At 44.8% G+C, this 72089-nt stretch overlaps 2 protein-coding genes across 2 annotated transcripts in view; both read left to right on the top strand.

The window, feature by feature from the left end:
- The first annotated feature begins 28390 nt into the window (after positions 1-28390).
- On the top strand, positions 28391-43921 carry LOC145415066 (XK-related protein 4-like). Its single transcript, XM_080284480.1, has 8 exons — positions 28391-29012; positions 32907-33067; positions 33491-33580; positions 33935-34157; positions 35283-35523; positions 36085-36275; positions 36631-36855; positions 43865-43921. The coding sequence occupies exons 1-8, from the start codon at positions 28911-28913 to the stop codon at positions 43919-43921; spliced, it is 1290 nt and encodes a 429-aa protein (XP_080140606.1). The 5' UTR covers positions 28391-28910.
- An 11640-nt stretch (positions 43922-55561) lies between these two features.
- The window catches only part of LOC145415065 (glutamate receptor ionotropic, delta-1-like), a 16621-nt gene continuing 93 nt past the window's right edge, over positions 55562-72089 (top strand). The window contains exons 1-12 of the mRNA XM_080284479.1: positions 55562-55740; positions 57741-57875; positions 59373-59566; positions 60163-60303; positions 63455-63623; positions 65545-65639; positions 65729-65872; positions 67702-67886; positions 68387-68623; positions 70035-70210; positions 71293-71458; positions 72060-72089. The exon at positions 72060-72089 is cut by the window's right edge and continues 93 nt beyond it. Coding sequence (XP_080140605.1) covers positions 55562-55740; positions 57741-57875; positions 59373-59566; positions 60163-60303; positions 63455-63623; positions 65545-65639; positions 65729-65872; positions 67702-67886; positions 68387-68623; positions 70035-70210; positions 71293-71458; positions 72060-72089 — 1851 coding nt within the window. The remainder of the gene's footprint in view (positions 55741-57740; positions 57876-59372; positions 59567-60162; positions 60304-63454; positions 63624-65544; positions 65640-65728; positions 65873-67701; positions 67887-68386; positions 68624-70034; positions 70211-71292; positions 71459-72059) is intronic.

The following is a 72089-nucleotide window of genomic DNA, read 5'->3' as shown; positions in this document are numbered from 1 at the left end:
GGAGGAAGAAAGAAGGAAGGAAGGAAGGAAAAAAGAAAAGAAGGGGGAAGAAAGGAAGGAAAGGAAGGAGGAAGGGAAGGAAGGAAGGAGGAAGAAAGAAGGAAGAAAGAAGGAGAGAAGGAGGAAGAAAGAAGGAGAGAAGGAAGGAAGGAGGAAGAAAGAAGGAGAGAAGGAAGGAAGGAGGAAGAAGAAGAGAAGGAGGGAAGGAAGGAAGGAAGGAGGAAGAAAGAAGGAGGGAAGGAATGAGGAAGAAAGAAGGAAGGAAGGAAGGAAGAAGGAAGGAAGGAAGGAAGGAAGAAGGAAGGAAGGAAAAAGGAAGAACGAAGGAGGGAAGGAAGGAAGAAGAAAAAAGGAGGGAAGGAAGGAAGAAGAAAAAAGGAGGGAAGGAAGGAAGGAGGAAGAAAAAAGGAGGGAAGGAAGAAGAAAGAAGGAGGGAAGGAAGAAGAAAGAAGGAAGGAAGGAAGAAGAAAGAAGGAGGGAAGGAATGAAGAAGGGAGGGAAGGAAGGAAGGAGGAAGAAAGAAGGAAGGAAGGAAGAAGGAGAGAAGGAAGAAAGGTGGAAAAAAGAAGGAAGGAGGGAAGGAAGGAAGGAGGAAGGGAAGGAAGGAAGAAGGAAGGAATGAATGAAGGAAGGAAGGAAGAAGAAAGAAGGAGGGAAGGAAGGAAGGAAGAAGAAAGAAGGAGGGAAGGAAGAAATGAGGAAAAAAGAAGGAAGGAGGGAAGGAAGGAGGAAGAAAGAAGGAAGGGAAGGAAGGAAGGAATGAAGGAAGGAAGGAGGAAGGAAGAAGGAGAGGTGTGTGGCGTGATAAGGGAAGGAGGTGGGGAGCGGTGGTGAAGAAAATTGAAAATGATGAGGAAGTGCAGTGAGGGAAGAGACGGTGTGAGAGAAAGATACTGAGAAAAGGGTATTGTGGCGTGAGAGAGAGAGAGAGAGAGAGAGAGAGAGAGAGAGAGAGAGAGAGAGAGAGAATATTATAGGTAACTGTAGGCTAAATATGTATTATTCAGAGTTATATTTCAAGAGAGGTATATGAGAGAGGGGGGGATGTAAGCTGGGGGGATGGAGAATGAGAGACTAACTAGGAGGGTGTATGTGAGTGAGGTGGAGGGTAGGGGAGAAGGAGGGAGAGACCGAGGATGAGATGGAGGGATTTAGTAGAGAGGTATGTGAGAGAGGAAGGGTGTAAATTGCGGGGAGGGCAGGGAAATGGCAGGGGACATGGCGACATTGAGGCGATTTGTTTGTGGCCATCCCTTACGGGATTAAGGCGTCTGATAATGGACAGATAGATAGATTATTATTATTATTATTATTATTGTTATTATTATTATTATTATTATTATTATTATTATCATTGTTATTATTATTATTATTACCTGAGAATGAAAAAGTGTAAACCTATGTGTGTGTGTGTGTGTGTGTGTGTGTGTGTGTGTGTGTGTGTGTAATGGCGAGTCCCAGCAAAATATTCAGGCTGGAAAATATATATGTTCGCTTAAAACCCATTTGCAGGTGGAGTGCAAATTGTGGAGGCTGGATTCTTTTTTTTTTTTTTTTTTTTTTGTCATTTTCATATAATCATTAGTGGCAGTGCTGGCCTGAATACCCTTTTTTTTTTTTTTTTTTTTAATTTTGAGCCCAACGTTTTTTTCATATATATTTTTTGGTATTAATAATGAAAGTTGTGAGCGGTGGGTTTGTCTGAGCGTGCTGCTTTAAGTGATGAGAGTGATGGTTCTATGTAACATGTAATTCTGGCGGAGGAAGTTTGAATGGTGTAGATTATTTGCGTGATGGTAAACAGGGCGATATATTTTCACTGTGTTTATAGACGACGTGGCTGAGTTACCTATACCATCTCTGGCGCATTTGTTTGGTCAGAAGTGGCTAGCAAATGTGATGGCAACTTCAGGCCCCTTTGCAGCTGGTACTGGATGCTGTTGATAGCGATGTATTTCGAGGTATGCAGCCGTAATATCCGTTTTAAGCACGTCACGCCTTAGGAGACTCTCTGTAGCCTTCCTTGACTTGCTCTGTCGTCCTAAATTCGTTTGGGAATGCATAAAACCTACCCAGAAACTTAGAAAACGTTACATTTTGCTACTGATTCTATTCTGGATTTAATTCAAAACTGTGCACCAACATTTATACTATCTATCCATCTATAGCCAGACGCCTTAATCCCGCAAAGGGTGGCCGCTGACAAAACGCCTCCAGGTCGCTGTCACCCGCCATTTGACTGCCCTCCCCCCAACTCGCTCCCCCCACGCTCATTTACCTCTCAACTCCATCCCATTAATATAAAGTCAGTTTTTCTACAGCAAATGAGCTCCTTGGGAATGCATTAAGCAGTGCGTAGAAATGCCTGTATGTTACCTTTCGCTGCAGCAGATGAATTACCTCAGGAATAAATGGAACTGTGTAGAAATGTTTACGCAGTGTTACATTAATGTTTATGAACATAACTGTGCTGCGGCTCTTGAATTAGTCTGAGAATGCACTGAGGCGTGAGTAGATTTTTTGATGCAACTGCTTGGTCTGATAATGAAACCTGTGTAGAATGGTTCATACGGTGTAACTCTTTGCGGCAGCTCCTGAAATGGTTTGAGAATGAGCTGGAACATCAAAGGGCTGTTATGCAACTATGTAAAAATGCATATAGACTGTGTATTTTGCTGCGGCTCTTGAATCCGTTCCATAATACACTGAAATCTACAGACTCCACAAAAGGGACAGGTTGCTTTGCCTCAAAATACAGTGGCCAGGAGCTGCCTGTTTTGTTTACATGCACGCCATACTGTCAGTTCGATTTCTGCTTGGTTTCATGTCTTCCCTCTAGCCTCCTTCCCTTCAGCGTAGGTCAGTGAGGTTAGACTAGATAGGGTATTATAGTTAGGCTGATATAGACTTGAATAGGGCTTGTATTTGTGCAAGTGACAATGAGCTGTAAAGACAATATATTCCACGTAAGTCTGCTATGCTCCTTTCACTTTAACTTGGCTCTTAACTTAGCTTTAACTGTCACCTATTTTGATTGCTAAGTTATAACAAGAGATTAACACAAACAGCGGTAGTCACGAAGAAGTGCTGTGGAAAGGATGTAGAGCCGTAGCATCGTCTTATCCTGCCATCTACACGAAATAAGCTGCTATAGGACGAACTAGCAAAAACACAGCGGTAGTCACGAAGAAGGGCCATGAAGAGGAGGCCGAGCCGTAGCGCACTCTCTTTCTCCGCCATCTAGGTACGGAGAATAAGCTGAAAAATGCCGAGAATCTCCGTCAGGTTAAAGGAAAAGAATCGGAAACTTCTGGAACGGCAGAGTCACGTGCGGCGCGAGAGAATGTAGTCATCAAAAAACCGCTGACGAACCCGGCCAATGTCTGGGGCTTGTCGACGGGAGGGAAAACGCTGGCTGAGGGAATTGTTGGCAGGGTTTTAGGGAAATGTTGGCAGAGCTGTTGGCAGAATGTTGATAGGGCTTTGAGGTGAATGTAGGTGGAGCTCTAGGATGACGTTGGCTGTCTTGGGGGGAACGTTAGCGGAGCTCTAGGAAGATGTTGGTTGAGTTTTAGGGAGATATTGGCTGAGTTTTAGGGAGATGTTGGCTGAGTTTTAGGGAGATGTTGGCTGAGTTTTAGGGAGATGTTGGCTGAGTTTTAGGGAGATGTTGGCTGAGTTTTAGGGGGAATACTAGTGGAGCTTTTGGGAGAATGTTGGTGGAGCTTTTGGGAGAATGGTGGTGGAGCTTTTGGGAGAATGTTGAAGCTTATTTCTCGTAGCTCACTGGCAGAATAGGATAGCGCTACGGCTCAACACCCTCTCCGTGCCACTTCTTCGTGACTAGCAGCATCTTCCAGTGTAAATCTCTTGTTACGGCTGAACACTCGAGGTGGAGAGTTGGCAGTTTTACGCCAAATTAAAGTGAACAGAGTATAGTTAATGTAATAATGATTTGTTTACAGAAAAGTGTCAAGAATTCTGAGTGGGGGAAAGTGAGTGTGGTGAGTGGAGTGTGGTGAGTGGAATGTGGTGAATGGAGTGTGATGAGTGGAGTGTGGTGAGTGGCATGTGGTGAGTGGAGTGTGGTGAGTGGAGTGTGGTGAATGGAGTGTGGTGAGTGGGGTGTGGTAAGTGGAGTGTGGTGAATGGAGTGTGGTGGGTGGAGTGTGGTGAGTGGAGTGTGGTGAGTGGAGTGTGGTGAATGGAGTGTGGTGAGTGGATATTGCTGCGTAGTTCCAATATTCCCTAGACACTCAGCCGTCAAGTTAACCATCCAGGTCCCCATTTCTGTTGTTGAAGGAGGGATTGAGGGAGATAAAGATGGAGGAGGAGGAGGAGGAGGAGGAGGAGGAGGAGGGGTTGGAGGTAGAGGAGGTGGTCTCATCTGCATACGGAGAGGAAAACATGCCAGCTGAGTTGATCTCGGAGGGGGAGGTGGAGGGGGAAGAGGATGGAGAGGAGAAGGAGGAGGAGGAGGAGGAGGAGGAGGAGGAGGAGAAGAGGAGGAGGAGGAGGAAGAGGAGGAGGAGGAAGAGAAAAAAGAGGAAGAAGAGAATGAAGATGTCGATGAAGAAGAAATGAGGGTAAGGAGACACGACATGAGAGAGAGAGAGAGAGAGCAAGATGAGAAGAATTTAGATCAAGAAAATGAGTCCAATGAAAACAGAGAAGAAGACGAAGAAAATGATGATGATGAAGATAATGATGATGATGATGATGATGATGATAATGATGATGATGATGATGATGATGATGATGATGATGATGATAATGATGATGATGATGAAGAAGAAAAGAAGAAGAAGATGATGATGATGGTGATGATGATGATTACTCGTAAAATGCCCGCCGAGACCGCCACAGGACCTCCCACCTCACCACCCCCCACACCACTGCCGAGCCGCCACCCCACCACCACCCCAGGAGGACACACCGGTGAGGTTAGTGACCTCGGGCAAGAGGGTCATCGGGGCATCCCGACCCTGAGCCCCTATTCCCCGCAAGTGCCCCAACCCCAGGCGTTCAGGCAAACTGAACTACTGTGCGGGCGGGGTAGTGACCGTCAGACCAGGGGTGGGACTGAAAAGAGGTCAGTCCCAGGTAACACCGTCTTGACGGTCTTGTTACACCCTCTAGGGCAGGAAGAGGCCCAAGGGCAGGAAGAGGCCCAAGGCTACGGCCATAAAAGAGAGAAAGAGAGATAGACACAGGCTACGGCCTGACAAAGTGTGTAATGGGGAAGGTGACCCCAGGCTCCGGCCTTAACACGCTGAGGAGAGAGAGTTGCCTGTGTGCATCCCTCTCCAGTTGTACTTTGGCTACGGCCAGAATACGGTCCAGGGTAGAGAGACCCTGCTACCGTACGTGTAGCGCTACCCAATTACGGAAGCGGCGACTCAGGGCCGGCCTCTCGCCGGAGCAGACGGGTGATCCCGTTTCTCCGTTAATCGTTTCCTGTATGGGCAGACACTCGGCTACGGCCGGGGCACGTACCAGGGTGGAGAATTCCCTGACGGTAGGATCTGTCCGTATTGGAGAGAGTGTGGCTCTTGAGCCCCTCACTCCGGCTTGTCTCCTACTGCGGGAGGAACACCACGTTGACGGCCTCTTGCCTCGGCGAAAGGGCGACCTCGATCACCCTACTGGTGTCCCTCGCACGCCGGGCAAGTTCACGGCTCCAGCCAAAGTCCACACTAGGGGAAGTAGAGCCCCACCTCAGCCCTATGAACACACTCAGGGAACCACGAAGAGCATGAGTCTCCCTCAAGCCTCTTTCCCTTCGGGGAGCCCTTCGTCGCCATCCAGGCTTCTTGGCCAAGCGGAGGCGTTAGAGTGGTGGCAAGGCCCGATAGCGGATTTACCGCCCACACCCGGACGCTCCTTAGCACTGTCGGAGCCCTACAGGAGATGCTGCCGCAGCCCAGCCCTGACGGCGCCTCTCCCCCTGAGCACCTGCAGCCCCCGGACGCCCAGGCCTTCCACCACGGTTCCCGACGACGGAGACCCAGGCTCCCTCACGCCCCGGCAGCAGAGGAAGCAGGCCCGAATCCTCCGACTGTTCGGTCCTAGTCCCGAGGGCCCCCGATCAGGTCGAGGCCCCCAGACCGCAGGGCCTCCCTGCACCCCACCAGCGCGGCCCTAGGAAGGAGCCGCCCCTCAGGTCGAGGCCCTAAACAAGGGAGCCTCCCTGACAGTAAGTACCAGTGACTCAACTACCCAAGAAACAAGGGTAAAACAGTGACAGTGATAGTGACCCCTAATACAGTGACAGTGATCCAATGCACAGTGGCAGTGTCTAATAAAAGTTATATTGAACAGTGGTATCATAGTAAGTCGTGCGTAAACGTTAAACAGTTCAGTCCCCCTCTATAGGAAGGAAGCGGGGAGTTTTCTGTGGAATTGGAGGTAGGTGCGTGAGTGAGCCGAAAGGCAAGTGAAGTGCTCCCCTGCGACTAGGTGACAGTGTCGGATGTCGCCATACGCACCCTACCTCTATTATAGTAACATCTCCCCCACGGACTCCCGATCACAGTGAACCCAAGTGAAACTCCCCCGTTTATTATTATCCACCAGTGACACGACAATTAATCTCAACTGACAACCACAGTGAAGTGATATCTCCTCTAAGTAACAGTAACACATATCCATGACTGCCTTGTGCCCTGTGTAAGCGTATATTGGATCAAGTTATGTAAATGAGTGTATTATTGTATCTCTGTTCTATTGTGTGTCAAATATTGTGTATGTAGCACTGTAAGGAGTAGAATTTAAGCAATAGATGTGATTCGGTGTACTGTCTCTTTTTATGCCCTGTTCCTTTGTTAGTGCATTACATCCGGTCTAGTAAAAGGACCCCGTTCCAGTGCTCGTGTTTTTACGACAAGAAGTCGCCTTAAAAACACAGCATTACACTGGTGGCAAGCGGTGGTCCTAGATCCGAGTAACGCACGGAGGAACACGAAAGGGAACTTACAATGGCAGCTAAACCGCACATCCAATTGCCGAGGTTCAACCTGGACCAGTGTGACATCGACGTATATTTGGACATGGTCAAACCCCTCCTGGACATAGGGTTTGACTCAGACAGAGAAAAGATCGCTGTCACTCTACCTAACTTGGGTAAAATAATCACTAGTGTCACACCAAAAATCGTCCCAGAACTGTCATGGGACCAATTCTCACAAATAGTGAGACAGGCTTTCACACCATCAATAGGCCGAGTTGTCGCTCTTTCTCAACTCGATGCCCTCACCTACGACGGAAACCTGGATGATACATTCACCCGGGCTAGGCGCCTCATCAGCGCCGCCTATCCTGAGGCACCACCGAATGCCCGGGATATCCATACATTCAATGCACTGTTGAGAATCCTCCCCAGCATAGTCAGGGAGCATTTCTCAATCTACGACCCGTCAGGGGACATGGAAAATGAACTACAACTCGTCCGACGTCTGCTCGCCGCCCGCCCCACACCACAGCCACTCCACGCGGTGACACGTTTTCCTACAAGGCAACAACCCCCTTCCAAACCTAAACTGCCGCCACATCAGCCAGCTACTGAGCCGCCCACAGTCCCTAGAGCTTACCCCCAAAAGAAGCGCTCAAACCCAAGGGAACAAGGAAACCTCATCACCATTAACCCCTGGGAATTCACGGCTTGCAGCCGCACCTGCCCTCTACACGACATTAGGGAACAGCTCAAAGCTAGCAGGTGCAGAAGTTTTCAACAAGGGCGCAAGAAAGTCTCCTCCTTAGACGCCGCCGCCCAGGAAGACGACATACCGACGTACGCCCTCTCGGGAACAGACGACGACGACCAAGAGGACACCACTCCACAGCAAATGGATTTTTAGGCCCGCCCCCGCACCTCCCCACGGTGGCGGGGGCCACCTCACACAACTACAGACCCCCTGTTTACGACAAAATCTGGCAAAACGGGGTCAAGGCACGTCTACTAGTGGATACAGGAGCAGCCAGATCGTGCCTCTACTCCCACTTCTACTCCCGCCACATGGGTGCATTCGGCCCCCTCTTCCCCACCTCAGCCAACCTCGTCGACGCAGGGGACGGCCCCCTGCCTATCCGTGGGGAAACTCGGGCCCTTCAGACCCACACCCATCAACAAATATCCACTAGCCACCCATTCATCATATTCGACTCAACATGCAGTCAATACGATGGATATTTAGGGCTGGACCTCCTCCAGAAATTACATGCCACCATTGACTGCCATCAACGCCGCCTCCACTTCAATCCAGCCCACCACAACCAACCAGCAGTCAAGACTAATGAAGAAAAGAAAAAAAAAACATCGAAGGCACACCAAAAACCCACACCCCCACACACTACCATCAGACACTCACCTGTCCCATACCACAGACACACCTACACCCAACCCAGCCCCTCACACCACTAGACTCCCATCACCACCACCCACCACTCATCATCTACATCCCTCCCCATCTTTTCCAGCCACTGTCGCCTCCTCTATCACCATTCCACCACATCATGAAGCTTGGGTAAAACTTAACAAACCTTCCCATACCTCCGTTCTCTTCTCACCATCCATCCCCACCGGACCACTCTCCTCCTGTCTAGTAAGCCCTACCTTCCTTCCCCCACATGCCCAAGAAATCCGTGTCGCCAACCTCGCTACCACACCACTAACCTTACCAAGAGGACTCATCATCGGCGACACTGAAGAAGCCGAACCATGCCTAACACCGACCCCAGACCCGCCCACTCTACCCACCCTACCATCACACCTATCCCCAGCCCAAACCAACAGCCTCCGACAACTCCTCCTGGATTTTCAAGATCTATTCTCATCAGGCCCGACCGACCTTGGCCATACCACCTATCTCAGCCATGAGATACACACAACAGGACCTCCAATTCGCCAACCATCACGACGGAAAAATCCTAAGCAACGAGAGGAAGAAGACCGGCAGGTCCAGGACATGCTAGATGCCGGCGTTATCTCCAACTCTACTAGCCCATGGTCCTCTCCGGTGGTACTCGTAAGAAAAAAAGACGGGACAATGCGCTTTTGCGTTGATTACCGCCGAGTAAATGATGTCACAATCAAAGACGCCACTCCCCTGCCACGTATCGACGACTCACTAGACTCCTTACATGGCTCGACATGGTTCTCCACCTTAGACCTACAGTCGGGGTACTGGCAAGTCCCTGTGCATCCCGACGACAAACACAAAACCGCCTTTTCCACATCCAACGGCAAACATTACGAGTTCAATGTCCTCCCTTTCGGACTCTGCAACGCCCCTGCCACATTCTCCCGTTTAATGGAGTCAGTCCTTAGCGGTTTAACTTGGAAGACTTTCTTAGCATACCTCGACGACGTCATTGTTTTCAGTCGTACATGGGCCGACCACCTTCACCGCCTCAAGCAAGTGTTTCACCGCATACGCCAAGCAGGACTTAAACTGAAACCTACGAAATGTGTATTAGCAGAGAAATCAGTTTTCTTCTTAGGACATCTAATTAATGCAGAGGGCATCTCACCAGACCCAGAAAAGCTTCGAGCCATCGCAGACATCCCACTCCCCCGCGACGTGCACGAAGTCAGAGCATTTCTGGGGTTAACATCATATTACAGGCGATTCGTCAAAGGATTCGCTGACATCGCAAAACCCCTTCACGAACTAACAAAAAAGGGTGAACCTTTTCTATGGACTGAGACAAGACAGACAGCCTTCACCACCCTCAAATCAAAATTAACCACCGCGCCAGTAGTCGCGTTCCCAGACTACAATCTTCCCTTCCGCCTGTATACCGATGTGTCCCTCATCGCCATGGGAGCTGTCCTTGCGCAGGTTCCAAATGGGAGAGAACACATCATCGCCTGTGCCAGCCGCACCCTTAACATGGCACAGCGGACCTACGCGGCCACAAATCGTGAGTGTCTAGGGATCATCTGGTCCCTAGAGTATTTCAAATCCTACATCTCGGGCACCCACGTAGTAGTCATTACCGACCACCAATCCCTACAATGGCTACGACAGTCAAATACAAACAACGCCCAACTGATACGCTGGCAGGAAACCCTCAAAGAATACGACTTCGAAATTGCGTACCGACCAGGCAAGCTACACACCAACGCCGATGCCCTATCCCGTCTCCCAATCAACACCATCAAAGAAGAACCCGACCTGGTTAAAATGTGGATTGACAAACAACGCCCCACTTGGATTCCACAGACCACATTCAACAAACTCCACCCACATGGCGAACATCTCTTTGACCCAAACGGACACATTGTCCTCAGCCCAGCCACGGCCCACGACACCATGCTCCACCTCCATGCCCACAACGGCATCCACCTAGGAACTAAGAAGCTGCTACAGATCTTTAACGATATGTACTGGACCCCCAACCCATCCACCATCGCAAAAGAAGATCATACAATCATGCCGAGCATGCGCTCTTGGCAAAGACATCACCCGAACACCAGGCCCTACAGGAAAAGTCACAGCACAAAAACCGTGGCAACTTCTCTCCCTAGACATCGTCGGCCCCCTTACACCAAAATCCGGCTACAAGTACATAATTACCTTCGTGGATGTGTACTCTAAATTCATCATCGCCTGCCCCGCCAAGGACCACACCACACCGTCAATCGCCGACGCCCTCACCCGACATGTTTTCCCTTATTTCGGGATTCCACAGGCCATCCATTCGGACAATGCCCCAGAATTTACGGGGAAAATCTGGGAAGAACTAGCCAACATCTTTGGATACAGCATCTCCCACTCATCTCCCTACTGGCCCCAAGGCAACAGCGTATGCGAAAGAAGCCACCGCTCCCTGATGAACCAAGTCCGCACGCGCATTACGCAAACGGGAAATGAAGACTGGCCTGCACAGGTAAAGATCATACAATGGGGGTTAAATACGTGCCCAAGAGAAGATGGAATAACCCTGCACGAGAGAGTGTTCGGGGAACCACCCCTACTCCTACCCCTCCGCCACCACCTACAACCGCCCACTCCACCCTCCAGCACCGACCCTCTCCACCACCTCAAACGCTGCCTCCACCACCTACACTCAAAGCAAGACCTAGCACCTGACACAGCCCACTCCAACCCATACACACCTGGCCAATCTGTGGTGGTTGCAAACCTCCCTACCCCACCGAAGACCTCCCCCCGATTCAATGGACCTTACAAAATTGTGCGGGTGCCTAATCCATATCAAGTCACCGTGGATCAACAGGGACAACACCGCACATACAGAAACCGCCACGTGCGCCCCTTCAACCCACCCCCGCACTAAGCCTACCTCCACCCAGGCCCGCACACCTGGCCACCCTGACCTTCCTCAACTTCACCCCCCAGACTCCTACTACTACTCCTTCTCACCCCCCTCCTCAAACTCTCCGCCTACCAGCCCTCCACCAAACACACCATCACCGCAACCACCTACCACCACCCCTACTTCACAACCAGACACTCACCCACCAAACACCCATCCACCCACCACCCCTCAATCCACCTCACCCAGGCCGCCCTCGCCACCACAACCGCCCACCTCCCCCGAGAATCACGCCAACCCCACACCCACCACTGACCTCCCCCATGACCACTCCCATTATACACGTCACACCGCACCACCAACCATCCCCCCACCTCACCACCGTACACCCTCACCGCCACCACGCAATCAACCAGCCTCACCACCCACACCCACCATAACCACGACCACCACCAGATCGGGACGGCTCTCACGCCCACCCACGAGATACACCCCGACACCCCCACCCAACACCCACCTACCCCAAAATCCACCATCCCCACCCACCCCCAACACCTCCCCCATAACCCTACCCCTCCACCAAGCACGTTGGAACTTTCCTAACTCCCAATTCCCCAAAGGAAAACGCTCCTCCCACCACATTAGCCCAAATAAAAGCACCAACCTCCCATCACTCTCCAGCATTCAAATCTCATCTCCCCACCAGGCACCATTCCCCGAGATGAAGGTAACCAGGGTCCGATGGCAACCTCACAACCACCCACCAACCAGAATCAGAGGCACCGACCACCTGCTACGCCTCCTACGCCGGACCAACCAGCCGTCCTCCCTCCACTTCACGCTCTGCCCCCACCAGGAGCCCAACCACTTCACCACACACTGGGTCAGCTTCACCCAACACCTTACCCCGGCCTACCAGACAGCCACCTCCACCACCTACCACCTCCAGTCACGGGGCCATGACTTCAACAACGCGGAGGGTGGTAAAATGCCCGCCGAGACCGCCACAGGACCTCCCACCTCACCACCCCCCACACCACCGCCGAGCCGCCACCACACCACCACCCCAGGAGGACACACCGGTGAGGTTAGTGACCTCGGGCAAGAGGGTCATCGGGGCATCCCGACCCTGAGCCCTTATTCCCCGCAAGTGCCCCAACCCCAGGCGTTCAGACAACCTGAACTACTGTGCGGGCGGGGTAGTGACCGTCAGACCAGGGGTGGGACTGAAAAGAGGTCAGTCCCAGGTAACACCGTCTTGACGGTCTTGTTACACCCTCTAGGGCAGGAAGAGGCCCAAGGGCAGGAAGAGGCCCAAGGCTACGGCCATAAAAGAGAAATAGACACAGGCTACGGCCTGACAAAGTGTGTAAAGGGGAAGGTGACCCCAGGCTCCGGCCTTAACATGCTGAGGAGAGAGAGTTGCCTGTGTGCATCCCTCTCCAGTTGTACTTTGGCTACGGCCAGAATACGGTCCAGGGTAGAGAGACCCTGCTACCGTACGTGTAGCGCTACCCAATTACGGAAGCGGCGACTCAGGGCCGGCCTCTCGCCGGAGCAGACGGGTGATCCTGTTTCTCCATTAATCGTTTCCCATACGGACAGACACTCGGCTACGGCCGGGGCATGTACCAGGGTGGAGAATTCCCTGACGGTAGGATCTGTCCGTATTGGAGAGAGTGCGGCTCTTGAGCCCCTCACTCCGGCTTGTCTCCTACTGTGGGAGGAACACCACGTTGACGGCCTCTTGCCTCGGCGAAAGGGCGACCTTGATCACCCTACTGGTGTCCCTCGCACGCCGGGCAAGTTCACGGCTCCAGCCAAAGTCCACACTAGGGGAAGTAGAGCCCCACCTCAGCCCTATGAACACACTCAGGGAACCACGAAGAGCGTGAGTCTCCCTCAAGCCTCTTTCCCTTCGGGGAGCCCTTCGTCGCCATCCAGGCTTCTTGGCCAAGCAGAGGCGTTAGAGTGGTGGCAAGGCCCGATAGCGGATTTACCGCCCACACCCGGACGCTCCTTAGCACTGTCGGAGCCCTACAGGAGATGCTGCCGCAGCCCAGCCCTGACGGCGCCTCTCCCCCTGAGCACCTGCAGCCCCCGGACGCCCAGGCCTTCCACCACGGTTCCCAACGACGGAGACCCAGGCTCCCTCACGCCCCGGCAGCAGAGGAAGCAGGCCCGAATCCTCCGACTGTTCGGTCCTAGTCCCGAGGGCCCCCGATCAGGTCGAGGCCCCCAGACCGCAGGGCCTCCCTGCACCCCACCAGCGCGGCCCTAGGAAGGAGCCGCCCCTCAGGTCGAGGCCCTAAACAAGGGAGCCTCCCTGACAGTAAGTACCAGTGACTCAACTACCCAAGAAACAAGGGTAAAACAGTGACAGTGACAGTGACCCCTAATACAGTGACAGTGATCCAATGCACAGTGGCAGTGTCTAATAAAAGTTATATTGAACAGTGGTATCATAGTAAGTCGTGCGTAAACGTTAAACAGTTCAGTCCCCCTCTATAGGAAGGAAGCGGGGAGTTTTCTGTGGAATTGGAGGTAGGTGCGTGAGTGAGCCGAAAGGCAAGTGAAGTGCTCCCCTGCGACTAGGTGACAGTGTCGGATGTCGCCATACGCACCCTACCTCTATTATAGTAACATCTCCCCCACGGACTCCCGATCACAGTGAACCCAAGTGAAACTCCCCCGTTTATTATTATCCACCAGTGACACGACAATTAATCTCAACTGACAACCGCAGTGAAGTGATATCTCCTCTAAGTAACAGTAACACATATCCATGACTGCCCTGTGCCCTGTGTAAGCGTATATTGGATCAAGTTATGTAAATGAGTGTATTATTGTATCTCTGTTCTATTGTGTGTCAAATATTGTGTATGTAGCACTGTAAGGAGTAGAATTTAAGCAATAGATGTGATTCGGTGTACTGTCTCTTTTTATGCCCTGTTCCTTTGTTAGTGCATTACATCCGGTCTAGTAAAAGGACCCCGTTCCAGTGCTCGTGTTTTTACGACGAGAAGTCGCCTTAAAAACACAGCATTACAATGATGATGGTGATGATGATGATGATGATGAGGAGGAGGAGGAGGAGGAGGAGGACGAAGAAGAAGAAGAAGAAGATGAAGATGATGATGATGGGACGTTCACCTCCAATACGCAGATCTAGAGCCAGTATTTTTGGATAAGCAAGGTCCCTAACACCTTTTCCTAAGTGATTTATTTTGTTTATTACACCTTACTGCCCTATTCTGCATTATATAAATCCTTCGAACATTGCAACACTCTGTAGCAATAACGTACAAAAGAATATTAGCCAACCATATCCAAAAATAAGCCACTAAGGAAGAGGTGTTAGGGATCTTCCTTACCCTACAAGAATACCGCTTAAAATCCAGATAAAAGGAAGCCAGAGATCGAGAAGGAGAGCCAAAAATACCATCGTTACCCTTGAATTCCTACTCATAAAAAACCTAGCTTCCTTGCCGTCATAGAAAACGTTAGCATTCTGAATTGAAATACTTATTGTATCCTTTCCACAGCACTGCTTCGTGACTAGCCCCGTATTCTAATCATAATCTCTTGTCTCAGCTCAAAAATTTAAGATGGAGGGATGGCAATTTTACACCTAGTCAAAGTGAACAGAGTATAACGTATTAAAATTTCTATACGAGGAAACTACTATACTCTTTTTACCCTAACTTGGCCTAAAACTGTCACCTCATTTTGAACGCTGAGTGATGGCAATAGATTAACACCAGAAAATTATGCTAGTCATGAAGAAGTGCTATGGAGAGGATGTGGAGCTGTAGCACTATCTTTTTCTGCCACTGAACTAAAAAATAAGGTGCAAAAGGACGAAAATTTGGGCCAAGTTAAGGTTAAAGTGGCATAGTTATGAGGTTTATCCAAGCTATAGGCTCTACATCCTTTCCGTAGCACTTCTTCGCGACTAACCTCGTATCCCAGCGTTAATCTACTGTTGCAACTCAGCATTCAAGATGGAGAGATGACAATTTCAGGACAAGTTAAACAGGGGATAGTCACGTGGGAGGCTCAAAATTTGGTAGAGATGACAATTTTAGGCCAAATTAAACAGGGGATAGTCACGTGGGAAGCTCAAAATTTGGTCTATTAAAACAAAAAACTCTCTCTTTAGTCATTGGTTCTAAAATGCCCGCCGTGCCCGCCGCCGGACCTCCCACCTCATCACCCCCCACCCCACCACCGGGCCGCCACCGCACCACCACCCCAGGAGGACACAACGTTGGGGTTAGTGACCCCGTTCAAAAGGGTCACCGGACATCACGATCCTAGGCCCTTGTTCCCCGCAATTGTCCCAACCCCAGGTGATCAGGGAAAGTAGACTACATTGCGGGCGGAGCAATGGTCGTCAGAATAGGGGTGGGACTGAAATAAATTCAGTCCCAGGTAACACCGTATTGACGGCTTTGTTACACCCTCTAGGGCAGGAGGCCCAAGGGCAAGAGGCCCAAGGCTACGGCCTAATAAAAAGTAAAAAGGGGAAGGCGACCCCAGGCTACGGCCTAATAGAAAGTGTGAAGGGGAAAATGACCCCAGGCTCCGGCCTTAACACACCAGGGAGAGAGAGTTGCCCCAGTGCATCACTCTCTTGCTGTTCTCCCCTTCAGGAGCAACATCCCGTGGACGGTCCCAAGCCGCAGCGTGAGGGCGACCCCGTTTGCCCGGCAGATGTTCCTGTTGGGGCCGATCGGCTCCCGGCTACAGCCAGAGTACGGATCAGGGTAAAGAGCCCCTGCTACCGTACGTGTAGCACTTCCCTATTACGGAAGCAACACCCCGTGGACGGTCCCAAGCCGCAGCGTGAGGGCGACCCCGTTCATCCGGCAGTTGTTTTTCGTACAGGTAGACACTCGGCTCCGGCCGGGGCATGTACCAGGGTAGAGAATCCCCTGAAGGTAGACTCAATCCATATTGGAGAGAGTGTGGCCTGTGTCCCTCACTCCGACTTGTCTCCTACTATGGGAGCAACACCACGCCGGCGGTCCCAAGCCATGGCGAAAGGGCGACCCCGTTCACCCTATAGGTGTCCCCCGTACGCCGGGCAAGTTCAAGGCTACAGCCAGAGTGTGTGACAGGGGAAAGCGACCCCAGGCTCCGGCCTCCAGACACACCCGAGAGGACACGGGCAACGTGAGTCCCCCTCCAGCCTCTTTCCCTTCGGGGAGCCTTTCGTCACCACCCGGGAATATAGCCCTGGAGGAGACACCAGAGTGGTGGCAAGGCCCGATATCGGGCTTACCGCCCACACCCGGGAGTTCCTTGTTCCTGTCCGAGCCCCGTAGGAGACGCTGCCGCAGTCCAGTCCTGATGGTGCCTCTCCCCCTTGGTGCCCGCAGTCCCAGGACGCCCAGGCTAGACTCTCCAACTCCTGACGAAGGTGATTCGGGCTCCCTCACTCCCCGGAGTCGGAAGAAGCAGGCCCGAATACTCCGGCTGTTTGGCCCCAGTCCCGAGGGCCACCTATCAGGTCGAGGCCCTCAGACCAAAGGGCCTCCCTGCACCCCACCGGCGCGGCCCTAGTATGAGGGCCGCCTCCCAGGTCGAGGCCCCCAGACGGGAGAGCCTCCCTGCACCCCACCTACGAGTGCAACTTGAAGTGACTATTACCCAGGAAACAGGGAAAACTGTGACAGTGACTCCACAAGAAACCGTAGTCAATAGTGGCCCACCAGAACTCAATGCTAACAGGGCAGAAAGTGAACTTTGTGAATTGTCCTAGTCCCTCCCCATATAAAAGAATCAGAGAGTTTTCTATGAACATTGAGGTAAGGGCGCGGGCGAGTCAAAAGCTAAGTGTACGTGTCTCCATGACAAGGTGACAGAGTCGAGTGTCGCTGTCCGCACCCTACCTCTTTTATAGTAATATCCCCAAACCAGACTCCCAACCTCGTTTATTCCTAAAGTGAATAATCCCATTTATATACTGCCTCCAAGTGACATGTAAACCCTGTTATAGGAAACTCACAATCTCCCCGTGTGATTATTGTAGTGTGTATGATTACTCTGTGGAGCCAAGTGTTAACTCTGTATCTCTGTGTCCCTGTATCTTGAATATCATTCTATGTGTATTGTTACGAGTAGGATCTAGGTAATAGATGTGTTAAGGTATACTGCCTGGTTTTTATGTCCTGTTCCTTTGTTAGTGCTTTACTTCCGGTCTAGAAAGAGGACCCCTGTTCAGTAGCTAGTGTTTTTACGACGAGAAGTCGCCTTAAAAACACAGCATTACAGGTTCTATCCCCTTCATTATTAGGAGGCTAGGGACGCCTTCACGTGGTGGCACTGAAATAACTGAGCGGCTCCACTGCCCGTGTATACAAACGTCCGTCAACGCCCTCCTTATTCCCCCAAAGTAGGACCGGGTCAAGGGCGACTCCAGCCTGCAGTCCGCCGGGTTCGTCTAGATCAGCCTTATATTATTATTATTACTACTACTACAACTAAAATACCCGCCGCCGCCAGACCACTTACCCCGCCACCCCCCACCCCACCACCGAGCCACCACCACACCACCACCCCAGGAGAACACCATGGCGGGGTTAGTGACCCAGGACAAAAGGGTCACCAGGACACTTATCCCCAGAGCCCCTCTTCCCCGCAACTGTCACAACACCAGGTGAGCGGCAAGAGGCAACGACCCTGCCTGCGGGGCAACCCTCGGCAGGTTCGGGGTGGGGCTGATCCAGAGTCAGTCTCAGGCAACACCGCGGTACGGCCACCGTACGTACCGGGGAAGGAGCGGTCACTGTACGCCCTTCAGTTGTTTCCCCCTGTGACACCGCCATCACGGCCACCATACATGAAGGGGGAGGGAGTGGCCACCATACGCCCTTCAATCACAGCCACCTCTGGGGACGGCCTCGGGGCGTTATTGAACACGCCCCGATTGGCAGAGAGAGGAATAGTGGAACTATGATCACGGCCACCGTACGTGACGGGGAGGTAGTGGCCACCGTACGCCCCTCACCCACTATTACCTCCTACGGGAGTAACGACTCAGTTACTTCCCGAAGGGCAGGCAGGCCCACGGCTACGGCCTTAGTGCGTGCAAGAGTAAGCAGACCCTCGGCTACGGCCTCAGCACGTACCGGAGAGGGCACTGCCTCTGTGCACCCCTCTCCTGCCTTTTCCTCCTGTGGGAGTAACACTGAGTTCACTGCCACCGTACGTGACGGGGAAGGAGCGGCCACCGTACGCCCTTCAGTTACTTCCCAGCAGGTGAGCAGGCACATGGCTACGGCCTTAGTGCGTGAAAGGATAAGTAGACCCTCGGCTACGGCCTCAGCACGCACCGGAGAGGGCACTGCCCCTGTGCACCCCTCTCCTACCTTTTCCTCCTTCGGGAGCAGCACCGCGTTCACAGCCACCGTACGTGACGTGGAAGGAGCGGCCACCGTACGCCCTTCAGCTGCGAGCCCTAGGAGTCACCAGGACCCATATACGTACAGGGTCTAACCATACCGACCCCAAAACGCGTCGCGTTTGCACACGACGTCATGGCGAAGACACCAGGTGAGGTCTTCCAAGAAGGGGTTGCCATATAGTAAGAAGTAGACTCAGTCGCTCAGAGGTCACGGCGCCAAACAGGTCACCTGCACTTTATTCCACTGTATGTGCCCAGTGAAAAAATGCCTACCAATTGTGCATTGTTTGGCTGTAACTCTTTACTGAAGAAAGGTGGGGATATAACTTTCCATATTTTCCCCAAAGATGAAGAGATTAGACGTAAGTGGATTCATCTGTGCAAGAGGAAAGACACAATTAATCCGAATACTGCTCGCATCTGCAGCCTTCACTTTGATCAAAGTGCTTATAAAAGAAATTTAAAATATGAACTTCTCAAACTGCCTATTCCAAAAAATCAAATACGCCTTGAAGAGCACGCCCTGCCAACGCTGAATCTGCCATCACCTTCATTAAATGTAAAGTCCCTTCCCCTTTCTCTCTCTCTCTCTTTGCGTAGGTGCATATCCCTGTATATGGTGGGCTTTGCTCTTTATAAGCTGTACAGTATATCTCCCCTCACGGGGTTAGTGCTTGCAGAAATGTGGAAAAGCACGTGGTGCATTGCATTTACCAGCCCAGGTAAAATAAATTGAGGCAACTGGCCACCGCACTAGTATGAGTTGCTAGTATTCATATTTACCCACCATTATTTTGTTATACCCACGTACTGTAAGTAACCATTACTGAGTACCCTAGCAAGAAAGCAGTAGTGTTGAAAATTAAGTACGGTATATCGCAGAATGTATTTGTTTAAAGCAGGTTCGTAACGTAGTAATTCCATCTGGAAGCGTTTGGCAAGAAATATGTTATCATCCCCCCCCCCTTCCTTCCCTCCCTCCCTCCCTTCCAGGTCGCAAAAACAACGGTGCCAGGTCGTTGGAAATGATTTATACAGCCACTTTTCGTTCTCAAAGAGTGAATAATTCGTAAAAACTATATAGCGTTTTATGTACATGAAGCCACAAAGAGTAAGTGGAATACATTCACATATATTTAGTAGCTCGGATTAAGAGATTTGTTATTCATAATTAACGATTTGGTATCTAAGCAGTCTCTCTCTCTCTCTCTCTCTCTCTCTCTCTCTCTCTCTCTCTCTCTCTCTCTCTCTCTCTCTCCATGATATATGCGGAATATATACATTTGACATACTGTGGCTTAAAACGAGCATAAAACCTAAGCCTTACCAACGGTAATTTAAAAGACAACTGGCAAGGATGCATAAAGGCATTGTCAGTACTATTATATACAGTAGGCAACTTTTTTTGTTCGACGCCGAGTATTTTTCAGGATGCGGGTATTAAACAGAAATTTGGCTACCTCGACACGAAAGCTGCAGAGTAAGATGTCGAAGTTAAGTCAATACCGGTAGCAGTACCAATAAACATCCGGTATAATTTATAACAAGATGATATCCATGTATCCTAATAAATGTCACTATTAGAGTATATTGTGTTTACTTGTAAATCATGTACCTTTAAATATGAGAAGGGAGAGGTTAAACAATCATTTGAATTGAGGAAATGTGTGTGGGGAACAGAGTTGTGTAAAGGAAGCAAGGTGGGAGGGGTGGGTATGGAGGATGACAGACAGCTGCACCTCACCGCGACTTGAGGCCTCCCTCTGAGGTCCCAAGGGAGATGGTGGGTGGGGAGAAATGGGGGGAGTGCCCTGTCTCAAGCGTGACGTCAGTAAATCTGCGTAGTGGAAAGGTGTGAGAAGACCCTATATGTATATGGGTCCTGGGAGTCACGAAACCGCGTTCACGGCCACCGTACGTGACGGGGAGGGAGTGGCCACCGTACAGCCCTCATTCGTGACCCCGAAGGCTCTCCCGGAGCAGGTCCCTTGCGCGGCCGACCCCTTTCCTCTCGGCTGCGTGGGACGCCCTCTGTCTCCCCGCAGGAGCAGTTCCCCGGAGGTGCTGGCAGAGTGGTGGCGTGGCCCAGTCCAAGCCCTACCACTTACCCCTGGGAGGTCCCTGTCCCTGACGGACACCCGACGGAGGCGACGCCGCAGTTCACCCCTGACGGAGCTTCTTCCTGTAGGCGGCCGCAGTCCCTGGAGTCCCAGGTCTGGCCAACAGTCCCCAGGCCCAGACAACCCAGGCTCCCTCTCTCCTCGGAGCCAGAGGCGCCAGGCCCGCCTCCTGCAGCTGTTCGGCCCCAGTCCCGAGGGCCACCCCACAGGTCGAGGCCCCCAGACCGGAGGGCCTCCTTGCACCCCATCGGCGCGGCCCCAGTGTGAGGGCCGCCTCTCAGGTCGAGGCCCCCAGATCGGAGGGCCTCCCTGCACCCCAACGACGACTACCACCCGGGCAGTGATGCCCCTACGGACAGTGCGCTGCCCCCTTCAGGAGGGCTCCCCCTAGGGCCCCTCTCTCACGCCCAGGACGCGCAGCAGGTGACACCCAAAGAAAATACGGGTACGTAGTAACATTAATAAGGCTAACATAGTGAACAATCTACACAGCAGTGTACAGTGAGAAAGAACAGAATAAGGCCCGAATGATATATAAATGACTATAGACATATTCAGTGCACAGTGACCCGATACCTGGCAGAACAGAAAAGACCATATACAGGAGGGCGTAAAGAAAACGTGGGTTAGAGCAGGTGCGTGCGGGGTTCATCAGAAACTTGTGACCCAGTGCTACTGTGCCAAGTAACCCTCGCGAGTGACGCGACCCGCATTCTACCCACTTATGGTAATATTCATTCCCTCCACTCCTGATCACGTCCTCCCCTAGTGAAACGAACTCAGTAAATAAAACGCCATCTCTGCCAAAGCATATTATTCGGGTACTGTAATATTAGTATTAAATATTCCTGTACAAGTGAAGAGTGACTTACTGTGTGTGTGTAATCCTATCCATTGTATTAAGGGTTAATTCTGTGTTTCCTGTCTTTACACATATCCAATATCTCTTTGTGTATATTGTCACGGTGTCAGAGTTAAGGTAATAGATGTGTTAAGGTATACTGCCTAGTTTTTATGTCCTGTTCCTTTGTGGGTGCTTTACTTCCGGTCCAGAAAGAGGACCCCGCTCAGTAGCTGGTGTTCTTAGGAGGAGAGAACATAAGAACATAAGAAGAGAGGATAACTGCAGTAGGCCGGTTGGCCCATGCTAGGCAGCTCCTAGAAAAGTAACTGAACTACTAGAATGAGATAAGGATAGCAAAGAAGAAGGCTCTCCCCCGCCCTCCAAACCCTCCAGCTGAAGCCGGCAGGAAAAAGTCAGAAAGAACACCACACCGTATAGAAAAACTGGCGTGGACATTTTACGGGAAAGTGTGAAAGGAGAATAGAGACTATCACAGTGTAACCTGAAAAGAAAAATTTTTTGAATTAGTATTGGTTATAAGATTTTCTTTATTCTATATCCACCCCTTACTTGTCATATGCTTATCTAGCCTATGCTTGAAACTCTAAATGGAAGAGGCAGCAACTACTTTACTAGGTAGCTTATTCCATTCGTCTACTACTCTATTACCAAACCAATTTCTACCGATTTCCTTTCTGAAACGGAATTTTTCTAGTTTGAAACCATTATTTCTAGTTCTATCCTGTATGGTCACTTTAAGTACCTTGCTAATATCTCCCTTATTTATACCATTCATCCACTTAAACACCTCAATTAAGTTTCCCCTTACTCTACGCCTCTCTAGCTTTTCAGTCTGTCTTCATATGACAGGTTCCGGACGTCATGTATCAGGCCACACACACCACAAAGCCAGTCAGGAGACAGGACGTGTGTGCTGGGCATTCCCCAGGTCCTGTCCTCCCCACTTACTGTTTTTTAATCAGCCCATACACCACTGACCGGGCTAATGTATGGCCCGGCCTGCACTATATGTGCAGGGAATCTTTAACGAACGAACGAACGATCATGTATCATTTTAGTCATTCTTCTCTGTACATTTTCTAACGAATTAATATCCATTCTAAAGTAAGGACACCAAAATTGTACTGCGTAGTCTAAATGTGGCCTTACTAATGCTAGATAAAGTTTCAGTATTACTTTAGATGATCTATTGCTCATGCTTCTCGAAATAAATCCTAGGACCCTATTTGCTTTACTTCTCGCATTAATACACTGTTGCCTTGGTTTAAGGTCGTTACTAATCATAACTCCTAGATCTCTCTCGCATACCGATTTGCTAATTTCTTTGTTATCTAAGCTGTATTTAGTATCTCCAATGGTCTTGCCTGCGTTAAGTACTTTACATTTTTCAACGTTAAATTCCATTTGCCAAGTTTTAGACCATTTGGACAGTGTATTGAGGTCTTTTTGTAAGTTATGGCAATCGTCAGTCGAGTTGATGATACGCCCTATTTTTGTATCGTCGGCAAATTTGCTGATGCTGCTATTGACTCCTAAGTCTAGATCATTTATATATATGATAAATAATAAGGGACCGAGTACTGAACCCTGTGGTACACCGCTAGTTACTAATCCCCAGTCCGACTTAGTTCCATTTATTAATACTCTCTGCTTTCGTCCTTTCAGCCAGGATTCTATCCATTTTAAGATATCGCCGTCTATACCGTGTGCTCGAACCTTTCTAACTAACCTTTCGTGTGGGACCTTATCAAAAGCTTTACTAAAGTCCAGATAAATAACATCGTAAGCTTTATCGTTATCTACTGCCTCATAGACCTCCCAGTAGAATGACAACAAATTTGTGAGGCAGGATCGTCCTTGCCTGAATCCGTGCTGACTTTCGTTTATAAGATTAAATCTTTCTAAGTGTTCTCTAATCTTATTTGCCAAAATTGACTCTAACATTTTTCCTACTATTGACGTTAGACTTATCGGACGATAATTCGACGGAGCTGATTTATCACCCTTTTTAAAGATGGGCACTACGTTTGCGGTTTTCCACGCCTCTGGAACTTCTCCTGAACTTAAAGAGTCATTAAATAACGTTAAAAGTGGCTGACATCATTCTTCTTTGGTTTCTTTTCTAATTTTTGCATATATATCGTCCAGACCTGGCGATTTTTGAGGTTTTAACTTATTAATTTCTTTCAATACGTCCTCCTTACTAATGGTTATTTTACTAAGAATATTTTCCGTATTCTCATGGTAAATATTTGCTGCTTGAGGGACCAGGCTTAGATTTTCCTTGGTGAATACTGATATGAAATAATTATTTAGGATGGAGCACATTTCTTTATCTTCACTGGTAATGTCACCTGATTCTGTTCTGAGTGGTCCTATCCTATCTTTATTTTTCGTACGGTACGTTTGATAAAAACCCTTGGGGTTTTCTTTTGATTCACTAGCAACCTTAATTTCATAACTTCTCGGACTAAAAACATCCAGCATAACAACAACTACTACTACAACTACTACTACTACTACTAACAATAATAACTAGGACGCCGTAAAACTGTCCAAGGACAATTTTGATGAAGAAAAACTTCTTACAGCCTTTGCCTGTTAGAAACCGAGCTATAAAGGATCTTGAGGCCAAGGTGGCTGATCTGCTTGTCACCTTAAGTCAAGTTTTGTGGCTCTAGGTTTATTATTTCATGTAAAATCGGGTGACTTCTCTGTCTTCCAGAGTAGCTCAAAACTTTTTTTTACCCAGGGCGATCTCAGAGAATAATGATCCGATCTGGACTATATTAGGCACCGCTTTCTTGCCATGTCCCAGGTGTATGCCATAAAAATTTTAGTCATCTTACTTAGGTGGTTCTTGAGCTTAAGGGTCACCATTATATTTTTTTCCCTGGTCCAATCCGGGTTGCGTTAACGGGACCAGGATGATATTTGGTCAGATGAAGCAAGCAACTTATGGCAAAGAATGAAGGCTGTAACAAACGGTATGGCAATGGCAGCGAGTTAGATCTTCCCTAGAATAATAATAATAATAATAATAATAATATTGACAAAATCAAGAAAAGTTGACATGAGATCTCCCTCAAAACCAAATAAAATAATCCGTAGTTTGCAAAATAAAAAAAATTAATACAAAATCCTGGGAGTAGTTCTTCATCTGTTATAAACTCATCAGGAGAAAGAGGAAATAAAGAGAGGAAATAAATGAAATAGAGAGAAAACAAATGAAATATAGAGAAAAAAAACGAAATAGAGAAAAATAAGAAAGAGAAAATAAATGAAATAAAGAAAATAAAGAAAATACAAAATAAATGAAATAGAGAAAATAAATAAAATGTGAAAATAAATGAAATAGAGAAAGTAAATGAAATCTAGAGAAAAACGAAACAAAATAAATGAAATAAAGAGAAAATAAATGAAATAAAGAAAAACGAAACAAAATAAATGAAATAAAAAGAAAATAAATGAAATAAAGAGAAAAACGAAACAAAATAAATGAAATAAAAAGAAAATAAATGAAATAAAGAGAAAACGGAACAAAATAAATGAAATAAAAACGAAAAATAAATGAAATAGAGGAAAAACGAAACAAAATAAATTAAATATAGAGAAAATAAATGAAATAAAGATAATGAAATAGAGAAAATAAATGAAATAGATAAAAAATAAATGAACTAAAGAGCAAATAAATGAAATACAGAAAATAAATGAAATAGAGAAAATAAATGAAATAGAGAAATTAGATCATCGGAGTGAAAGGGCGTTGGGATTTACCTTTGCCCTGGGGGAGGTGACCTTGGGGGGACATCCTCTCTCTCTCTCTCTCTCTCTCTCGTCTGCTTGGTCATCTTGATAATACTTGTAATGTATCTCAAGGGCAGCCACAGAGAGAGAGAGAGAGAGAGAGAGAGAGAGAGAGAGGATGTATAGTTAAAACGTCGAGGGAGTGAGAGGGATGCAGAGAGGGAGGGAGGAAGGGAGGAGCCATGTAACTGTACCGGAGAGAGAGAGAGAGAGAGAGAGAGAGAGAGAGAGAGAGAGAGAGAGAGAGGATGTATAGTTAAAACGTCGAGGGAGTGAGAGGGATGCGGAGAGGGAGGGAGGAAGGGAGGAGCCATGTAACTGTACCTGAGAGAGAGAGAGAGAGAGAGAGGATGTATAGTTAAAACGTCGAGAGAGTGAGAGGGATGCAGAGAGGGAGGGAGGAAGGGAGGAGCCATGTAACTGTACCGGAGAGAGAGAGAGAGGGGGGGGGGGCTGAGATTGAGGGCGTGCCAAGTGCTTAAACTGGCGTGGTATTATTGGTGGTGTGGTGGTGGTGTGGTACCGTCCTGCCCTTCCCTCTCACACCAGTCACACCACACAGCCATACCACACACCACTGAGCTACACAATATACATCACTACACAGAACACCACAAAACTACACTCCACACACACACACACACACACACACACACACACACACACACACAAACCACAGCCTAACACTAAAAACTCCTAACCATTAACCTAACCATATATCCAACCATCCATCCATCCAACTACCTTCCATCCATCCCTCCATAGCCTGCCAGTCAAACATCCACCATGTTAACCATCCACCAAGACATCCAACCATTTAGATACCCCCAACCATCCATCCTACAACCACCCAGCCCACCATCCAACTAACCATCCACCCAACCATCCATCCAACCATCCCCCAACCATCCATCCTACAACCACCCAGCCCACCATCCAACCAACCATCCATCCACCCAACCATCCATCCAACCATCCAGACAGTCATCCCCCAACCATCCATCCAGCCATCCACCCAACCATCCATCCAACCAACCATCCATCCAGCCATCCACCCAACCATCCATCCAGCCATCCACCCAACCATCCAGACAGTCATCCCCCAACCATCCATCCAGCCATCCACCCAACCATCCATCCAACCATCCAGACAGTCATCCCCCAACCATCCAACCCTCCCATATGTTGAGGTGTACACGAGAAGCTGGTAGGCTGCTGCACCTGTTTCCCTTGCCACGAACACACACACACTCACTCCCTTCCCACACGCCAGACCGTACGGACGCGCACACACAGCTGCGCGTATGTACACCGGGAACACAGCAGCACAGAACAGCACTGAGAAGGTGTACAGGTGCTTAAATGTACAGTAGGGAGGTGGAGTACATTTGTGCGGAGTTAAAGAGGCGAGAGACTGAGTACAACGTTGGAAATGATACGGGATCGTGAAGTGAAGAAGGGAATGTGTTGGTACCAGTTTGGTGTTGTAAAGGAGAACCGCTGCTCACGAGGCAGTATGTGGTGTATAAATGCATTACCAAGGATAAATACAGCCTGTGTTAGTGTATAAAGCTGAATACTGCGCTGGTGTAACAGATAACAGCCGGAAAATACAGCAAAATAAAAGGAAAAGTTTGTATTTCGAGATGCAGCATTGGCAACAGTGGAGCGTAAGGCGCCAGTAGTCAACGGAGTGTATAGAACTCAAGGATGTATGAAATCATGAAATGTATGATGAATAATGCAATACAGTGGAAGGAAGAGGATGAAAATACACCGAATACAATAAGGATGACGAACTGTGAATGGTAGTGGTCGTTGTGTTGTAAAAATATGGAAAAAGAAATAACTCTGGGAAGAGGATGTTTGGTGAGCGAAGTGTATCGAGCGAAAACTTACCCCGTCAAACGAGACAATATGGCGTGAGGAACGTTCACCCACCAGCCTCGCCGCGCTCAACGAACAATGATTGCGGTGTTTAACGTTGGTCGAGGTGATGTCATGGTGTTGAACGAGGCAGTGCATTGTAGACTCCAGAAAAACACGAAAGTAATGAGTAAGGACGAATTATTGTAGCATTTATCGAAGGTTTGGAAAGAACGGAAATGGTTGTAGATAAAAATTGGAGATAACATGAATTTGCAGCACATAAGATAAATATTTAAAAAAGTTAATAGACCAGAAGTGATATGGTGCTAAACTCAGTGATAAGGCTGTGGTGTTAGACTTGCGTTAAACGAGTAAACGGCGTGATAGCACAACTTTAGCGCTTAACGAGAAGACTGGAAAGCATCGAACATGAAAAACATTGACCGGGTGTTTAACGAGAGAGGCAGTGCTTGAACCAGAGGCGTTTATCGACGAAAATAAAAGTTAATCTAATATCCCATGAGGTTTAATGAAGTAAATGACCCGCTGGTTAACGAAATCCAGTCTGCGTTGACGCTACGGAGTCCATGAGCCCGAGAGAGACTTCCTTAGTTTAAATCACTTGAGAAAATCACCAAAGAAAACAATAACTTTAAGAAAATCACCTGAAGAACCAGTTACCTTAGAAAATCACCTGAAGAACCAATTAACCAGAACATCACCTGAAGAACCAATTAACCTGAAGAAAATCACCTAAAGAACCAATTACCATAAGAAAATCACATGAAGAACCAATTAACCTGAAGAAAATCACCTGAAGAACCAGTTACCTTAAGAAAATCACCTGAAGAACCAATTACCTTAAGGAAATCACCTGAAGAACCAATTACCTTAAGAAAATCACCTGAAGAACCAATTACCTTAGGAAACTCACCTGAAGAACCAATTAACCTTAAGAAAATCACCTGAAGAACCAATTACCTTAAGAAAATCACCTGAAGAGCCAATTAGGCTACCTTAAGAAAATCACCTGAAGAACCAATTACCTTAAGAAAATCACCTGAAGAACCAATTAACCTTAAGAAAATATTGTCTTTCTTTTAATTCCTTACGTGGGCAAGAAAAATAAATAAGGAAGGAAGGAAGAGAGGAAAGAAGGAAGGAGGGAAGAAAGAAAGGAAAGAAGGAAGAAAGAAAGGAAAGAAGGAAGAAAGAAAGGAAAGAAGGAACGAAAGAAAGAAGGAGGGAAGAAAGGAAGGAGGGAAAGGAAAAAAAGGGAAGGACGGAAGAGAAATTTGATAATAGTGAAAGAAAAAGAGAAACGTTGTTACAGTGGAGATGTGAAAGAGAGAAAATAAATCGTGATGTTTATGAAGGTGTGAAAGACAGAAACGTGGTAATTGTAAAGAGAGAAAGAAAGAGAGAAACGTAGTGGCTGTAAGGAAAGAAAGAAAGAGAGAAAGAGAAGGCTGTGGTGGCTGTGAAAGAGAGAGAGAGAGAGAGAGAGAGACGTGACGGTAGAAAAAGTGTGAAAAAAAAAAGAAAAAGAGAAAAGAGAAATATGTCGACGTTAAACTGTTCAACAAGAGTCCGGATTCGGGAGTCCGTGGAGAGCCTGGTCTCAGAGGACAACCCACACTGCCGATTTACCCTTAGGCACGAGGTGAGAGAGAGAGAGAGAGAAAGAAAGAGAGGAGAGAGAGATTTAAGGTTTAGATTTCGCAGATTTGTTTACTTTCATGTTTGAAAGAGAGAGAGAGAGAGAGGGAAGGTGAGTGCGTGTCCGTGAACATGCATGACTGTGCTCGTGGTGTGTGTGTGTGTGTGTGTGTGTGTGTGTTCTTACCTGACTATTTTTTATTACAGAATGATCCAGGTTTGTAATATCTCTTCAGTTAATTATCATACATTTATTATTATTATTATTATTATTATTTAACAGCATCTGGTGCGAAGGCTGCAGTGCGTGTGGATGGTGAACTAAGTGAATTTTTCTCATTGAAAGTTGGGTTGAAACAGGGATGTGTCATGTCTCCATGGTTGTTCAATCTGTACATGGATGGGGTAATAAAAGAGGTACAAGGTAGGGTAGTGGATGTTGGAGTGGCCCTGGTGAGAGAGGATAGTGTTTGGAAACTCCCTGTACTGTTGTTTGCAGATGATACTGTGTTGTTGAGTGAAGACGAAGGGGAGCTGCAAGGCTTGGTGGATGAGTTTGGGAGAGTGTGTAAGAAACGGAATCTAAAGGTGAATTTAGGGAAGAGTAAAGTGATGGTCTTTGAGAGAGGTGAAGTCAGTGAATGTACAGCGAGGTTGGATGGTGAGGTATTGGAAAATGTGAGTACGTTTAAGTACTTGGGTAGTGTGATGAGTATGGATGGAGGTTTGGAGGGTGAAGTGCTTGAAAGGGTACAGCAGGGAAGAAAGGTTGCTGGTTCTTTGAAAGCAGTGATAAGAAACAAGGAAGTGAGCATGGAAGTGAAAAAGTTACTACATGACAGTATTGTGATACCAACTCTAACGTATGGAAGTGAAGCTTGGACGTTGTTGGAAGGACACAAGTCAAGAGTGAGAGCAGTGGAAATGAGTTATTTAAGAGGAGCCTGTGGAGTCACATGGAGAGACAGGCTGACGAATGAGGATATAAAGGAGCGTTGTGGTGTGGATGTGATAGGAAGCGTTATGAGGAACACACTGAGGTGGTTTGGCCATGTGGAGAGGATGGAGGGTGAAAGACTGACGAAGAGAGTGTATGTGAGTGAGGTGGAGGGGGGAAGAGGGAGGGGGAGGCCGAGGATGAGATGGAGGGATGGGGTGGAGAGGTGTATGAGAGAGGGGGGTGTGAGTTGGGAGCAGGGGAGTGAAATGGCGGGGGACAGGGCGACTTGGAGGCGATTTGTTTGTGGCCACCCCAAACGGGATTAAGGCGTCTGGCAATAGATAGATAGATAGATAGATCTGGTAGCTACGATCAACGAGATGATTTTGCTCTTCAGAAAATGATGATCTTCACTTCCATATCACTTCTTACGACATGCAATTTTCGAAGCTTTGTAGGTATCATTTCGTATCATGTTCAATTCCACTCTTTCCTATTACGCATGCGTCTTCATCATCATCATCATCATCATCATCATCATCATCATCATCATCATCATCATCATCTTCCTGCTCCTCTTCCTGCTCCTCCTCCTCCTCCTTATCATCATCATCATCATCACCATCCTCCTCCTTATCCTCCTCCTCTTCATCATCACCATCATCATCATCACCCAGTCCATTTTTTCCCAGCTAAGGACTCAGTGAGGTTAAGTCCAGCGAGGAGGAAAAACCATGACAGAACAAGGCCTAACCAAAGAATATATCCTCTCTTATTTGTGATATAGAGGGTAAATTCACTCTTTTCAGCATGTCTTCATGACTTCAGTCCCTCTAGCTTGGCATCCATCTTGTGACTGGTCTCTGCTATCTATCTATCTTTTTCTATCTATCTAGAGCCAAACACCTGAATCCCAGAAGGGTTGGCCACAAATAGCCTCCCTGTCGCCCTGTCCCCTGCATAACGTTGCCTTACCCCTTCCTCACACACTCCTCTCTACCAGTCTTTGCACTTCCCGAAATTCGTTCTACCAAGCAGTAGTTAAAGAAGCCATAAAGAAAAACAGGCAAGAAAAATTACGTTGGCTCTTCGTGTGTGTCTGATACGGAGCTGACTATGATATCTACATGTATGAGATGAAAACAGTGATAGAGAAGTAAGAATGTTCTGTTTTATTGATGCATATTAAGTGCTGACCTAATTAATGATCTGAAATATTCATTCTGATATTTTTTTTCGACTATTTTCATTTTTTTCTGAAAGTTCGCTGCCTCCTATATTCTTCATCGACTGGTGAGATGTTCGTCATCTTTTCTCCTACCGTGTGTGTGTGTGTGTGTGTGTGTGTGTGTGTGTGTGTGTGTGTGGGCGAGGGAGGGTGGTGATGGAAGAATGGGAAGGGTGAGTGAAAAGGAAATGACGCATGAAAGCACTAGGTAAACAGGATGAGAAGACAGAATGTGTGTGTGTGTGTGTGTGTGTGTGTGTGTGTGTGTGTGTGTGTGTGTGTGTGTGTGAGAGAGAGAGAGAGAGAGAGAGAGAGATGGGTTATATATAGACCACACAGACCGTCCAATAAGTGATGGCCTTGATATGACTAGAAAGTGTTAACCTCTAAAAACAGTGTGTGTGTGTGTGTGTGTGTGTGTGTGTGTGTGTGTGTGTGTGTGTGAAGGCGTTGACCCGAGGAGGTGTAGATGAGGGTGGGTGTAGGTAAGGGAGAATAATTGGGTGTTCGGCCTACTGATGCTGGGAGGTGTGGGTGGGGGTGGGGGCGGGAGGGTGGGCGAAGATGTGGGTGGGGATGGGAAATATTGTGTGGGTGGGGGTGCGGGTGTGAATGTGGGTGGGGATGTGAAATATGGTGTGGGTGCGGGTGTGAATGTGGATCTGAGTTTAGTTGTGTACAGAGGCAAAGGAATACAAAGACACGCAAACACAAGCAAATCTATTGGTCCTTTTGAGGCTAGTTATTATTGAGTGAGTTATAACAAGTAGAATCAATTTATGAGTTACAGACAAGGATAATAAAGCTGTAAAGCACCCCTCCCCCCAACCCGGCAAGCCCTCCATCTGAAACTGGCAGGAAATAGTGAGAAAAACCAGCTTCCAGAATATATATTAAAATTGATGTTTCATAGGAAGTGAGGAATGGAAGGATAATTTTACACTATTTTATCTGATGGTGAAAGTCACATTAAGTTAACAGTGGTAGTGATATGTGGGTGTGGGTGTATGTGTGGGTGTAAATGCAAGTGAGGGTGTGGCAGTGTCTCTCTAGTGGGGTGATAATGAAGGTGCATGACTACTGATTTAGGTTGCATGTGTGTGTGTGTGTGTGTGTGTGTGTGTGTGTGTGTGTGTGTGTGTGTGTGTGTAGTGGGGTGATGATGAAGGTGCATGACTACTGATTTAGGTTGCATGTGTGTGTGTGTGTGTGTGTGTGTGTGTGTGTGTGTGTGTGTAGTGGGGTGATAATGAAGGTGCATGACTACTGATTTAGGTTGCATGTGTGTGTGTGTGTGTGTGTGTGTGTGTAGTGGGGTGATGATGAAGGTGCATGACTACTGATTTAGGCTGCATGTGTGTGTGTGTGTGTGACGGGGAGGGTGGTGTGGGTGGGAGTGTTCAAGGTTTGGGTGTTCAGGTGGGCAGTGGCGAGTGGACTAAGAAGGAAGTGATGTATGAGGGTAGGAATTAGGAAACGTAAGCACAGTACACACAAACACACACACACACACACACACAGGATCATGTAGCCTTGTGTGTGTGTGTGTGTGTGTGTGTGTGTGTGTGTGTAAATAAAAGGTGAAAATGAAGTATTGCTCAGAGGAATTTATTGTGGGTGATGATTCGAGAGGATAACAAATAGATTTCCACTTTCCATCTGTTTATTCAAGGAGAAGACTTTGACCCTTCGTGTGGTCGATAGGCACTAATCTCAGGCCTTCTCTGCAGCTCTTCATCTGGTTCTCCGTGACCTTCTACGTGGCTGACCTTTGCCTTGACCTATGGGTTTGTGCGGCCCACTTCCAGGGCGGGATGGCCAGATCGGCGTGGTTCATATTCTTCTGTTTCCTCCTGCCCAACCTCTACGCTGGATACAAGAGCCTGCAGTGGTGAGAGAGAGAGAGAGAGAGAGAGAGAGAGAGAGAGAGAGAGAGAGATGAGGGAGGAGGAGGAAGAGTGGAAAAATACATGACGAAAGTGACAATGAGTGAGCACTAAGGTGTGTGTGTGTGTGTGTGTGTGTGTGTGTGTGTGTGTGTGTGTGTGTGTGTGTGTGTGTGAGAGAGAGAGAGAGAGAGAGTTTATTGTACAACCCTTCACCACTTCAATTCGTGACAAGATTCAATGAAAAGCTAAACAAATACTTCTATATCTAATCCCCTCAGTTCGAAAAAAAAATCCAGTTTTGAATAAAAATGAATAATGAAAAATACATCACACGTCACCCATTTAAAGGAGGTCGTAATCAAGGAGAAGATTTTGACCTTCCTGTAGTCGATAGAGGTTTATTATACTCTACCTTGCCCAACCAGGTATCTGATGGCCCACGAGCAGACCCCCATTAGACGCCCTGCCAAGTGGATCATCAGGGTCCTCTTCTTCCCCATCAGCCCCATTCTCAGGTAAAGCAACAGCATCTTTAATTTTTACTCCCCCGTCTGCCCAGCCTAGCCCCGGGCCCCAGCGAACCCTAATGCTATCGGGTCAGCATCTTTGTAGCTACCTATGCAAACCAATCGCTCTCTGTAGTGGTACCTGTGCGATCTATCTAAGTATTTTCTAGTTTTTTGACATGTTCTTTCACACATATACCTCGAGTTACTCTCAACACTGCCATTGTTTGAACTGAATTTAATGCTTTCTAAAAAATTAATATGTGGCCATGGACACGGGTCTCACTTATTCTGAAAATTTCCCTACTTCTCTGTGACTTATACAACCCAGACATAGTGGAGAAAGTGTGTGGACATTTTCAGGTACATTGATGCGTGGGTGTATGGGCGGCGGGCGAGGAAACACTGGAGGAACAAGAAGTTCGCCCTGGAGTCCCGCAACTTCGAGAAATATATGATGGAGATCGCGGAGGTGGCGTTGCTGCGGCTGGTGATCATCTTCCTCGAGGACGCGCCCATCGTGGTGCTAAACCTGGCCCAGCTCCTGCAGTCACCACCACCAGGCTACGTCCCCCACCCACACGCTGCCTCTCACAACACCACCACCGACACCACCAATATCACCACCATCACCACCACCACACCGGGTAAGGTCAATGTTTTATCCTAATTTAACCTCATGTGACCCAACCTACCCATAGTCAGCCCAACCTATGTCCATTTTTTTAAACCCATCCCAACCTTCCGTAACCCAGCCTAACCTGACATAACCTAATCTGACCCAAGCTAGCCTGATATAACCTGATCAAACCCTAACTGACCGAACCTGTCTTGATCCTGTCGAGCCTGGTCTAACCCAACCTGACCAATCCTAGACCCAACCTACTGACCAATCACAGACCTACCTTACCAAACCTAGCCATCCTCATCCTAGCCTGATCTAACCAAAACCGACCTAACGTAATCTACAATCCAACTTGTTAACTCTGAACTAAGTGACATATTTACATCTTAGTTACCATTAACTTACATTAGGATTATAGATAGATAGGTGGATAGATAGACTGATAGATAGACAGATAGACAGACAGATAGTGGCAGAGTGAAACGGAGAGGAACTATTGGTACGGATGCCCTGTCCATCATCTCACACACCCCTTCTAAAGATCTTGCACATCAGTGAAGAGTTTGTAGGACGTGAGCAGAGCAAAATCACTATTCACTCTCTTCCCGCTTAAGTATACTCTATTGGCAGTACTATATCTGTGTATTACCTATGATTATAACCTAAATAACCCTGTCAATCTAACTTACAAATCTCTCTCTTTCCTGCCGCCATCATTGTCCTGGGTAAGTGTACTGTTTCATAATTTATGCCGTTCTTTTATTCATTTAGAAAAACGAGCGAAGGCATAGGGATGAATGTGACATAAGGCTTTAAAAGTGACGAATAAAAATGAAATAGTGCTCACTTATGATACAGAAATACGTTAAAGATGAACACATTAATTTCAAAGCTGAAGGACACATTATATCCTCCAAACCTGCCTCCAAAACACATGACACACATCCTCCAAACCTGCCTTCCAAACACATTACATATCCTCCAAACCTGCCACACAAACACACAACACACGCCCTCCACACCTGCCGCTCCTTCGCCAGTAACCATTGTGTGTGTGTCTGGGCAGCGGGCAGTGTGGTCAGCGAGGAGACAGACCCGGAGACGGTACGGTTGGTGCGGCTGGGGTCAGTGGTGGCGAAGCTGGCGTGCACCATGACCCTGGGCGTGGTGCACTACGTGTCCATGAACAAGTTGGCGTGGCACCTGGCGAACACTAGGAGCAAGGCGGCGGACCCCACCAGCAGGCGACAGGACGGGTGGCAGAGCAAGGGGGTGTTGTCACTGCCCGCTGAGGCTGCCATTTACTGTTGGCAGCTGTTGGCAATAGGTGGGTCCACAGGCAGGATTTTTTCCTTTTAATACAAGGAAGAAGGAACCAAAGGCTAGAAGTCCGCAAGATTCTTCCCTTCAAGATAAAATAAAAGCAAGATAACAGAGAGCCAAATTCAAGTTAATCTAGTCATATGAAGTTGAAAAAGTATCTCTTATGAATAACGCAGGATTCACGCTGATAAGATTCTGCGGTGTTTGGTAGGTGTATGAGTGAAGACAGGTGTGTATATATAAGCTATTTTATACAATACATTAGAGGAGAGTTGATTAATGTGGCCCTGAGATGATGGTGATGAGGAGGACGATGACGGTGATGATGATGATGATGACTGATGATACGGATGACAATAATAATAATGATGAAGAAGATAATAATAATAATAATAAAGTTGACGAAGACTATAATGGTGATGATGATAATGCTAATGAAGACGACGACAACGATGATGAACATGATGATGATAAGGATAGTAATATTAATGATGACGACGACGATGATGACGAAAAGGATGATGATACTAATGATGATGATGATGATGACGACACACGCCTGCAGGTTCGCGTGTGGTGGCGTATGCTGTGCTGTGGGTGGTACACTTCGACTGGCTGTGGCTGCCCATCACCCTACGCTGGCTCCTCCACACCCTATGGATATACTTCGACGTGGCGGAGATGTCCCTGGTTAACTCCATAGCCTTCGGGGGCGTCTACCTCTTCTCCTTCGTCACTACCTCACCCGGCAGACAGGTAGGCAGGTGTACTCAGTTTTTCTTTCGTCTGTTCTGCTTCGTCTCCGTCTTGGTCTTCTTCTTCGTCTTCTTCCTGTTTTTGTTCTTCGTCGTCTTCGTCCATGTCTTCTTCCTATTTTTGCCTTGTAGAGCGAATGCAGTGAGAGATAGACAGATGGATGGATAGATGTATATATGGATGGATGGATGGATAGGTACGGTAGGTAGGTAGATGGATGGATAGATAGATAGATATTGACTAACAGATGGATGAATGGATAGAGAGGGAGAGAAGGATTTATTTACATATTTATTTACCGACTGATTGATTTACCGATATTTACAGTTCTCTTCATCTCTCTCGCCCAAACTAGATTCTTCGCATCGGCCTTTACTACCTCCTGACGCTGGGGGAGCACATCATCATCGCCCTCCTGTGGCACTACGGCGACCCCCACAACTACTACCACGACCTCGGGCTGGGAGTGATGTTTGGCGGGGCGGGGGGCGGCCTGGTGTTCCTAGCCCTCTACTACCTCTGCTGCCACCCCGACAAGCAGAATGTGTGGCTTAGGCACTGGTGGGCGAAGAGGAATGAAAGGCCGATGCAGCTGGAGCAACAGAGAGAGTGAGAAAATGAAAGAAGATAGAGGAAAGGATGGAGAGAAAAAAAAAATGAGACAAGAAACAAGTCTGGCTAAGGTATATTTCAGCACAGACGAATGAGACCCCGATGCCAGCGGAGCAACAGAGAGAGTTAGAAAATAAGAGAAGACAGAGATGAGGGAAGAGTGGAGGGAAGAAGAAGGAAGGAAGGAAATGAAGAAGGAAAGACAAGAAACAAGGTACATTTGAGCACAATGAGGCCCCGATGCCGCTGGAGCAAGAGAGAGAGTGAGAAAATGAGAGATAGTAGAGAAGAGGAAAGAGTGGAGGGAAGAAGGACGGAGAAGGAAGGAAATGAAGAAGGAAAGACATGAAACAGGTCTGGCTAAGGCACATTCGAGCACAGAGAAATGAGAGCCTGATGCCAGCGGAGCAACAAAGAAAGAAGGAGGGTGAGGAGCGAGAGGAGGAAAGAGTGGAGGGAAAAAGGAAGGGGAGAGGAGGAAAGGCGAAGGGAAAGATAAGAGACAGGTTTGGCTAAAACTTTGATTTTCGCACAGGACAGAGACACGAGAAACTAGAGACGAGGAAAGAAAAAGAAAAAGGTGGACGAGAGAAGGAGACACGGAAAGGAGGACAAAAGGAAAGAGAGATGGAGTGAAGAGGAATGGAGGCAGGGAAGAAATGGAGAGAAGGAAATGATGAACAGAGAATTACATGAAGGAACAAGTTTAGGGAAGGAGAAATGAAGAGATGGAAATGATGGAGTGAAAAACATGAAGAGAAGAGCCGGAGAAGAGAAAAGGACGAAGAGAGGAAAAAAGGAGGGAAGGAAACAGTGGAGGGAAGGGGAAACGCTTAAACAGACGACGGCAAGGAATAACACATCACCAAATCCACCGCTACCCCAAGTAACATTTCGTGTATAAAAGGTCCAGTATGCTTGCGTTGGCCGTGGGTCACCTAATGGCGGCTTCTCCACGGTGCTCGATCTCTAGCAGCCTCTCTATTCAGTCCCTTATCCCTGATTCACACTGTATGACCTCGCCCCCAAGTTCAAGATCCGTAGTTACCATACAGTATTATATTAGTGTTGTATCTTGTCACTCTACATAATCTACAGGCGATTCACTTTAACTTGGCAATTTCCTTCCTTTTGCTGCTCATTTCCTTTAGCTCAGTGGCACAGCATGACAACACTACAGCTCTACATCTTTTCCATTGCACTTCTTCGTGACTAGCACCATACTCATGCATCAATCCAAGTGGTGTCAAACTCCAGGTGGTGACACAACCCAGATGGTGACCAGACCCAGGTTTCTTTATCTATCTGTAATTGTCTGTCTGTCTGTGTCTACCTATATTTGTCTGTCTGTCTGTCTATGATGCCTAAAACAATTTTCTCATATCCAAGCCCATGGCCATCGAAGAATATTCAGTCATTAGATGTGTTCCTATTAGAGTTAATTATTTCTGTTGTGACTCTCATTACACACACACACACACACACACACACACACACACACACACACACACACACACACACACACACACACACACACACACACACACACAAAACACAACATAACACAACACATTATCTGTCCTGTTTTCTCTCTCTCGTTCCACTGTTTACATTTTCAAATCCTATATATACATTTGCCTATCCTTGTCGTGGACTTTCTCCTATCCAGTATCATCTTCTGTATACACTGGTCTGCCCTGTATAATGGTCTATCCTTGTCTTAGCCCATAAATTTTCCTTTCATACACTGACTAGTCCTAAATATTGATTGGTCTGAATTATAACCTTGTCTATCCTTGTCCTATTTTCTGCAGCTGTAAATACACTGGTCTGCTCTGAATATTGATCTGTCTCATACTTTGGTTTCCACTCTGCTATCCTTGTCCTATTCTCCTTTAATTCCAGTGAAATATACCATCTCATACATCAATCCGTCCGATATCAGAATCTATCCTATACACAAATCTATTCTTATGCTATACTCTCCCGTATCATGTATTCTCACCTTATCCTGTTGTCATATATTTTTTCTGTCTCTTATACTGTCACTTATACTGTTCAGGGACAAAAATTCGCCTACTGTTCCACTGCGCTATTTTACTCTTAGTTCATGTCTACCACTTTCCTCCCAGACGCACCATCTCAAGGGGAATCATTTGTGGGTAGAGAAACGTACGAAGCCTCTCTCAGCTTGGGAATACTAGTAGAAGTAATACCAAGCCTCTCTCAGCTTGGGAATATTAGCCAGCAGAAACTCATGTCTATCTCAGCTTAGGAATATTAGCTAGCAGAAACTCATGTCTATCTCAGCTTAGGAATATTAGCTAGCAGAAACTCATGTCTATCTCAGCTTAGGAATATTAGCCAGCAGAAACTCATGTCTATCTCAGCTTAGGAATATTAGCTAGCAGAAACTCATGTCTATCTCAGCTTGGGAATATTAGCTAGCAGAAACTCATGTCTATCTCAGCTTAGAGATATTAATAGAAGTAATACTAAGCCTCTCTCAGCTTAGAATATATTAGTCAGAAAAGTAACACCAAGCCTCCCTCAGCTTAGGAATATTAAATAGCAGAACCCCATGTCTCTCTAAGCTTAGGAATATTTATAGAAGTAATACCAAGCCTCTTTCAGCTTAGGAATATTTCTAGAAGTAATAGGGTACCAAGCCCCTCTCAGCCTAGAATATTAGTCAGTAGGGTAATACCAAACCTCTCTCAGCTTAGGAATATTAGGTAGTTGAACCCCAAACTTCTCTCAGCTTAGGAATATTAGCCAGTAGAGGTAGAGAAAGAAGTAGAAGTGATGAAATATTAGGCGAACTTTTGTCTCTGTGTCCATTCGTCTTTCTATACTCTCTCACTCAAAATCCCAGAATCGAAGGATGTTTGAAGTTTGCATATCTTTGTGTTAAAGTTTATAGATTATTATAGTTATGCACAGTCCTTCATTATATATTATTGTACTTCATGTAAAAAAAAATAAGTACTGGTAATGTATATATATTAAAGATGGATTTTTTTAATTTTCTTTTTCATATCCAAATGTTTACGATGTTTGTACTATCAGGAGATGATTGCTTTCTAGAGCTGAGAGGCAGAACAACATCTGAATCGAATATTTCTGGAAAAAAATTATCTGACTGTATTAATAACAAGAATTCTATACCTTTTTGTTAACTAAAATGTGTACATAATCTATCTATCTATCCATCTATAGCCAGACTCCTTAATCCCGTATGGGGTCGCCACAAACAAATGCCCCCTGTCGCACTGTCCCCTGCCATTTCTCTGTCCTCCCCCAGCTTACACCCCCCTCTTTCCTATGCCTCTCTACTCCATCCCTCCATCTCATCCTCGGTCTCCCCCTCCCTTTCCGCCTTCTATAATACGTTCTTCATTTCATGCTAGCTATGATGAATTTGAACGAACTCGAAAAACAGAATCGCTTTGTGACATGAGAGAGAGACATTGGCAGAGACGAAGAGATAGGTAGATGGACAGATAGATAGATAGGTAGATACACAGGTAGACAGATAGATAGGTAGGTAGATAACAGATGTAGATACCTTTTGTCATGGAAATTGAAAGGATCACATCCATTGAGTCTTCCATGTCACCAAACTCCCGCCTCATGATGACTGGAAATACGGGTCATGGAGTGTCGAGTCGAGAGATTTTAGAAACCTCGTCAATAGGACATAACTAGTGTGTAGGTGTATTAATGGATCCTGTTTCCATTGGGGGTAAGCAGTTTTTTATTTTCCTTTTTCTGTCTCTCCTGGAGGGGTTGTTCTTGCTTGAGGAATAAGATTATGGTTGAAGTTTTGATGCTGCCACCAGGGATGTCGGATTTATTGGTTGAAAAGAAAGATAGATGATGATGATGATGATGATGATGATGATGATGATGATGATGATGATGATGATGATGATGATGGTTATTATTATTATTATTATTATTACTATTATTTTGTTATTGTTTAAAAGAGTTTGGGTTGAAAGTTTGTAGTGCCTGTTCTGTTTCTCGTTTGAACTGATGCTTAGTATGGTTTCTTGTAGTTTGTGGAGTCTTCCTATTTTTGATTTAGTTTGCAATAATATAGTTGTAAAGATAGATAGATAGATAGATAGACAGGCAGACAGGTAGTTAGACAGGTAAATATAAACTGTGTCTGTTCAACGTCGTGTCTGAAATGTGCGCTGTTTGATTTTTCTCTGGTCTGTGAAGGTCTTTCTATTTCTGACCGGGCTTGCTTTGCTATGATGACACAGATAAATAGATAGATAGATAGACAAACAGCCAGGCAGCTAGCTAGATAGATAGATAGAAAAATAGACAGATACACAAATAGACATATATAAAGACAAACCACGCCTATGAAGATACACATTTATTTCGTGTGTGCAGATCGCATATGTCACAGCAAAATGCCAGATTAATATTGAAGCATCGGAATCAGTTCGCCAACCACATCTAGAGAAAGAGGAACCCACAGCCACAGCCACAGCACGTAATGACGGCCCTGTGCTTCCCAAATTACGCGGAAAAACATCAAACGTAGGTGGTTTGGGAGCCGAAGAACTTTGCTGAACGACAGGAAGTGTAATCAAAGGCGTGTGGAGCAGGTGTAAGTTGAGAGGTAAGTGACGTTAAGGCTCCCACACTGAACCACTTACCACTTGCTCTTACCCAACGGTTGGCGCACGGCATGGGTGAAAAGGGCAAGTCAGTCTCGAGAAAGCAATATTATACCCCTCTCATGCTCGGAATGGTTCTAGATTTATAAATTAATGTTAGATGGCTTTATGTACCAAAATGGGTGTCACAGGATTCTGACAGTGTTAATAATGGTGAAAGTAGTCACAGAAATAATACTATACTGTTTTACCCTAACTTGGCCTAAAATTACCACCTCTCCGTCTCTAATGCTGAGATGTAACGAGAGATTAACACTACAATGTGAAAGCTAGTCACGAAGAAGTGCTATGGGAAGGAGGTATAGCAGTGATGTGATCTTTCTCGAATACTAGAATATGATGCTAGTCACGAAGAAGTGCCACGGAAAGGATGCAGAGTAGAGCCATAGCACTTGTCCTTCCCTGCCGCTGAGCTACGTGAAATAAGCAGCAAGAGGACGAAAATGGCCAAGTTAAGGTGAAAGGAGTACAGTACGATAACCTCACGATTCTGAAAACTCTATTAGGCTCCTGGTCCAACTAATGCCAGACGATTTTACTAAGCTGATTTTCGTCCTTTTTGCAGTTTATTTCATGTACTTCAGTGGTGGAAAAAGACAATGCTATGGCTCTACATTCTTCCCATAGCACTTCTTCGTGATTAGCATGTATCCAACTGAGAGTGGGTCACAAAAGCCTGAGTTTTAATGCTACAGTTCTGTAACTTTAACCTGGCCCAGATTATCGTCCTTTTGTCTCTCATTTCACGTAGCCCAGTGACGGAAAAAGACAATACTATGGCTCTGTGTCATTCCCGTAGCACTTCTTCGAGACAAGCATTATATTCTAGTACTCGAAAAAGAGGATATCACAGCTCTACCTCCTTCCCATAGCACTTCTTCGTGACCAGCATCATATTCTGGTGTTAATCTATTGCTACAACTCAGCCCTCCAGATGGAGATGGCAATTTTAGGCCAAGTTAGAATAAAAAGAATGTAGCATCACTGACCCTTGAATGGTTTGGAAAACTCTTGCAATCTATTCCAGGGGACGTATACTCTTTGGCAAAGAAAGCTCCCTAACACCTCTTAGCGATTTATTTTGGGGAGTATGGCGGGTTAATATCCTTTTGTACATTATTTATGCCGAGTGTGGCCATGTTGGATGGATTGGTGTAACACAGAAGAGGAAAGTAAGATGTAAAAAGCTAAATAAATCGCTTAGGAAAAGGTATTACGGAGCTTCCTTAACGGACAAGGATACAGGCTAAGGAATGAGTTATGTGAGCCTAGGAGTTTGTGTGTGTGTGTGTGTGTGTGTGTGTGTGTGTGTGTGTGTGTGTGTGTGTGTGTGTGTGTGTGTGTGTGTGTGTGTGTGTGTGTGTGTGTGTGTGTGTGCGTGTATGTATGTCTCTCAGCCTGTCAGTCTTTCTTGTAAGTTGCAGTGGGGTAGGATCGAGGTTGGGTGGGGTGCAGTGGGGTAGGATCGGGGTTGGGTGGGGTGCAGTGGGGAAGGATCGGGGTTGGGTGGGGCGCAGTGGGGTAGGATTGAGGTTCGGTGGGGCCAGTGGGGTAGGATACGGTGGGGTGCAGTGGGGTAGGATCGGGGTTGGGTGGGGTGCAGTGGGGTAGGATCGGGGTTGGGTGGGGTGCAATGAGGAAGGATCGGGGTTGGGTGGGATAGGATCGGGGTTGGGTGGGGTGTAGTGGGGAAGGATCGGGGTTGGGTGGGGTGCAGTGGGGTAGGATCGGGGTTGGGTGGGGTGCAGTGGGGTAGGATCGGGGTTGGGTGGGATGCAAAGGGGAAGGATTGGGGTTGGGTGGGGTGCAATGGGGTAGGATTGGGGTTGGGTGGGATAGGATCGGGGTTGGGTGGGGTGCAGTGGGGTAGGATCGGGGTTGGGTGGGGTGCAGTGGGGTAGGATCGGGGTTGGGTGGGGTGCAGTGGGGTAGGATCGGGGTTGGGTGGGGTGCAGTGGGGTAGGATCGGGGTTGGGTGGGGTGCACTGGGGTAGGATCGGGGTTGGGTGGGGTGCACTGGGGTAGGATCGGGGTTGGGTGGGGTGCAGTGGGGTAGGATCGGGGTTGGGTGGGGTGTAGTGTGGTATTCATTATTTAGTTAATTTTGGTTCTCTCTCCCTGACACCTTTTCCCAGGCAACTTATTTGACCCCCCTAACATCTTTGCCTAGGTGACTTATTTGGCTCCCTAACATCTTCCCTAGGAGACTTATTTTGCTTGATTGCACCTTGCTGTACATCTCCGTGTTATATAAATCTCTCTAATATCGCCATACTCTGCAATGATAACGTACAAAAGGATACTAAGCAGCCGTATCCAAAAATAAGCCACTAAAGAAGCGGTGTTAGGGAGCATCTTACCCGACAAGAATAAGGGCCTAAACCTAACAGAAAAAGTACGTCCTCAGCGTGAAGGGGTTAACGGGAAATACATGGCTACGGCCGTACTGTCGTTGGGTAAGAAGGCTCCCTAACACCTCTTCCTTTGCGATTTATTTTTTTATATATTGCTAGTTAATATCCTTTTGCACGTTCTGTATATCAAGTGTGGCGATATGAGAATAATTTACATAACAGAAGAGAGCAGTAATGTCCAATGAGCAAAATAAATCGGTAAGGAAAAGGTGCTAGGGAGCTTGCTTACAGTGAAGCTTAATATTTTTTCTTTTTTTACTCAGAAATGATTATGCAGAGACAGACAGATAATGAAGGAGGTAAAGGAGCGTTGTGGTGCTGATGTGGATGTGGAGTTAGCCTATATGGAGAGACAGACACACAAATGAGGGAGTAAAGGAGCGTTGTGGTGCTGATGTGGATGTGGAGTTAGCCTATATGGAGAGACAGACATACAAATGAGGGAGTAAAGGAGCGTTGTGGTGTTGATGTGGATGTGGAGTTAGCCTACATGAAGAGACACACACACAAATGAGGGAGTAAAGGAGCGTTGTGGTGTTGATGTGGATGTGGATTTACATGGAGAGACAGATAAATGAGGAAGTAAAGGAGCGTTGTGGTGTTGATGTGGATGTGGATTTACATGGAGAGACAGATAAATGAGGAAGTAAAGAAGCGTTGTGGTGTTGATGTGTATGTGGAGCGACGTGGAGAGACAGACACACAAATGAGGAGATAAAGAAGTGTTGTGGTGTTGATGTGGATGTGCAGTAACATGGAGAGACAGCCACACAAATGAGGGAGTAAAGGAGAGTTGTGGTGTTGATGTGGATGTGGAGTGACGTAGAGAGACCGACAAATAAGGGAGTAAAGAAGGGTTGTGGTGTTGAGGTAGATGTGATTGAAAGTGTTAAGAGAAATACTCTGAGATGATTGGGCCATGTGAAGAGGATGGAGAATGAGAGACTGACTAGAAGACTGTATGTGAATGAAGTAACCTACAGGGGGGAGAGGAGGAGGGGGAGACCAAGAAAGAGATGGAGAGATGGAGTGAAGAGATATTGGAGAGATGGTGGTGAGGGAGGGGGGAGTAGGAGGGAGAGCAAGAAAATGGCAGAGGGTAGGGCAACATGGAGGCAATTTGTTTGTGGCCACCGCTTACGGGATTAAGGCGTCTGGCAATAGATAGACAGATAGACTGGCAGATAGATAGACAGATAGATAAATAGATGGATAGATGGACAGATAGATAGCTTGGAAAACACAGCTATATGGCCGGCTTCTTAGTGCTATGGTAGATCTTGGCACCTCTTCTTTAGCGATTTATTCTCCGTGTTGCATATTAACATTTTCTTCGGCAGCTGGACAAATAAATAAGTTTAAATGTGTGGGTCAGAATTAAAGGAAAGAGTAACCCAGACAACTGTGTAAGGTTATAAATATTTGCGTTTGAATTATAAGCTGTTGTAAATGAAGCCAAAAAAAAACCATATAAGGCAAAATATATGTGGATCAGAATTGCGAATTACGGTAAATTGACCTACAGCTATTTAAAATTATACCTATAGGTCGAAATCCATTAGTATGCAAAACTGACCAAAGCAATTTTTTAGTTTCTTTGAGCAACTGAATATTCTCTAACATAGATGAGTGTTCTACGAATCTATACAATTTTCTATGACTGGGTGAGAAATTCTGTGCTACTGAAACGTGACCTAGACAACTGTATCAGTGTTTGATGGGAGAGACACAGGTTCGAGATTGAATACTTTATTTCTCACCTTCAGGGTGTCTGGGTCCTGCGTAGCCCCGAAAAGTTAGAGAGAGAGAGAGAGAGAGAATCAAAGCTCCAATTGTGTCTCTTTCCCACCCAACATTTCCAATTGTCTTAACGGTTCGTCTGCAACTATGTCAATGTTTTAACTGTCAGTGGGTCAGAATTTTAAAGCCTGGCAGAGCATCTTAGGTAAATATATATCAGTTTCTGTGAGTGTTTCAAAATGGTGTGGTTTGGAAATAGGGATCTAGATACGGTAATTATTTGAGTTTCTGTGGATTGGCGAGGATTATAGAGTATGTAAAATTGGTATTTGTATCTATATCCGCGTCAGTGTGTGGGTTAGAATCCTGTATTGTTGAGAAGTGACCTAGATAGTTATATAAATCTGTATGGGAGGGACAGAATTCAGTAATATATTTATATATGTAAAAAAAAAAAAAAGGGGCGTATACCAAGATGCCAGTTTCTTTGGCTGAGGCAGAATTCTATAATATGGAAAGCTTACCTAAATAAGAATGTCATTTAAAACTGGTGAGTCAGAAGTTTATTGTAAGAAAAGAGACCTGGGTATTTTTAAATTTCTATGGCTAAGTCAAAATGCTGTGACATGGAAGAGTGACCATATATATCAGCTTCTATGGTTAGGTCACTAATGTAGTTTTTTGGAAGAGTGACCTAGGAAAGCATGTCAGTGTTTTATAGTTAGATTAGAGGTCAATTGTATGGAAGAGTGACCTAAACAACCTTATCACCTGGTCATAATTCTACAGCCTACTGTGGAAAAATTACGTAGGCATCTATATTACTTTCTATGGGTGGCTCAAAACATATTATTATGGAAATGTGAACTATAAAGCTATATCGCTTTCTATAGAAGGTCAGAATTCAATGGTATGGAAAAGATAGCTAGGCAACTATGTTCGTTTGTATGGATGGGTCAGAATTCTATATATACTGGAAAAATGATCCAGTCAACTATGTCAGTTTCTATGGGTGGGTCAGATTTCTATAGTACTGAAGTGTACCCTAGGTAGCTATTTAAGTTTCTGGGGAGAGACTACATGAGAATTCTATCTATCAATCCATCTATCTATTACCAGACGCCTCAATCCCGCAAGGAGTGGCCACAAATAAATCGTCTCCATGTCCCCCTGTCCCCTGCCATTTCGCTGTCCTCCCCCCAGATCACACACTCCTCTCTCATTTATTTCTCCACTCCATCCCTCCATCTTATCCTTGGCCGCCCACCCCCTTCCCTCTCCCTAGGATACTAATCAGTTTCTCTGGATGGGTCAGACTTCCATCTTATGAAGAAGTGACCTCGGCAATTATATCGGCTTGTGTGTGTGGTTCAGAATTTCTATTGCTTGAGAAAATGTGCTACGCAACTACCCGGTACGGTATATCAATTTCTAGGGATGGGTAAGATTTCTGTTGTCATTAATAAGCACATTGTTAAACATCTTAAATCCAAAAATTAATTACCGGTAGTTACAGGCAGTATGGTTCTCGCCACGAATGATCCACTGTTGATATACTCAGTCTCTTGACTGATACTATCCATTAGTCAACTGACAAACATAGTGAAGCCCATGGTGTAGCCTTTGATATTTCTAAAGCTTTTGACAGAGTGTGGCACCGTTCCTTGCTATCCAAACTCTCCTGCTACGGCCTATCATCTTTTGTCTCAGGGATCTCATATCTCACCAGCAGAAAGATAAAGGTAGGTGATGTATATTCCAGTTATTCCAATTTCCACTTAATTAATGCCAATATGACGCATGGATCAGTCTTGGCTCCAATTCTGTTCCTCATTCATACTGATGATCTCTTGTCTGTCACCCACAATCCTATTCACTCATGTGCAGATAACTCAACGCTTCACAGTTCCTTCACTTAAATATCCATTCACAAAGTGAGATATCTCTAACATCCATCTCAGTAGCCTACAGCAATCTCCATAAATCAAGACCTACCTAATATCACAGAATGGGGGCAAAATAACGTTGTCTCATTTAATGTCAGGAAAACCAAATATATGAAATTTACCTGTAGACAGATTTTGCCTGATTCCCATATTACATTCAGTGCAGCCAATATTCCTGTCTCTAAAAGTATTGAAATTCTTGGTGTTTCGCTTAATAATAACCTCAGTTGGACCTCACGCTTGCTAGAATCGCCTCAAATAAACTTGGATTATTGTGCAGAGTCCGCAACTTCTTCACAGACATGCAGTTAGCTTTAAATTACAAGAATCACGTGCGCTCTCAGCTGGAATATTGCTCACCCTTGTGGAGTGGACGTGAAAAGGTAGCACTAAAGCAACTGGACAAATTTCAGAACAAATCTATAAGAATAATTAATAACCCAATAATTACAAACGAACTACCTCCCCTATAAGTGACACGGAATGTTGCCTCCCTTGCATTATTTTACAGATACCGGTACTTTAATGGCAAATGCTCAGACAAAGTTGCATCCATTGTGCCACCTCTCCATGCCTTCCCCCTTGCTACACGGGCATCTGGCAGCGCTTATGACGTGATGCCACATCTCCATTTTTAAAAACTTATGGCCTATCAGAATTCCTTTATTCCCTGAAGTTTCCGCAGTTCTGAATGCTGAGCTATAACAACGGATGAACAACTGAGTCTGATGCTAGTCACGAAGAAGTTCTATGGAGAGGATGTAGAGCTGTAATATTGTCGGGTCTTCTAGTACGGTTAGGAAGCTCACTAACACCTCTTCCTTACCGATTTATTTCCGATTCTGCTCCGTTGCTATTATTCTTGTGTGATAATCATGAAACGTATGTCGATACTGAGAAGACATAAGAAGCAAACCAGGGGATATTAATGAGTAGTCTGGAAAATAAATCGCTAAGGAAGAGATGTTTGGGAGACGAATGGAAAATAGTTAAAGTGAATGAAAGATAGTTAAAGTGAATGAAAGTTAAAATGAATGAAAGATAGTTAAAATAAAATGAAAGACAGTTAAAGTGAATGAAAGATAGTTAAAATGAATGAAAGTTAAAGTGAAGGAAAGTCAAAATGAATGAAAGATAGTTAAAAAAGAATGAAAGATAGTTAAAGTGAATGAAAGATAAAGTGAATGAAAGATAGTAAAATGAATGAAAGGTGAATGAAAGTTAGTTAAAGTGAATGAAAGATAGTTAAAATGAGTGAAAGATAGCTGAATGAAAGATAATTAAAATAAATGAAAGATAGTTAAAGTGAATGAAAGGTAGTAAAATGAATGAAAGGTGAATGAAAGATAGTTAAAATGAGTGAAAGATAGCTGAATGAAAGATAGTTAAAGTGAATGAAAGATAATTAAAGTGAATGAAAGATAATTAAAGTGAATGAAAGATAGCTAAAATAACAAACTTTACTCAAAATTAATGGAGTATAAATGTAAATAAAAATAACAAGAGATACCAAAATTACACTTACTATTTCCGTCACCGAATTGAACGTATTGTTATTATTATTATTATTATTATTATTATTATTATTATTATTTTGACGATTACAAAATATATATGCGATTTTTTTTTAGTGTTCCGCGAGAGAGAGAGAGAGAGAGAGAGAGAGAGAGAGAATTACTTGGCCCCAGTACTCAACCGGGAGGCTCCATAACACCTATTCATAAGCGATTTATTTTGATTATAATTTACTTCGCTCCTCTATGTTATTTCCATCCGTCTAATACATACATACACACCACGACTAACGTACAGAAAGATATACACCAGCCATTTCCCGAAACAAAGTGGTCAGGAAAAGGTGTTGAGTACCATCCGTAGGACATGAGATGCTTCGTAATTCCTGTTCATAAGCGATTTATTTCCCATATTTCATCTTAAGAATCTCCTTGTTATTTAATTCGTTTTAATATTGGAAAATATGCCATGAATAATATACAAGAGGAACATGAGGTGTGGTGCACTGAATGAGTCGCTACGGGAAAGATGTTGCGAAATCCCTATTTAGATTAGAGCCGTAGCTCCATCCTGGCGATTTTTTTCTTTCATTCTTTGTATTCTAAGGTATAATGCTGAGAATTAATTGCTAAAGAGGATGCGTTAAGAAACCTCTAATGCTTAAATTCCGCGCATGAGTCTGGGGAGGTCGTTACTGCGCACGACCACAGCGCTGAAGACGGTATAAGGAGAGAGAGAGCACGACCCGCCCCAGTACCTGCCACACCAGTACACCAGCAGCTTCGTAAGTACACGTCATCATCATTATTATTATCATTATGGTCTTCCTCCTCCTTTTCCTCCTCCTCCCCCCTCTCCCTCTTCTTCCTTCTCCTCCCTCTCCCTCTTCTTCCTTCTCCTCCCTCTCCCTCTTCTTCCTTCTCCTCCCTCTCCCTCTTCTTCCTTCTCCTCCCTCTCCCTCTTCTTCCTTCTCCTCCCTCTCCCTCTTCTTCCTTCTCCTCCTCTTCCTCCTCCTCCCTATCCCTCTTCTTCCTTCTTCTCCTCCTCCTCCTCCTCCTCCCCCTCTCCCTCTTCTTCCTTCTCCTCCTCCTCCTCCTCCCCTTCTCCCTCTTCTTCCTTCTCTTCCTCCTCCTCCCTCTCCTTCTTCTTTCTTCTTCTTCTCCTCCCCCTTCTCCCTCTTCTTCTTCTTCTTCTCCTCCTTCACCTCCTCCTCCTCCTCCCCCCCTCTCCCTCTTCTTTTCTCCTCCTCCTCCTCATCATCATCATCATCATCATTACTTCTTTTCCCTGCCTAAGGATGAGGTGAGTTAGGGTCCAAAATGAATGAATGGAGAGAGAGAGAGAGAGAGAGAGAGAGGGAGGATGGGGACACTCATTATTAAGGCCTTTGGAATCCCGACTACTGTATAACCCACAGACGTAAACCCAGTGGACTGAAGGCTGAAGTTCCCCTCTCCTGCAGTCCACTATCTTCCACTGGGGGGATAGGGAGGGAATTGAGGGACGTTTGTATATCCGGTCGGTGGAACTGCCTGGTTATATCAGTGCCACCATGGGAAGGCGTCCCTTTCCACCACCAAGCGAATGACATTGGAAAAAAGCGCAGAAAATTTAATATATACGGCCACAGAGCTACTATACTCCTTTTTCTTAAACTTGACCTAAAATTTCCATCTCTACATGTTCATTTGTAACAGTAGATTAACACTAGAATATACTAGTCACGAAGAAGTGCTGTGGAAAGGATGTAGAGCCATAGCACTCTTTATCTGCCAATGAGCTACGTGAAATAAGCCACTAAGGGATGAAAATCTGGGCCAAGTTAAGGTGAAAGTACTATAACATGGACCAATGGGCGTTTTTCACTATTATTCGTCTGTCCAGCCGTATCCTAAGTAGCTAGAGTTCGTAAAACCTCTTCGTTAGCGATTTATTTTATATATTTATTTATTTACTGCTCCTAACATTTCAGTATCCTCTTGTACGTCATGATGCAAGTTCCGTCTATCAAAATATCTAAAAATCACACGGTCCTAAACGCTAACTCTCCCCCCTCCCCCCCAAAAAAGGAAATGAGTCCTAGTTTCCCAAGTGTTACTCAAATACCAATAAATATATCAAAGCTGGGTTTGTTTCATTGTAAAACTTAAGACATGCAGTGCTTTTGTGTGCGTGCAATAGGACCCACGGTATTGGCACAACTTCATTTTTTGACCGTCAGTACAAGTATACATATTATGATACATTCCTCATCATTTATAGACAAATATGGGTAAAGTTAATGATGGATCACACAGAAAAATGCCTTCTATCCAAACATCAACATAACATCTATCTAATCATCAACATAACATACACAACACCAAGATTTTTTTTTTCAAGGTCATGGTTATGTAATATTAAAATCCTGGAACACATGGTATGGTACCAGTTCCCAATATTCATATTAAACGAAATCCAATGAAAACAGTATCAATAATAAAACATAAGAGGAATATAATTCATGGCACAGTACATAATAAAACAAAAAAATAATGACGCATACTAATGGAGAAGAGGTTGCTTTTTAGCTGACAGTTTAGACAATTACAGGACACACCTAAGTAGGATTTTTTTTTTTTTTCATTCAGCAAAACTTCAACATTTTCTGAAGCCGAGAACAAGCTTTTGCACAATCTTAAGCTTTAAAAATTGTATTATTCAGCTTGGAAAGGCCGAGTCACTGCAGACAGTTTTTGCAGAACACAAAAATTAGCAACCTCTACCCCACTTTCTTTGCATTCCTGTACTTACATTAAAAAATCCTCTTTCCCCAACGCCGTACATGGAAACGAAGGCTTTCTTGCACACTGGGTACCCCTTATCACTGTACGTAACTCGGTGCACTGGGGTCTGACTGCGTGATGTTGCTTCCTGGGCATGCGGCGCCGTTTCCCTGGCACAGAATGAAAAAAAGAGTTTACAAGTATGCCGTCCGTTTCTCATGAGATCTTAGGGTCTAATAATTCTTAAAGATTTCCTTAACAATGGGCCTTATCGCCTTCCAAAAACACCAGTCAATGCACTCAGGTCCTATTTTTCTTTTAGGTACAGGCCTGCCACGATGACGACTCACGTCAGTTTGCCGCGAATCCCTATATTTCTTGGCCTTCCTTGTTTACTTTCCATTCATTCACTCATCGCACTCGTTTCCTGAAGACAGAAGAGCTTTCCTCTCCATTCGCTGCCTCACTATCAGCACTGCGCACTGCTAAGTCATTGCTATCCCACATAATGATGAGTAAACGTGTTGGTCATAGGAAAAAAAAAAAAAAAAAAAAACTGCACAATAAGAACACACTACAAGGACAACTCTCATTCAACACGAGGTGGATGTCACATGAGCCAGTGTTGCCACACATTTAGATGGGAATTGTCGTATCGGCTCTTCAAAATTGTCGTTTTTTCGTTGGAATTACGTACACTATTAAATTCATTTTTTTTTTTATAATGTTTCTCTGATGTATTTCAAAATTGTCGCTGATACCTTGGTATATTTACTGAAGACTTACCCATTACAATTATCTTCAACAGAACAGTAGTTTTGTAAGGTACTGACATTCTCTGGTGTACATTTATTACTATTTTGTGTCAGAACTAGAGCATACCATGAAAATCTCATCATAATAATATTATGATAATATAATCATATCCTTTATTACAAAAATAATATTACAAAGAAAAGAAATATCCTTTCTGTCACTCTAGAAAATCAGTCTGACTAGCAGCAAAATCCAGTCCATAGAACTTAGATAATTCTTAGAAATGTGTTTAGTCTTGCAGATAATAAGTCAGTAAGACCATAAAAAGAATTTTAATAATCATCATTGCATTAGTCTTTAAGATCCTCATCTGTCAACTTATGGAACAATTATGCATGATAATCTATACGTGCCACAAAATTTACCGTCATGCTAGCTTCCAACCCAAAATTATCGTACAAATGTACGATAATAGAAAAATGGTATCGTACAAGGCAATATTATCGTACATATACGATCATTATCGTACATGTGGCAACACTGTACGAGTCAGGGGCACAAATGTAAACAAAACAGGCAATGAGGGAATGGTAAGAGCACGCTGAGTGGGTTGAAAATTGGGAACTCTTGCTGTGAATCGCCAGGGCTGCCCGTACTCTATGCTAGATGCGCTGCCATTGGCCCAGTTTGCAGCAATATGGCCGCCAAGTGACCCAGTGAGAGAGTAAATGCTATACAGGTGACAGGAAATGTGTCCTGATTTCACCGTCACAGAGACGCTCATGGCCACAAGTTACTGTGCTTCCATAATATTTTTTACTATATATGGGGGTCCAGATTGGCTCAAATACACCCTCGGAAGTGCATGAAGACAATGCCATGCTTAACTCCATTTTGGCCGGGTTGGCGCTCACTATCATCTGATACTTCTAACAAACGAGAGAATGTTGGAGTGAAATATTAGAAAAAATCGCTGTAGAAGAGGTGTTGCGAAGCCCCCCATGCCACTGAGACTACGGCCTGTTGGTGTCAGATTATTTTGCAAGGAGTGCTCACTTTTTTTTTTTTCTTTTTTTAACTGCTCAACGGGGAGGTGTTTTTGAAAGTAAAGAAAATGTTACGCTACCTCTTCAGCTCGATGGTTCTTTTTGTATTTTGTTCTAGAATCTTCAGACGATTTTATTCATCTTCGGACAGACTTCCAGCAGTGAGGGGGTTAATGAAGCCTCCCATTTCAATACTATCGTCTGGAGGGAACAAGAATGACACAGGAAATTTGACATGGGACTGGAGGGCTGAAAATCCAAATCTGTTAAGGGCTGGGGTGAAGTGTCGGACAGGCTGGATGAAGATGGAATTTTATATAAAATATCATCAGCCCGATTACGAATTTTCTTGTTACCTCCACGAGCGATGTTAGACGGAGGTTATGTAATTCACCCGTGTCTGTTTGTATGCAAGATATCTCGAGAAGTAATTAAAGGATTTCAGTGTAACCTTATAGATGGGTAGGCGGTGGGTCAAAGAAGAGTTGGTTAGATACTGAGGATGCAAGAATAGATGATGAAAAAATATTGTCTTTGGTGGAGGTATGCCCTCTCTGTGACCGTGTAACAGGATTAAGACCGCAAAATGAATTGATTATGTGAGACCGTATAGGTATTCGACTGGTAAGAGTGACTACAGCAGTAAATCGTAACTTTCCCTGGCGTTGACGGAGGTATGCGTTCTCAGAGTGCTTTCTAATTCATTACCGCTGTATCAGACGACTTTACTCAGCTTGGGACAGACCTCTAGTACTGAAAGGGCTAATGCAGACTATCCCTACCTCCCCCAGTTCGTAGCCTCTCCCAAGATGTATAAAATCGTCTGTAAGTATAGAGGACGTTAGGAAGAAATTCGTCACAGCGCTGAAGGAGGTAATTTCCGTCCTTGAGTGTTAAACCAATGAGGGAGGGAGTTGAGGGACGTCTGTATAACCGGGCAGTGGAGCTGACCGGTTATATCAGTGCCACCAAGAGAAGGCGTCCCTCTTCAGTAGTAGTAGTAGTAGTAGTAGTATTTGTTGTTGTTGTTGTTGCAGGTGTTGTTATTGTTGTTGTAATAGTAGTGGTAGTAGTTGTTGCTGTAACAGTAGTAATACTTTTGATAGTAGTAGTTGTTGTTGTAACAGTAGTAGTAGTAGTGATAATAATAATAATAATAATAATAATAATAATAATGATAATGATAATAATAATAATAATGATATAATATAATAATAATAATAATAATAATAATACCAATGACTAAAATTAAATTGCGTATTTCGTCGTTTTATTTACAAATCAAGAAAAACCATCGTTACATTAACTTATTTTTGTTTTACGTATTTCTATAACGAAAATAATACGTCACTAATATTTTCTGTCTGATTACGTGCATTATACCATCTAAAGTCTAATGGATTCTAAGCTCTAGGAATTTGTTAGACGGTCTGACTACTGATATCTTGTTCTGCATGGATGAAACGGTGTGTGTGTGTGTGTGTGTGTGTGTGTGTGTGTGTGTGTGTGTGTGTGTGTGTTATTTATTTACCTTGCTTTAACCTGATGTAGATTCCCAACCCCTTTCAGATCAGGGATGGCCAACTGTAGTCAGACTGGAGGATTGATTTGACTAGTAACCAAGGAGACTCACCTGCCTCATACCTTAAGTTCATCGAATTTCACGCAGCCAGAACTTAGTATACAATTTGTGGGAGTGCCCCAGTTCCGTCAGGTGAAGGGAGAGAGAGAGAGAGAGAGAGAGAGAGAGAGAGAGAGAGAGAGAGTTGCGAAGCCCCATGCCCTCTTCCCAATGGACGCAGAAGGGGCAGGCCACACGAGAACCAACAAGGGTGACCGCCTAAAAATCGTCAGGATGTGGCTGGAGGGAGTGTCCGCACGTACCATAGCCAAGGACACGGGCACCAGCATCTGCACCGTGTACCGCTGGGTGCGTCGCTGGCAGCAGATGGGTACCGTGGACACCAAACCGTACAGCAGGAGGACGCACTTTCCCCCGGGGATTCTCGCCTCTTTGTATAGCCCGCCCACTTATGACGTCACTTCCGTCAGCCATCTTTTCCCCATACCCTATTGTTATTACGTCATACCTTTTAGCCGCTACATGAGCTACGAATGTGCTATGCCTAAGAATGACTGAATTAAAAAAAAAAAAAATCCATTATTGATGTTAGCTTCCGTCCAACAACAAATATTACGTTTCATTGTTTTACGTATTGTCTTTGTAGCTTAATTAAAGAAAATGCAGCGTCAGTGTTGTTTTGGGTCCTGGCATCACCAGCTTACTTCATGAGTATTGCTTTTCCTTTTCTGTTTATCTTTGTAGTTATTATACTTCATGATTTCTTTTTTTTTCTGCAATTAAAGCCAATACTCACGCCCCGCAGTTGATCTAAGTGATGAATATTTGACTCTGCCCAGCGACCTTTCCCTTTGGCTGATTATTCTCGAAATCGAATTACTTCATCACTGCCTGACCCTCAGCCCTTGCACCAAGTCTGGCCCAAATCGAATAAAAACTCTCAGATGTAGGATCGTACTTTGACCTTCCACTGTAACCTTGATCTTTGACTGCTTTTTCTAAATATCGTAGCACTTCATCCTTGCATTGCCCTGAACTCTTCCACTGAGCTTCTGAATCGTATGAAAATTGTTTAAATGCCTTTGCCCTAGGACCTTGAGTAAATGCCTATTGTTCGAGAGAGAGAGAGAGAGAGAGAGAGAGAGAGAGAGAGAGAGAGAGAGAGAGAGAGAAACATTTACTAATATTCGCATTTAAGAATGATTTCGATCCGACAAGCAATATCTTTCTCTTCATTTTCATTTTTCTTAATTAAAAATAAGAGAGACCAGTACTGCAAATAGATTTTTCTTTTTCACTCTCTTGGCAGTTCAGAATGAGAGGAGTTGCAGCGTGGGTCTTTGTTTTGGTGGTGGTGGTGGTGATGGGCGGGTCAGTGGGCGTGCGTGGGCGTGAAGTGGGCGCCATGGTGGTCCAGTTGCTTCAGAGTCATTTTCCTGGCTGTCATGTAGTGCTTCTTACTTCTCACCTACATTCACCCGTTGTATCACGCATCTTAAGGTAATATAAGGTGGACCCCGTAGCGTATATTCTCTCTCTCTCTCTCTCTCTCCCTGAATAAAATCGCCTGGAGGTAGGAAGAATAATCCAACAACATCTACAGTATATGACGCCCCTTACCTCTCACCTAAACTCACCTGCCATTTATGCTCAGGTGACAATGAACACCTCCAATTAGATGACGTCTCTCTTATTTTACCTGCCTCCTGAAAAATCCATTCTTCTAAGGACAGACTTGTAGTAGTGAAGGAGCTAATGAAGGCTCTATCTACTAATGAGGGCTGTATCTATTAACGAAGGTTGTATCTATTAACGAAGACTATTGATGAAGTCTTTATTTAACTTCTCCGGCTCGAAAAATCACCTTTAATGTGAAGCACTTTCTAGACTGCCCTATGATGCTTCTCGTTACTCAACTACGCTCATCGTCTTATAAGTTCCCGGGCGATTTTTTTGAGTCCGTAAATGGTCACCTTAACAGATGACATACGGGCCTATGACTCCACCAATGAGAGAGGCAGGAAAGGAGAACCTACTTTTATATTTGAAAACATATTACAATCCGGTTCTAGAGGGGGACGTTTTTATGTGGTGGCGCCGATATAACAATGTGACTCCACTGCCTGGTTGTACGAACGTCCCTTGACTCCTCTATCCCCTGAAAAATAATGGTGGACTGCAGAGAAATGGTAGCCTAACTTGAGACTCCAGTCCACTGGGATCAAGTCAATATGAGCCTGGATACAAATGCCAGAGGACAGGGCGACGTGGAGCTGATTTGTGTGTGGCCACCCCTTACGGGATTAAGGCGTCTGGCAATAGATAGACAGATAGATAGACTTATAGATAAGCACAACAACAGCAACAGACTATGATCTCTGTCCAGCAGGGTTGTGCGAGACGGTTGGGTGGTGTTTACTTCTGGTGCTGGCTTCCTTCCTGCCGCTGTGTGGGGGGATATGGGAGTCACTTGTCGAGCTTTGGTCCTCCATCTCACCAGCACCACCGCCAACACCACGCTCAGGTATGGTGACTGGGATTTTGAGATGTTTCTTTTACGCATGGAAGAAGCAAGTACCTCACCAACGAGACACCAACACCACGCTGGAGGATGATGACTGAGGGTATAGTGGCTGGGGCTGTTCCACTTCCTGTAGCTGTGTGAGGGAAACATGAAAGTGACCCGTCGAGGCTTTGGTCCTTGTCCTCTCCAACACCTTGCTCAGGTAGGTGGCTCACTCTCTGCTAACCAGGTATACTCTTGAGCCATAGGACTGTAAGTGGGTTGAATAAGGTGGATATGGGACTAAAGGAAAATTTTCTTGGTCAGGCACTACTGGATACCAAGCGCTATGTGGCTTGGTGTGTTATGGTGAAGCAGCCACCCGCCATTCCACTTCTCGCGCCATTTTCATCTCACTACCTCACGCAATCGCTTCAGAGTTTGCAAATAGACAGCTGCAATTAGAGTGGAAATTCTATGTGCCTAATTCCTTCCTTGTTGACCTTCCTTGGCATCGTCCATTACCAGCGAGGTTTTTTAGTTTGTGGATCGCGTTCGAAATCCCAGGTTTCACCCCCTGTTAGAATTTTAGATAAAAACGTTGGATCCGATGTACACCGATCAGTCAGGCTGGAAAGAGATATGACACGATGTTCCTTTCGGTTAGATGTTGGGATGTGTGGAATAAATTTGGTGGTGATGCCTTGAGTTGACTTAAACTGAACCAGAGAAAATACTGGTCTATTCTACAGATCCGCGGATTGTCAAATGGCGGTCTGCATGGGTAAGAGACTTGATCTGAGCAATGTTATCCTTACTTCATTATGCTGATGAGTGACCAAACTTTGCCCCATTCTTCAGCGACTCGCTGATCCTCCAAAATCATCTAAAACAGAAACCATACTCACAGCTGCATTCCCATACACTCCTGACATCATGATGTAAATATATGTTGCGGTCTTGCCAAGCTTGAAGCAAAAATTCATGTCTGGATGTTTCTCCGACTATGATATCTTCCTGAGCACAGAGAGAAAAGTCGACGCTGGGAGGGACACATAAACTTCTTTTTGCCCTTGCTGTGGTGCATTGATAAGTGGTACGTTGTTATTCAGTTATATATGGCAACTAGAAGGGTGGTTGATGGATGACAAGCAACCGCGGGAAAGACTGACCATTCATTACAAAATGGTAAGTTCATTTTTAGAACTTTTTTTTTTTCGCATCTAGTGCAGAAAATCAATATCTTTTTTAACTGAAGGAGCTAGATTTTCTTCCTACCAAGAGTATTGTTTGCTACTCCTTAATTGTTTTTCTACATGTGTATATTTCAGCTTTCCCTAGGTATTATTATTATTATTATTATTATTATTATTATCATTTTCATTATTATTTAAAAAAGCTAGGCAGAGGAAAAGGAGACAGCCTGAATACCGATATACAAAGAAAGAAAGGAAATCCACGCACCAGACTACACACTCCTCCAATACCAACTGCATCCACCTTTGTCTCCATGATCAGTGTGGTGGAAGAGGCTGGTGTGTGGAAGAGGCCAGAGATGCCAGTGGTGGTGGTGGGGGAAGGCATCGGGGTGGAAGACTCGCTGCTCCACCATGCCTTACGCAACACCATATACGCCCTCCACCTCACTCCACCACTCAACACCACACCCCATCCTCTGTCCGGCACCCATTTTATCGGTGTATCCAGTCACGGTATGTAATAGTAGTAGTAGTAGTAGTAATAGTAGCAGTAGTAGTAGTAGTAGTAGTAGTGATAGTAGTAGTAGTGTAGTTATAGTAGAAATCTCAACTCCTGACTCAGCTGAAAGTGAACCCGGTGGACTGTAAGCTTGTCACAGTAAGTAGTAGTAGTAGTAATAGTAGTGGTAGCAGTAGAACCCCCGGCTCATTTGAACGTGAACCCGGCGGAATGCAGGTTTAAGTAGCCTTCCTCCTGCAGTCCACCATCCTGCTCTTGGGGGATAGGGAGGGAGTTGAGTGACGTTTGTATAACCGGGCAGTGGAGCATACCAATTCCATCAGTGTCACCACGAGAAGGCGTCACCCTCCATCACCAGTCACTAAGAAAGTTACATTTGTCTATTTCTACTCTGAGGGAGAAACACAAAATCATCTTACATTACCCAAATTAAATAAACGTCATTATAATTGCCGAAAGCAAAAACAGTCACAATAAAAAGTTTGCTGACACATCTAAGCCAAATGAAGTGAAGGCAGGACACAAAGCTGTTGAAGATATGCCTGCTTTGGACCTAGATACTCATTGACTCTTTTGATTTATCCTGCAGAAGGCCCAGTGGAGGAAGCAGGAGGAGAGAGGGTGCCTGTGTATTGCCGGTGTCTGTACTGCGATAAGGGCGAGGCGGGAGTGCTGCGTCAACTCTCCTGGGATGTGGTTCTTCGTCAGCATTATCAACACGTTTTCAGGGGTTAGTATGCTCATTAGTTTGTTTATATGGTGTTACGGAACAGAGAAAGATAACGTACACTTTAAGTGAGAATACTAAAAATCACTACTGTCCCGTAAAGTTCCAGGTTCAAAACAAAAGAGTTCGGTAAAATTACAAGTTAAAGTTTAATGCTCAAACTAACAACAAAACATTCAGGACTCATAAGGATAATGTAATGGCAAAAAACAGGTTAAATATATGGTTAACTGCAATAGCCTCTATTAACACGAAATTAGCAAGAGTAAATTTATCTAAGTCAGCCCTGATAAAATGACAATACCAGATAATACTCAGTGAATGCAAGATATATTATTACAGATACAAAATATTATTAATAAGGGGTGACACCCAGAACACATGAATCACAAAAACCTTACTAGGCCTAAGAATTAACACCTTACGCTACACAGTACAAGAAAAAAATGCAATAAGAGTTATACTCAAATTACATAGCTGCTAGATGGTTGGAGACTTCCTGAGCACTCACAATAATAACAACTGTACAGGGGAGGACAGATGTGAACAAAATGAGTAGATCTAAGTGGCAATAATGCAGAGGCTGAGCTCATTATATAGGGGCCGGCAGAGCTTGATACAACTTGTAAGAAGGACGCGCAAATGAAGCCATGGGGACAAAGACTTGACAATCCTGCTCTGAACAATAGAAAGAACGACTTACTCTACTATAAGGGAGAAGGGGGGGAGTGAGGTAGAACACGCTCGTGATCAAACATGCAGCATACTGTACATTAGAATTACACAAAGGATGATGAAATCATAGGCTATGTAACAATGGTCATAGAAGTTGTTGTAGTAGTAGTAGTTGTGGTTATCGTTGCTGTTGTTGTTATTACCCTTTCATCTGGACGAGAACCCAGTGGACTGCAAGCTGAAGATTCCTTTTTTCCTGCAATCCACCATCTTCCTCTCGAACGATAAGGAGGGAACTGTGGGACGTGTGTCTGAGCAGCTCCACTGACCAATTATATCGGTGCCACCACGTGAAGGCGACCCTCTCGATCATCTACGTATCCTCTCCAGTCGTTCCTTAGCTGATTTTATAGACAGCCGATGTTCTTAAGGCCACCACAAATGATGTTCCTGATGGCTCCGTCCTGTTTGCAGCTGCCTTCCTTGTACACATCAATGCCCTGAGCTGTGTATTTACTCTTACCGACTCATACGCTGACGACACCTCCCTACACTTTCCCACCCACCTCTCACAGCATTCATCACTACACTTCCTACACCAATTACAGGATGAGGCTTTGGTGTACCTGACCTCTGAATCGTCTCTTACTTTTGGCAGTGGTAAAAGAAGACCTTGTTCATAGCGCCTCAATTTCTTCGTTCCTCTATCTGCTTCGACATACTTATTCCCAAGCCTGCAAGACACAAAACTCACTTCTACATTATCTCTCAGAATATCTAGTGTATCTTGATCTCTCTGGGGAAGATCTCATATTAGAGTGGAGAGATAATTGCCAGGAATACTTGTGAGAGACAGGAAGAAATCGCCGTGGATAGGAGAGCAAACTAATGTCTAAGAAAGTAAAGAGATATAAGAACAAATGGAGGTGGACAGGACAATATGGAGAAGATTAGAGATGAAGTTTGAAGCTGACTGACTGACTGACTGACTGACTTACGACTCTGAGAAAAGGACAAGCACAGCAGAAAATGGTCAGACAGGAGGCAAAATGGTGAGATATAGAGGAGTGCATGGCAGAGATAGATAGAGTTATGAAAACAATGGGAGAAGATGAGGGAGGCCTTTGAGCAGTGGACTTATTGTGGCTGATTGATTGTGTGTGTGTGTGTGTGTGTGTGTGTGTGTGTGTGTGTGTGTGTGTGTGTGTGTGTGTGTGTGTGTGTGTGTGTTCTTACCTAATTGTTCTTACCTAATTGTATCTTTACAGGAATGAGTCAAGTTCGTACTGTCCCGTGTCTTAAACCATATTTATCGTACATATCCTTAAATTTGTGAATTGTTTTGGCACACACTATTTCATTCGGTAGTGCATTCCATTGATCAATTGCTTTGTTTGGGGAACTGAATTTCCTTACGTCTTTATCACCTCTCTTCTTATGCAGTTTTTTGCAGTGTCCTCTTGCTGATGCTTCTCCATATGTTAAGTAATCATTTATGTCTATTTTCTCCTTCCCTGACATTATCATGTCACCTCTTTTCCTTCTCTCCTGTAGTGTTGGTAGATTCAGTTTATTTAGTCTTTCTTCGTAGCTTAGGTCCCTTAAGCTTGGTATCCATCTTGTAGCGGCCCTTTGAACTTTTTCAATCTTGTCTATGTGCTTTTTGAGATGAGGACTCCAGACTACTGATGCATACTCCAGGGTTGGTCTAATGAATGATGTTATTATCCTTCTTAGCATGTCTTCATTTATGTATGTGAATGCTATTCTCATATTTGCAAGCAGTGTATACATGTTCCGTACCTTCTCGCTGATGTGGTCAGCCGGAGATAGTCTGTTACTGATAATCACACCTAGGTCTTTCTCTCTTTCTGATGTGTATAGGGTTTTATTTCCTAACTTATAACCCCAATCAGGTCTTTTTCCACTTTTGCCAAACTTGATTACATGACACTTGTCCACATTGAATTCCATTTGCCATGTACTACTCCATTCATGAAGTTTATTTAATTCTTCTTGTAGCTCTTTACAAGAGTCTGTGTTAGTAATTCTCCTTTGTATTTTTGCATCATCTGCAAACATATTCAGATAGCTTTCATTTCCAATGTTACTGTTTATATCATTTATATACATTAAAAACATGATTGGTGCCAGCACTGAACCCTGTGGTACTCCACTAGTCACTTCTTTCCATGATGAGTAGTTTCCCCTTAGTACTGTTCTCATTTCTCTTTTTATGAGAAAGTCTTGCATCCAACAAAACAGTTTGTCTCGAATTCCTCCTTGATGGTACAGTTTCCATAAAAGTCTTTGGTGTGGTACTGTGTCAAAAGCTTTCTTGAAATCTAAATAGATACTGTCCACCCATCCTTCCCTTTCCTGTATTGTGTTTGTTACTGTGTGTGTGTGTGTGTGTGTGTGTGTCAGTTTTGAACAGCATATCAGATTTATATTTCAGACCAGTTTTATGTTCAAGCAGACCAGTTTCAGGACCTCCACGGCCACAAATTTCGCATAGTGACCGTGACTTATTTTCCGTACGTGGACTACAGGAGGGACCGCGAAGACCTGCCTGGCACCAGTGTCACTCTCACGGACTCCATCGACACCAGGCTCCTGCACACGTTTTTAAAGAAGCTCAATTTTACGTAAGCATTAATATCGTAATTTGAAAGACCGATTTTACGTAAACATTAATATCGTAACTTTAAAGATCAATTTTACGTAAACATTAATATCGTAACTTGAAAGACCGATTTTACGTGAACATTAATATCGTAATTTTAAAGATCAATTTTACGTAAGCATTAATATCGTAATTTTAAAGATCAATTTTACGTAAGCATTAATATCGTTAGTTTAAAGATCAATTTTACGTAAGATCACAATATCGTAGTTTTAAAGAAGCTCAATAATATCGTAATTTTAAAAAGGCTTAGGTTTACGTAAATTTGAATATCTTAACTTTAAGAAGCTCACTTTTACGTAAGTCATAATCATTTTAAGGAAGCTCAATACTACGTAAACATTAATATTGTTACCATCATCATCAACACCATCATCATCCAGTCCTTTGGTGATGGAGGACAGGCGGTGAAGCAAACGTCACTCACATCCCTCCCTATCTCCCGAGAGGAGGATGGTGGCCTGCAGAAGAAAGGCAAATATTATGTAGTTTAGAAACAGTTGAAATAAATTAAATGATTTAAAAAAATAAAGGCCTTCAAGACGGTGACATCCTTTAAAGTAAATTTGGGCAGCTGTCAAATTATTATTACCAGCCACGATAGCGAAGCTGGTATTAAGTTTGTCCGTCTGTGTGTCTGTTAGCACGCTAACTTCGCAGCCGCTCAAGATATCATCACAAAATTTTACACGTGTGTAGTAGGGATGAAAATCTCGGACGAGCTCGAAATTGGTGAAAGCAGGTCAAGGTCAAGGTCATATACCGAGCCACGGGAGATATGTATCGGCTCGCAGGTGGTGCGATTCCTCCTTTGGGGGAACCTCTAGTTATTATCATTATTTTTATCATTACTGTATTATTATTATTATTATTATTATTATGTGGAGAGGATGGCGGGTGAGAGACTGACGAGGAGTGTGTATGTGAGTGAGGTGGAAGGGGGGAGAGGGAAGGGAAGGCCGAGGATGAGGTGGAGGGATGGAGTGGAGAGGTATATGAGAGAGGGGTGTATGAGTTGGGAACAGGGCAGTGAAATGGCGGGGGACGGCGACGTGGAGGCGATTTGTTTGTGGCCACCCCGTAAGGGATTGAGGCGTCTGACAATAGGTAGATAGATAGATTATTATTATTATTATTATGATGATGATGATGATTATTATTATTATTATTATTAAACTAAGGAGAGGCCTTTAGGAGAGAAGTTATTAATGAGGGCTATATCTACACCTTCCATTTAAAAAGGCTATCCAGAATTGAATAAATTCTTCTGTAGATATTTTCAAAAATAGGATAGCAAGAGGTTAATGAATGTAGGGAAGAATTTATATTTGTAGTGTTTTATCAAGAAATAGTTGTGACATTAACACTCTCAGGCGCCTATGATTCTTTCTCAGCAGATTACAATAAATTGGCTTTAACTGGGATAGAATACTAAAGTTACCCCGACCATGAGAGGGTAAATAATAAAAACCTACAATAAATTAATGAAAAGTAGAACAAATTAATGAAAACGTAGAATAAATTAATGACAACATAGAACAAATTAATGAAAACATAGAACAAATTAATGAAAACGTGTACTAATAAGATTTGCCCCGACCATGAAAGGGTAAAAAATGAAAACGTAAAGTACAATAAATTAATGAAAAGTGGAACAAATTAAAGAAAACGTAGAATAAATCCATGAAAACGTAGAATAAATTAATGAAAACATAGAATAAATTAACGAAACCGTAGAATAAATTAATGAAAACGTAGACCAAATTAACGAAAACGTAGACTAAATTAATGAAAAGTAGAACAAATTAACGAAAACGTAGAACAAATTAATGAAAACGTATAACAATAATGAAAACGTGCAAATTAAATTTAAAATATTGCAGGTATGTGATCCACGAGGAGCCGAACCGAACCTGGGGTCAAGGCAAAAATGGCGTGTTTGCCGGGATGATGGGACAACTGCAGAGAGAAGAGTCGGGTAAGAGGTTCATTGTTTTATATATATATGGCTTGTAGTAGCAAAAAATCAGTTCGAATCTTTGTTTATTTTATCTAACTCTTCTTCAGATTTCTGCACCGCCTCCGGGACAACACCAGAGCGCTTCAGGGTAATACAGTACGTTCGTATCTATCCGTCTGACATCATGGCCCTCACCTCCCTCGCCCCGTCCCTCCTGCCTTCCCACCTCGCTCTCATCAGGCCATTCTCGAGTAAGGGGGGTTCTTAATACGTGCTCCTCTACCCCTCTGCACGTGCACATTTACCCCTCAGTACGTGCGTATCTACCCTTCAGTACGTGCATATCTATCCCTCAGTACGTGCGTCCCTACTCCTTTAACCTTTGGTATGTGCGCATCTACTCCTCACTAGTTGCGCATCGACCCCTCAATACGTGCACATTGCTTCTCAGTGCGTTCACACCTACCTTTCAGTACGTGCACATTTATCCCTCAGTACGTGCACATTTACCCCTCAGTACGTGCACATTTACCCCTCAGTACGTGCGCCTCTATCCTCAGTTCGTGCGCCTCTATCCTCAGTACGTGCGCCTCTATCCTCAGTACGTGCGTCTCTATCCTCAGTACGTGCTGCAGAACCAACATTACTTGCTCACCTGTATTAAATGCCTGCAGAGAAAAGAACGTTGATTATGCAAGAAATTTTTTTAACATCTCCGATCCATATTTTACCCCTTTTTTGCAATTAAATAAGAGAGGCTGCAGCATCAGAGGAGTGTGCAAGGAACTGGTGATAGTACCCAAGTAGCATCCCAGCCTCTTCCCAGAGTTATGGCCTAGGAAGTTAGAAATTATTATGGCTCTAAATGGAGTAACATCGGCCTGCCCAGCTCTATATCCTCAGTGCTGTATACTTGAGCTTGGACAGCCTCGCACTTGGGTATGTTGAATATCAGTTCTCGCACCCCATTTTTCAACACTGCATCAAATTACGTTAATGTTGTTCTTCCACTGAATCACTAGGCTCAGTCACACCACCAGTATATAATCTGACAACACCTTTCAACCTAGCAGTGACATCGCTCATCAAACGTGGCAAGGTGGCAGGACGATTTTACTCTCGTGGTGCATCAGTTTAGCTTCAAAACAAGAAATTTCCTGAGTTCTGTCTCTACGTGCAACCTCCCTGTATCCTTTCCGTGAATAAATCTGCTTATGATTCTGCATTTCCAAATTTAGCAATGCGCTCATCAGAGGAGTGGAAGTGAGTTACATGGGAGGAATGTGTTGGGTGGGCATAGAGAAGCGTGTGGAGAGAGAAACAGACCAATGAGAGATTTGTGAGTAGTGTGCTGTTGATGTGTTGGAAAGGATTAGGAGGAGCACCCTGAGATGGTCTGGCCAAATGAAACGAATGGAAAGCGAGAGACTGAGTAGGAGAGTGCACTGTATGTGAATGAGGTGATGGAAGAGAGGGGGTGAGGGAGAACGAGGATGGAATGACTGGACGGGGTGGAGGTATAAGGTTGTTGATATGCGATGGAGAGAAGACTACCAGATGGCGGATGAAAGAGCGACGAGAAGGCGGTTTGTTCGTGGCCACTCCTTCTGTGATTAAGGCGTCTGCCTGTAGATAGATATACTGATAGATAGATAGATAGATAGAGAGAGAGAGAGAGAGAGAGAGGGATAGACGAGATTAAAGCTCAATTCCTCAAATGCAGGAAGTGTTTTCCTCTCTGGTTTGTATGCATGTCTTGGAAACTTTAAGGACAAACGAAAGATTATTCACATTAATTAGTGTTCACCTGAATTTTTACATGAATACGTGTTGTAGATTTTTCTCTTTTAATGAAAGAAAGAAGGAACCAAAGACGATTTGCCCGCATGATTGTTACTTCCAAGAAAAAAATAAACACTAGATAACGGAGAGCCGAATCCAATATCCCTTCATTTCGAGATGCCTGGACACACTGCATTTAAAAAAGTCTGGAGGTCATAGGCAGAGGGAAGTACAAAGGAAGACAGTTCCAGAATGAGTTTAGGTTTGGATATGTTTTAAAATTCATTGCATGTTGTAGCTACGGTGTGGTTTAGCCTGGCGGCGAGCGTGGGCGTGTGGGGGCTGGTGCTGTGGGCGCTGCAGACGGCGTGGGTGTGGGTGGCTGGAGGGGCCGAGGTCAGGTTGGTTACCGCCCTCCTGTACGGCTGGGGTGCACTCCTGGACCAGCCGCCCAAGGACCCCTCCGTCAGTATGTCTGGGCAGGTATGGGTGTCTATACTACTACGACTACTACTACTACTACTAACTACTACTACTACTACTACTACTTCTATTATTATTATTACTATTATTAATACAACTTCTGTCACTACTATTATCACCACTACTTTTTAAAATCACCTCCATCCATTTGGAAACCATACTGTGAAGATCTACTGCAACTACTGTTACTGCTACTACTACTACTACTGCTATTGGTACTATCACTACTACTACTATGATGATAATAATAATGATGATGTCGACGATTATTATCATTACAATATTCTTATTATTTCTATTATTACTATTATTATTATTATTATTATCATCATCATCATCATCCGGACCTTCTTTCCCACCCTAGGGAAAATTATTATTATTATTATTAGTAGTAGTAGTAGTAGTATCAGTAGCGGTAGTAGTAGTAGTATCATTATTATTATTATTATCATTATTATTATGAAAGAAGGTTCAAGTAACACGTCTGATACATTACACAGGTGCTGGTGGGATGGTGGCTGCTCTTCTGTGACATAATATCGACGGGGTTCAAATCATCTCTCATCGCCCACCTCACAGTCCAGGGAAGGTCACTGCCCATAGAGACACTGGAGGGGATGGTGGCACTACCCGACTGGCGGTGGGGCACAGAGGAATCGCTTTATAAAGGAGGTGTGGTGGAGTATTTCGTCAAACACACTGACCCAACTATACGCCAGACCCATGCCATTTTAGAGGTAAGGACGCCAGGTACACACACACACACACACACACACACACACACACACACACACATTTTAAAGGTAAGAACGCCAAACACACCCAGTCGTACGTCAAAAACATTCCATTTTAGAAGTAAGGACGTCAAACACACCCAGCCGTATGCCAGATACATTCCATTTTGGAAGTAAGGACGTCAAATATAACCCAGTCGTACGTCAGACCCATTCCATTTTAGAGGTAAGGACGTCAAATACACACAGTCGTACGTCAGACCCATTCCATTTTAGAGGCAAGAAAATTTGCGCTGCGTACCAAACCAAATCCACTTTAGGGGTATAAAAAACCCTACACTGCCCCAGACCAACTCCATTTCCGAGGTGACAACGTTTGGGAGGAACACGGGATCTTTTGATAGGGTTTCATCTCCCAAGTCTCTTTTAACCTGGAACTGAAAGAGGGACGTGGATTGTAAAGTGATGGTTGTGTGTCGTAGTCTGGGTGAGCGTCGGTAACTGATGCGAGCCCTATAAATGATTCTATGAGCCATTTTGGTCTATCAGAGGAGAACAACAATCATTTTTTTTAAATTTTTCGTACTTAATTAATTTTTCAATGAAGCCACAGTTGATATTACTTCTTTTCTTTCACATAACGTCTGTGGAGAGTTTATATACTGGGTCCCTGATTTCATTTCAGGTGATGGGGTGGGGGAGGGGGACTGAACCTCGTGGAGTTGATAGGCATTTATCCTAAGCCTTCTTCCGCAATAATAATAATAATAATAATAATAATAATAATAATAATAAATACATAAATAAATAAACAATCCTGCGTACTTTCTGAACTTGTGAGAATCTTTATATGGAGTCACACATTCCTGAAAATAATACTGCTATGGATTTTATTTATACATATCAGAAACTAGTTATACTCTTTTTACCCTGACTTGGCCATAAATTGCCATCTGTCCATCTCCAGTGCTGAGTTGTAGCGAGAGGATTACTCTGGGATGTGGTGCTAGTCACAAAGAAGTGCCATGGAAAGTATGTAAAGCCATAATATTGTCTTCTGCTACTGAACTACGTTAGATAAGCTGCAAAAGGACGAAAATCTAGCCAAATTAAGATGAAAGAAGTATAGGATTAGGACAAAAATCTGAGCCAAGTTAAAGTGAAAGGAATAGAGGATTAGGAGGAAAGTCTGGACAAATTAAGGTGAAAGGACTAGAGAATCAATGAACGAAAATCTGGGCCAAGGTAATGTGAAAGGAGTAGAGGATTAGGACGGAAATCTGGGCCAAATTAAAGTGAAAGGATCTGGCCAAGTTAAGGTGAAAGAACCGGAGAATTAGGACGAAATTCTGGGCCAAGTTGAGGTGAGAGGACTATAGGATCAAATTGCTTTATAAACACGATGCCACAACAGGTGCTGGGGTGGAAGGAGGGACTGAGGAAGGTTAGGGAGGGCGGCTACACCTTCCTGGCCTTCAAGAACTTCATCTCTGTTGTGGCCTCGCGGTACACAGACGCTCGAGGCCAGTCTCCCTTCCACGTCAGCAGTAAAGGCATCTCCGTCCTGCCCTTCATGGGCTGGTGGTTCAGGTAGTGTTTTATCTATTTATCTGTCTATCTATCTGTCTGTCTCTCTGTCTGTCTTCAATCCGGTGCCGTCTCCTTGATTTTTATGCGTGGTACCCCCTGATGATTTTTAAAAACATCCGTGAGATTCATAATAGTGATGGAATTAATCAGTAATATGTCTAACCTCTCAAAACGCTACCATAATTGTCTGATATTAACAAGAACTCTCTCTCTCTCTCTCTCTCTCTCACACACACACACACACACACACACACACACACACACACACACACACACACAGGGAGTTAGTAAAAAATGAATAACACAATGCAGATTTTGTCCTCTCTCTCTCTCTCTCACACACACACACACACACACACACACACACACACACACACACACACACACACACACACATGCAGGGAGTTAGTAAAAAAAAAACGAATAACGCAATGCAGATTTTGTCCTTTCCAAAGCATACTGAAGGAACATGACATCAAAATTAAGATCGTTCATTCCACTGAGTTATAACAATAGATTAACACTAGAATATGCTACTAGTCATGAAGAAGTGTTGTGGAAAGGATATACAGCCATAGCATTGTCTGGAATGAGACTCCTTGCTTACGCTACTATCGTCACCTTAACCTGGCCTAAAATTGTCATCTGTCTATCCTGAACGCTGAGCTGTAACAACAGATTAATACTAGAATATGCTGCTAGTCACGAAGAAATGCTATGGGAAGGATGTAGAGTCTGGAACCCTAGCACTGGCCTTTTCCGCCACTGAGCTACGTGAAATAAGCTGCAAAAGGACCAAAAATCTGAGCCAGACTGAAAACAATATAGTCAACTTTCCCTTTCAGTGTAACTACAAAGGCCATCGACCGAACTGTAAGGGGGTACAAATATTTGTCAGTTTTAACACACTGTAGTAATCTTTGCCTCTGTTTTTTTCTCATTTATTTATTTACATTATCTTTTAGGAGTTGTGCGCCTTTCCAACCACGATTTAAGAAATTGTTGAACTGGATCTGAACATTTCTCGTCTCTATTTTCTTCTTTTTCCCTTTTATTTATTTATCCATTTATTTGTTTTTTAGGAACGGTGCGCCATTCCGACTAAGATTTAAAGAACTGCTGAGCCGGATGGAAGAGGCTGGCTTGAGAAGTTACTGGAACGATGACGTGGTGGCCAAAAGAGTGAAGGAGATCAGGCAGGGAACTGAACAGAGCCCATCACAAATTCCAACTAATAATCAATTAACGGTGAGAATAATTACAAAAAAGTAGAGGCTAATTATAGTTTTTATTCTAGTTTGATCTAAAATCGCCACCTCTTAGAAGAAATCAGAAACTCCAAATGATTATCAATTAACGGTGATTACAAACACATACAAAGGATAATTATGCTATTTTAAATCTTACGGCCTAAAATTGCCATCTCACAGAAATCATCAGTGATTCCAACTATCAATTAACGGGGAGAATAATTACAAACATATAAAGGATAATTAAGCTCCTTTTAACCCTAACTTAAGCTAAAATTACCATCACTCACAGCCCATCAGAAGCTCCAGCTGATCATCAATATTCGGTTGGGTCAAAATTTAATGAGGATAATTCTAACGGGGGTGGAGTTTGTTTGGGGTGTAAATTCAGTGAGGTGTAGTTTCAGTAGGTGTAGTTTCATTGGGTGTAGTTTCAAAGGTACCAACTGGACTCTCGTGTTTCCGAGTCGAAGGACAGAGAAGGTATTGAATCTTGGCCAAACACAGGGACCCTTTGGTGTGTGTTGGGGTGTAGTTTCAGCAGACGTAGCTTCATAGGGCGTAGTTTCAAAGGCACTAACTAGACTCTCGTGTTTCAGAGCCAAAGGACACAGGAGGTATTGAGTCTG

This window comes from Coenobita brevimanus, chromosome 101 (genome assembly GCF_032717465.1).
Source record: "Coenobita brevimanus isolate Jiangsu-jjx chromosome 101, ASM3271746v2, whole genome shotgun sequence".
NCBI lineage: Eukaryota > Metazoa > Arthropoda > Malacostraca > Decapoda > Coenobitidae > Coenobita > Coenobita brevimanus.
Note: the sequence above shows the minus strand (reverse complement) of the source record. Positions and strands in the feature narration are given on the sequence as shown.

Excerpts from the sequence above, each read along its gene's own strand:
- LOC145415066 (XM_080284480.1), top strand. The coding sequence starts at position 28,911 with ATGTCGACGTTAAACTGTTCAACAAGAGTCCGGATTCGGGAGTCCGTG. Across the intron at positions 33,581-33,934 it reads CCCATCAGCCCCATTCTCAG|GTACATTGATGCGTGGGTGT; the intron begins GTAAAGCAACAG and ends GGACATTTTCAG. Across the intron at positions 35,524-36,084 it reads TTGGCAGCTGTTGGCAATAG|GTTCGCGTGTGGTGGCGTAT; the intron begins GTGGGTCCACAG and ends ACACGCCTGCAG.